This window comes from Bidens hawaiensis, unplaced genomic scaffold, assembly GCF_021521415.1.
Source record: "Bidens hawaiensis isolate Kalapana, Puna unplaced genomic scaffold, B.hawaiensis_p1.1 tig00034159_1, whole genome shotgun sequence".
Lineage (NCBI taxonomy): Eukaryota > Viridiplantae > Streptophyta > Magnoliopsida > Asterales > Asteraceae > Bidens > Bidens hawaiensis.
In genome coordinates, this window is record NW_027495880.1 from 34962 (window position 1) to 107050 (window position 72089).

Genomic DNA, 72089 nt, shown 5'->3' on the forward strand with positions numbered 1-72089 from the left:
AACTCATGAAATTTTTAGGTGGCTCGTGCTATGAGACAGGTGAACCTTTAGCTATTCATGACACTCGAGGATTTAAAAAAAATTGTAATAGTCCACCGACCCGTTCGAACCACTTTGAGTACATTAATGATCTATTACGGTTAATCCAGGTACGTGTATATTTTGTTGTAATTAAAACGTTGTGGGTGTAGTTTCCTAGAAACGCTCGCGAGCCTTACTCGTCCACCTGGGCTGGGGGGGGGGGTGTTTGTTAAAGGGCTTGTTTCATATGCTAAATGCAACCGTGATTCCTAATAAAGTAAGTTAGGTCTTTAAAGATTTTTACTCGGTTAACAAATTTGATTATGAAATTTATTTAACTCGGCTTGGTAATTGAAATTAACAGTTTTGAAAACATTTTTAAAGACCTATTCTAACGGTTGTGAAAAGTATGCTTCTACACGTGCAAGAGTTTGCAAATATTGTTAAATGAGTTGAGGAGACATGTGCATCTAGGCCAGCACGAGTGCACACGAGTTACCTATATCAGGTGATTTTATTTTAATAATTTTTTTTTGTGTTTCTAGTTAATTTGATAAAAGTGTAATTGTATAATTTGATTTGACCATCACATTAAGCCCGATTTTAAAATTAATAACCACTAAATTTTAACCACGTTCTCTTTAATGTTCGTTTAAAAGATAAATCTTAAACATTAAGGACAATGTTAACCTCATGTGTGTGGATTGGGGAAAATTGAAAATTTTGCCTTAGAGTACATTGATTGTGCGCAAAAGCCGGAATTGCAAATAGTTAATTATTATTATTATTAATGCAAGTAGAGGTCTTTGGTCATCATTAGTTTTTAAGCTTCTCAAAAGTCTTCCTATCAAATGTTTTTCAAAAGGGAAATTAAAATGAACCGTTTAGATGGGGATAACGCGTCATGGGGACAGGTACACATGTTTCATATCGGCAGCCTAATTCATCCAGTTTGTGTGTGAGATTTGCATTATATATAATGCACAAACAATATATAGATATATTCACATGTCATATGAGTGCCATTAAAGAGAGTAACCAAGTGTGTTCATGATATCTAGAATTTGGTTGTTACATACATATCGAGACCTTAATACCATCACCTGTATGGAGAAATAGGACTGTAGAAGCCCACATATAATGGCCTTTACATACATAAAAAAAGAAAATTCCATACCCTACATTACCAAATCCCTTACTGTAGAAGCCCATATATAATAGCCATTACAAACCATTTTCCCTTTCATTTGTTAAACCCATGTTACAAGCCGTGTTTGCCCAGACCTTTTATTGTTTTAACCCTGTGGATGACACATGGTCTGTTAGAGTTGTAAATCAGTTGTTTTTCGAGCATATTGCACAATGTATGTATGTCTTGGGCCAGCTGTTTGTATATATTGATGTTAGTATTTGTTAAAAAAATGAATAATAAAAAAGAAGAGAAAAAAAGAAAGAAAGAAAAAAAGTTGCAAAATCAGAAAAAATAAAAAAGAGTCAGTGTTTAAAGTAAGTTTTGGTTGTAAATAATAGGCGGTAGTAGTTGATTGTTTGTTTAGTTTGAATAAATTATGCTTCATCCACTATAAGTAACTAAATAAATCATATTCCACACCTGAACCTAAGCCACGACGAAACCTTAGTCCTATTCTTTATGCAACCGGTGGTTAATGGGTGGAGATATGACTTGTTTGCAAGATTATTACATTGTATTCATACTCGGTATAGAGGACAGAAAGATACTAGCACACTTCTTGCTGGTCCAGATATTAATCCGAAAGGAAAGATATTGTATTAAGGGGGGGGGGGGTGTTTGAACATGTGTGACTTAACCAGAAACAAAGTACACTCGTTTGGACGGTTTCATAGTTTTAAATGCATTACTAAATTATTTGTTCGTCTATAAATCATGTGTATACATGTGTTATTTTATATATTTTAATTGTTTATATATAGCGAATACGATTACTTTGAATTCTTTTATGATTGTAGGTGTTCGGAGTTTAAATGAGCTAATTAAGAGTCACCCAGATGAAGATTAAGCGAGTCTCAAGAAGACGGAAACATAGGGAAACATATATGGATGTTTAAGAAGGATTTGGGAATGGTTTGGATGCGAAACCCAAATCCGAAGCGAAACTGAACAAAACGGGCTACCAGGAAAGTGTCTTTTAGTAAAATGGGCATATATCGGCCTAGAATATCAGTTACGAAACCCATAATATATGAATTTCAGGTTTCTCAACCAGGAAAATCTGAATATGAGGTTATGTTAGTTCTTGCGACGCGAACTGATGGTGAAAAACCTTTCGCGCTACGCGAATGGGCTTAAAAACGGGAAAAAGAACCCTAACTTGATATAATCAGTTTTGAGCCCCAATTCGTCATATCCTTCATTCCAGCAGTCAAGTACAAGCCCTAGGACGATTTTGCATCATCCCGGAGCCCTCGGTTCGTCAGATCATCACATGCTTTCATCCTTTCTTCATCAGATAAGCGAATCTTTCGTGATGCCAATGTCAGGCTAAATCCATTGTATTCACTTTAGGCCAGGGTTTTGTGTAATTGACTATGATCAGATTCTTTATGCTTAATTGATTATTAACTTGATTGAGTTTTGCTATTTGATCTTGCGTACTTTGTTAATTGATTGTTCAAAAAGTTATTGTTTTTTTTTATTATCAAACCTTGCATCACTTATCTGGTTGGGTTCATCTACATAAGGGTTAGCCCTTGTGTCATTGAACTAGTAATCGTTAGTCAAATTGCAACTTAATTGGTGTTCATAATATAAAACTGGTAATTGGGTAGATCGGGTTCACTTGTGTTAACAATTCGTTTAGGGTATCGTTTGCCATAATAATTCAACTATTAGTTCTAATAATTATTGTGCATTCAATTTATCTGAATTTGAGATTAGTTGGTCACCATTTACTTGAACCTAAAGTGAATCATTTCCCCATAATTGTTTACAGTTAATTAAAAGTAATCGTGTGTTTTTAAATCATCTTTATAAACCGCTTGACATCAAGTGTCCGCTTAGAATAATAATTAGTCATGTGTCTTAGTACTTTCTATTGATTCCATGTGAAGACGACCTTACTTACCCGTACTTGTTATAGGTGTTTAAGTTAATAAAATACTTGTTTTTTATTAGAGCACGGTATCTATATCACCCGGGTATTCTGAATCTTATGTCTGATTTTCCATCTTCTTTCTCTATTTGATTGTTTATTTCTACATCATTTATTTGTCATGTAAAGCAGTTCATCACGAGATGGCATGGTGCCAGTGTAACATCCATTAATTTGAAGTCTTGAATAATAAATAAAGAATTATTTATTGAGGAATAAATTATGTAATATAATATGTGCTTAATAAGATGATGGGTGTGCTCATGCGATTATTAGTATAAATAACCATGCTAAAACCATAATAATCCTTTCATCACCCATTCCCTATAATCTTCACCACCAAATACACGCCCTTAAGAACTCTTTCAAGAAAACCAAGCATCAAAGGCTAAAATCCAACATTAGGAAGAAGATCCATCAAGAAGCTAGATCTCTATCTCCTTAACCTGATTTAGATATAGCGTATGAAAAGGTAAGAAACATGGATTAAAGGTTAAGATTCATACTGTGCAGAAAGAGGTGTTACCTGACCATATATAAGTTTGTTAGCTACAAACTTGATGGTAGTAGCATTGACTACATCAATTCAAGAAAGACAATTATATATGGATTTAAAACTTGTATAAGCTACCCTTTCTATTTTATCTAAATTTTGAATAACTTTATCACATAGTGTTAATTAAGGTTCGAATATGCGATGATGGCTGTTGTGTAACGGTGCTCAGTGTTCTGTGTGTGGAGAGGGCTAGGTAATGAAAATCGTTAAAAATAGTACGGCTGAAAGTGGGAATCTAACCCCTAGTGATTACCACTAGACCAGTTGCAATTTGTGTATGGTTCACTCACAATTTTTACGTGGCTTCACTCTCATATTTTATATATGCTATCTATATAAAATTCAAAATTCAGTGGGTTCCCGTGAACCCGCACCCGTGTACGTAATAAATATCTCAAAAGAAAATTAAACAAGCTAATAAAAAGCAAACGAAAAGAAGTATCAATGATTAGTCAGACTCCAAAAGGTAATAACTGTAGCAAATGAAAATATATGAATTTTGTATATGTATTTTATAAATATACAAATCTTGTAACACTGATGTGTAAAACATACTTGACATACCTAAAAATGCATAATATATGTTTACATTAGAACAAGAAACAATGAATAGAAGTGTACGACTTCTATGATTCACACCATAATAACAGAAACCCAATACTAATACTAGAATTGCACAAACTTTAACAACGTTTTACTTATGCATAATAAATCTATAAGCATTACAAACTAGGAGGTGAGTTACATGCGTTCTATCTCATTTGGAAGTTCAAAGTACTAAGGAAGAATGCATAAAGAAAAGAAAAAAACACACAAAAGCCAACAAGAACCGCAGCAACAGGACCCATGAAATCCAATTCGAAACCATAGTAGTCTTTGATAAAACCTGACATGGTTGGGTTAGGGGTTTGTCCAAGCACAATGATTTCATGATTCGCGTCATGATATTGTGAAACAATGCACCCGTACACAGTCCACGCCATTGGGCAGATCCAGTAGTACCAGATCCACCATCCAGGAATTTTCTGAAGTTTAATAAGTCAATGTTAGTCATATAAAGATTCTTTCTAAAGCATTTTTTTTTCTTTTTGTAATAAAGAGCTTAGAAAGATGTAGTTCAGTTCTTACGGGTCGTGGTATATAAAATCCCGAGAAGGTATTGAAAAGTAGATAAAACCCGGAAGCGAATATAGCTGCTCCTTGCTCATTTGGTGTAATGGAAACGGTCATCATTCCAAAGTAAGTGAAGTAGAGAAATGAAAAGAAGTTGATGAAGAAAAACCAGAAGAATTTATCTGCTTTCCATTCGAATGACACCATGGAATACACAATTACACAGTAGTATGTTGCTTGTAGTAATACATATGGTATCTCCACAATTACCTTAACCCCAATTCAATGATAATTAAATTCATTAAAAGTTTCTGCGTATGTAAATAAATATTCATTTTAGAAATAAAACCAACCTGTGCCATGGCGTAAGGTAAAGAAGAGTACATCCCAGCTGCTCTTTCTCGATAAAAGACGGTTCTTTCTGTAGCAACAACTGGCTGCACGGTTTGGCAATTGTCAATACCAACGAAAAATACAGCCACATACATGGCACCAATTACTGTTTTCAAATCATCACCGCTAGACCTGAAATTGTGTAATCAACAATCATGAAAGGAAACCGTGCTACTTTATATTCTTACAAACTATAAATCAAAATTCAAGTGACGCTTTACTTTTGATTGCCAATTTTCCAAAATATGGTCCCAACAACGAGTGCACAAAGCAAGGTGAAGCAGAAACGAACAAGGTTATAATCAGGGTTTTTCCAGTAACTCCGCCACATTTTCCACAAGCACGACTTGAACTGTCCCCATGTAGATTGAGCATATTGGGTTTCAAAGTGAAGATCTACGGCTCCGGGAGAGGGTACACTTAATTCCTTCACCAAAGCCTTGTTCCTCCTTAAGTATCATATACATTAACAATTATTTAATTAAAACAAATGAGACTTTTTAATTTGTTTGATTATATCTAAATGACGTACTGATGCAAAGCCGACGTAGTGAAATATTCAGCAAAATCAATACCAAGTCGCATCTCTGCAGCGCTTGAGCTCACTTCCAACATCCATGTTGCGGGATTGTACTTCTCGGGTATCTTTGGGACCCCATTAATTGCCTGATAATATTAAAAGAATAAAACTATTACGTACTAACATCCTTGTTTCTTTATATATATATTGTGAAAGATAAATTACTACCTCAAAATACTCAATAATTTGTTGAGAATGTCTGCCAAGGGGACCTGAATAGATAACTTGACCTCCTCTTTTCAGTAATAACAACTCATCAAAGGATTCAAAGATATCAATGCTAGGTTGGTGAATTGTACAAACCACAGTTCTTCCTGTGTCAACAGTATTTCTTACAGCTCTCATTACAATGGCTGCTGCTCTTGCATCAAGCCCAGAAGTTGGTTCATCCATGAAAATAATTGAAGGATTGGCAACAAGCTCAACTGCAATTGTAAGCCTTTTTCTTTGTTCTGTTGATAAACCGCTAACTCCCGGAAGTCCCACTATTGCATCCTTGATATTTTCAAGTTCAACCAGCTCCATCACTTCATTCACAAAAATCTGAAAACATAAAAGCAAAAGTATTGTTAATGATTCTTGGCATGACTTTGATTATTTAATAATAACAACTGTATATGTTACCATTTTGTCATCCTTGCTAACTTCTTTAGAGAGACGTAGGAAAGCTGAGTAGATCAAAGACTCTAGAACGGTGACTGTGGGAGAGTGTATATCAGTTTGTTCACAATATCCAGAAATTCTAGCAAATGTTTCTTGCTTCTTTGGGAATCCAGATATTCTAATATCTCCCTCAATATAACCACCTGTTTTTCGTCCTGCTAAGACGTCCATTAAAGTGGTTTTTCCAGCACCACTTACTCCCATCAATGCAGTTAGCACTCCAGGTCTAAAAGCACCAGTTACGTCACGTAGCAACTGCAACCTATTTTCAGCCACACTTTCTCTCATTTCCTGTATCAAATAATAATCAAAAATCTTAACCCATGAAAATATATGAAAAACTCAAAACACTACAGAGAACTTAAGGATCTTACACTAGGCATATCAACATAATAATTCATGTTATCGAACGACATTGCGAGTGGAGTAAATGGAAGAACCATCCCTTTCTTAGATGCACCGTTAGTACTAGAAATGGAAGAACGAATCTTGTGCATTTTCTTATTTCCCTCTACAATATTTAATAACAGTTAGAATAAGGTAATGATTTTTGTGCATGTATACTAAAAGTATAATACTTGTAATTTTCTAGAACTCAGATTACATACTTGAACTATCTTCTTCAATAGCATGCCCATCCATGGCCGCAGCTTCTGCCTTGGAGATTATTGCTTGTGGTTTACCAGGGGCTGGTTAATAAATAAAACAATCACCAAAGTTTAGTTATAGAAAAGACATCTTAAAACATCAACTAACTTACGCTGTAAATACATAAGGGACATCGTGAATAGGATATTGAAAAGAACTGTAAAACCAACAAGAGCACCAACACCAATCCAGTATGAGCTTTCTGAAGTTGGGACATCCATATTCTTTAACACAGCAAACCCTAAATTTGTTGTATTGTCGGTACTCTATGACAAAAAAAAAAGAGTTAAAAACGAATATATTCTTATTTTGCAATTGCTTATAATATTTTAGTCTAAAGTTAAGGACATACTCTTTTACTAGTCCATCTAGAGTCAAGGAACTCATTAATGGTGATGCATTTGAACATATACGACAAGGGTGACAGCCAATAAGCCCATTCCCACCCTTTTGGAATTTTGGTTTTAGGTAGAATGAAACCACCCAACATAAATACAAGCAGAAGCATCACAGCTCCACCCGTGTTGGCCCTATTCATCGTCTTACAAATTCCCGCAATCAACTTAAACAATCCTGCTGCCAAATTTTGGATCACAAAAACCAGTAGCACATGCTTGAGGAACCTGAAGATGCAATATATTCCATTAGCATGCAGTGTTGAAAAATGTACAATAAAAAAACAAAAAAAAAAGAAGCAAAAACTAGTGACCTGCCAGCATCAGGGGCAAGATCAACACCCCAGTAGAGAATAACTGTCCACATAATACTTTCAATCATAGATATGGGAATTCGAAGCAAGAAAGTTGGTAATGTGAAGACCCATGGAGGGTGGAACAAGAGGTCTCGTTGTTTGTAAACAACAGGAAGTCTCATGATAGTGAATGCCACATCCACAAGCCCATTAAACATGTTAACAAGCATACTGTTTAAAAGGGCACCTATGTAAATGGCCCCGTCTATTTCGTTCCTATGGTGCATTGTGGTCCTGAGATACAAAGTTGTGCAAATAAATGATACAAAGATGATCTGTACAGTTCTGAAAACATATATGGGAGCGTTTCTTTTCATCAGCAATATTTCTTTATCCCATGAAGCCTTAAGAAGATCGATTTTGGGTACCAAGTATTTCTTATACACTAAAGCAGCCTTGTGACTTTGACTCCTGTCAAATGGGACTGATAACTCACGTTGCAGCTTATCCCCTACATGAAAGCTCTTAAACCGTTGACTAAATTCACTCACTGGGATGTATCTGTATGCTCTGTTTCTATCTGCCCAATACTGCTCTTGGTCCTTTTTAGATGTCACCTACCATCACCATTAAAAAACTTAAGCATTTTTTGATCAATATTAACATGTACTACGAAAAAATAACCAAATCAAGCAAATTTTAGTTTTTACCTCTTGTAAGAAGTCAGCAGTACCCTTTCTTTCTGGACATTTGAATCCACAACTCTCAAAAAATTCAACGACATGTTCTTGCGGGCCATGGTACACGATCTGGCCCTCAGATAGTAGGATGATATCATCAAAAAGATCATAGGTCTCGGGGGCAGGTTGTAGTAGGGACATGAAGATTGTTGAGTCTGTCAGATGTGCTACTTGTTGCATGCATTTTACGATCTGAAATGTAGTGGAGCTGTCTAGACCGGTTGATATTTCATCCATAAACAGTGTTTTTGCCGGACCAACAAGCATTTCTCCTGTGGTTAGACGCTTCTTTTGTCCTCCAGAGATACCTCGTCTCATTTGGTCTCCAACATAGGTGTCACAACATATATCAAGCCCCAAAATCTGGTTTTAGGTGTAAAAACATGTTAATATTTTGATTTTGTAAAGGTTGCTATTGTAAACTTGAAAGAGTACTCTTACTCTAAGAGTGTAGTAAGTGATCAAACTACTTTGATCTCCTTCGAGGGCAGTTGCCTTCATGAAAAGGTCAACTTCAGCTTCTGGAAAGATCCCTGCTTCTTTTTCTCTTCTTGCAAGCTCAGTTAACAATTCTGTATTTCATTGTTTAATTATAAATAATATGCCTTTGTTTTAACTTTAGCACAGTGGTTCGATCCTGACAATAAAGTTCAGTGAAGTAAAATAAAGTTATACCTAAACGAGATCCAACTCCTTGGCATCTTGCTGAGAAATCTAAAGTTTCCTTGACGGTCATTTCTCCAACGTGTAAATCTTGTTGGCTAATGTAAGCTGAAGTCTTTCGAGGTTCAAATTCATTAAGCTTATGACCGTTATAAGTTATCTCCCCATCAATTTTTAAATTAGGATCCAGCCTACCCGCCAAAGCCAACAGAAGTGTTGTCTTACCAGAGGATGGTGGCCCCAAAAGAAGTGTCATTCTGTAGCATTACAAATCCAAGTAAAAAACTTGTTTAAATCTTGAAAAAAAAAAAATTAAGATCGAGAAGAGTAGTTTGATCTTTAAGACTAAAACAGACCTTCCTGGTTTGATAATCCCCGATGTATCTTTGAGAATGCGAAGTTTTGCTTTTTGACCAAAACTGATGCCAACAGAAGCTAGAACGGATTCAACAATATTTCTTGTAGAATTTATCAACGTCGGAAGTGCTCTTTCTCCTACGTGACAATCAGCTTCTACGGACAAATTTTGAAAACGAACTTCAACTGTAGGAAGGGAGATTCCGACCCTGAAATTATTTAATGCAATAATATTTTTATTAGTAATTAGGTATCGCTTGAACAATTCCAAAATTTAATTAAGAATGGTTAATTGTAGGCTTCTAGTTATTAATTGATGTTGGAGTATTACATGATCTTTACGGTTTGAATTTTAGATTTAATTATTGTTAGGTGGGTTAATTTATGTTCATGTTATCTATTCGTTAGTCATTATTTGGAACTCCATAAGTATTAAAAGTTTATGTTAAATAAAGATAATGAATCTTATGAATTATCTAATAATTTGGTACAGACTCCTGGCTATCAAATGGTTGTTTGTGAAAGAGTTATGTTTGTTAAAAGACCGAGGCAATGATGGAGTCTATCTTGACCCTCGCGATTTCAAGATCAAGTGGCTCCAACAGGAGATCCGACATCTTCAGTTCCAACCGAAGACGCGCAACAAGGAAACCGAGGCGAGTTCCATCGTCTGGGATAAAGGTGATGACGGATAAGTGTTAGGAAAAAAATAAAGAGAAGTCAAGGATCAGTATATAATTAACATCATTCCTTTTATTGAGGGCGGTTGAACTTATGAAACACCTGCCGGACCTGAGGGACCCCCAAAGTGAGCTCCTTTTGTTGCGCTCGTGCATTGGGGTTGCTAAGTTAGTGTTTGGGCTCCGGACCTGTCAACCTGAACATGTCAAAGAGGTTGTGTCCATCTTTGATGCGGGCATGCGGGGGGCAATTGAAGATATTGTTGTGTGTGGAGGACCGCATTTTGGGACTCAGTGGAGGTTGGCTTCCTTCCCTATGCGTTGCGGAGGCTTAGGAATTTTCCCGGCTGAGGATGTCTTCGCATATGCCTTTGTGGCTTCCAGGTCTCAGTCATGGAAATTGCAAGACCACGTCATGCGAAACGCTGGTGTTATGGGGGTAGATCATAACTACTCTTTTGCACTTGGTAATATTGGAACAACTCTCCCGGACCTTGATATAGGCGGTTTTACTGATAAGGAGACCGCCCCCAAGAAACCTCAACAAACCTTGGCGAGTGCTCTTTATGGTAAACACGTACATGATTTGGAGGAGCGATTCGATATGACCCCGAGACAAAAGGCAGTTTTAGCTTGTCTCAAGGGGGCTCATGCCCAGGATTTTTGACTGTTGTGCCCATTGAAGGTCTTGGGCAACGGATGTCGGCAGTTGAATACAGAGTCATCATTAAATACCGGCTTATGATTACTCTTTTCCCTCCAGATGAATCATGCCCCATTTGTAAAAAAGCTTGTTTGGATAGATTTGGTGAGCATGCCCTCCACTGTATGGAATTGCCGGGATTCAAGTATCGTCATGACTGGGTTAGAGATGTCTTATAGGATGTGCTTAGACGTGCCGGGATCTCAGCCAAGAAAGAGACGCTTGTTAACTTTTTGACTGATCCGCGAGAGGGAAGATCTACCCTGCGTACCGCGGATGTTCTTGTGTTTAGCTGGGTAGGGGGTAAGCATACGTGTGTTGACCTCACTGGGGTGTCCCCATTGGTGGGGCTGAGAGACAGTGGCTTCGTACCGAGACAAGCGGTTTTGAGAGCAGAGTCTAGGAAGGTTGCTAAGCATGAGACATCGTGTTTGGAGAATCAGCACGTGTTCATTCCATTTGCCTTCGACACTTTTGGATCCCTAGCTCCCGAGGAGGTTCGCTTCTTGGAGCGGGTGCAGAAGGTGGTCCACAGTGACTCGCAGAGCCCGAGGAACCAAGGATTTATATTTAGTAGAATAGGCTTTGCGATTCAAAAGAGGATAGCGGCGCAGCTTGTTGCTCGCTTACCCATTATCCAGATGTAGCCCGGTTTGTCTTATATATAAAAGGATTGACAGCCAAGATAGAGCCGTTTGAGGGAATCAATCAAGGATTCACATCCTTTATTTATTTATACATAGCCACTGTTAGCTCACAAAAAGTTTTTCTATTTATTTTGTACTTGTCTCTCTTTGTAAGACACAACAACAAACACTAACAATAAAAATCAACTCTGAATCCATTGTTTCTCTCTTGTTTTTGTGATTATCATAGTCATTAAGAAGAACATCCTTCTGGCCATTCCCACCTAGTTCCCCTATCTGATACATGAAGATGAATCGAGTCACCGTTAGAGATTACAAAACCAAAGAGCCAACGATCATGAGAAGTTTGTACAGTTCTCGTATTTGTTATGAAAGTCAGATTGAAGTGTTACGTACTATCGTTTTTAACTTCAGTTTTTTTTTCCTAAACATGGAATCTTCTAATAAATATGCAATTCGAAATAAGGAGATAGTGGACACGGTTTTTTAAAGCCTTTCATTTTTGATCGACTGCAAGTCCTGAAAAAGAGCAAAGGAGCTTATCCTTTTTCTCGGGTTGTCAATGATCTTTTTAACGTTCGCAATACTCGAGGGCGAGTCTTTTTCAAAGACAGGGAGAAGGATGTGGAGAGACCCAACAACCCAATAGACCTGGGCCATGTGAGCATACCCACAGCCGAGTGACGAACTATGGATCGAGCTGAACTATTTAAGACGGTCAAATCTGAAAGATAAAAATAAATGATCTAATGATATCTTTTACTCTCGTGGCTTTGTTGGTCATGACACAAAACTTTTAAGGTCAATTTTTTTTTCAAAGACAAATTTTTATCAGAGAGTATGGTGTGAAAGCATCTCATAATTTTTAAGTTTAATTTTAAATTTAATTCCGGTTTTCTTGTTGAGCTATTTTATGTTCTTGTTTATTTTTGTTTTAATTTATCTCTTTGTTAGTTATTATTCTAGAGCTCTACGAGTATATTACAGTTTTACGTGAAATAAAGATATTGAATTTTATAATTTAACCGGTTTTGTGTTTCATCTTTATGACATGATTTCGATTTTAACTCACCTTCATCATTCGTTTCAAGAAAAAGGTCACCATAAACAGCTTTCTTTCAATATTTTTCACTTAGTAACTTTTTAGTTGAGCAGCAGCCTAATTAGTTAGAGATGATAGAGAACTTTATGAAATTGTATTTGTTTTCATCTTAATTTATCTTAAATACAACTCAATACCTATTTACATGAAAACTTACTTGTCAACCCGATCTCTGAACTTTCTCAAAAAAATTTCGTTATCTTCCTCGGCAACTTTAAAAATCTTATCGATAAAGCCTTGTTGAGCCTTTGGATCGAGGTTTCGCACATCTAACAACATTTGTTCTGTAGTCATATGCGGCTGATCAGCGGCAATATAAGAGTTGAAGATGGTGGTTCGTAACCGGTTATAGGTAGGTAGTTTCTCCAAAGCAGCCCATCGTAAGGCCTCTTCGTCTTCCATTGAGTGACGGCTACGTCGCCCGTCATGGCTAGCACCACCACCGGGAGTAAACACATCTTCAATCCTCCAGCTCCCGGAGGCTTTGCTAAGACCTCTACTTATGCTTCTCCCCAAAGACTCCATTTTAGAATCTTCAATGTGTATCCCCTCAGGGTTATCTCTTGCTTAAATACAAGTTCTTGTTGTTGGAGTTGGACCGCCTTCCGTATGCTGTCAAATGAGTAATCGTTGTGTGTTTTTTTAAATGAGTAATCGTTGTTTAAGTTATGGTTTCATCATTCATGGTGCATTAATTAATAATGTGGAGATGCTAAAAACAAGTTTATTAAATACTAAATACATGCAAACTGATCTTTAGAACACTTTTAAGATGTCTAAATGATATTAAATTGTGATATTTTAATATCCTCGTGGGTGATATTTTAAAATTTTTCATTAAGTGGTAGTACACTCTTCATTATTAAAAACAATCCACATGTTACAAAAAAAATGAAATAAAAAGAAAAAAAATGATTTATTTAAGAATAATTAAGTTTTAAATTAATTAGCAATTTAAAATACATAAACATACATCCCGTAATTAAAAAATATTCATTTCCCGTCACTGGATCCTTCATTGTGTTGGTCGTCATGATCACGTCGTTTGTCGAAGGTTCTAGGCCCATCTCTGCGTGCTATACAATAATATTTTACTAATAATAGTTATTAAACAAACACGGGCCTGACTTAAAGAAATTAAAGGCAAGAACTCTTCAATACCATTCCTAGACATAAAGTAATCACGTACCATTCTTGTCTGATACTATGAAAATGTTACCAACCCCTTACTCAGAAGGGCGAAACACATAAAAATGAAATACATATATGGTATATATGAGTGCACATGGGAAAATTTTCACGTTAGCGGCCTGCGTTTTTTTATATACACTTAGCACAAGACACACCACTACACCATTAGAGGGATAACAAAAAACTGTACTTGATAAAAACTCCTCTCACAAGTCACAAGCCACACCCTATTAAATGATGTTTCTTTTTAATGAAAAATGCCATAACATATTTAATTTGTTGAAGGAACAACTGGTATAAGCCCGATCTTGCAATTACCTGATTGGACAGAACCTTTTGAAAAAAAATGTGTGTGTTTGGAGTGATTATGCAATCGGGGTTGTATTGGGTCAAAGAGTAAATAAGAAACTAGTAGTTATCAACGGCGCAAGCAAGACCCTCTTTGATGAAAAGTTGAACTATTCAACTACAGAGAAGAAGTTTCTTGTTGTCTATGTTTTAGACAAATTTCGGTCATACATTTGGGAAGTAAAGTAGTTGTGTATATTGGTCACAGTGCAGTGCGCTATTTGATGGATAAAAAGGATGCCAAACCGAGGCGATGGATCCTACTACTACGGGAGTTTAATTTAGAGACCAGGAACAAGAAACATAAATAGATGGGCTCGACGGCAACATTGCCGATGTTAAAAGTATCGCAGGTTTGAATGAACATCTCAACGTGATTAAATGGGTCCTTGTGTGCTAGCACATGAAATTGGATGGAATACGTGGGAAGGAATCGACCGGTTCCCATTTGCGGCTCCCTAAGAGGAAGGTACGATGATGCTAGATCTGATGGTGATGGATGGCTTTCCATAGTCAACGACTATTCTCCTATCTGGCTAGTCTCCCATATCCCTAACGGAACTAAAGTGGAAGACAAAGTAGGAAAATAAGGAGAACTTACTAATGATTTGAGCGGGACCTCTCACGAAACTCTTTCTCTCGGGTTCGTCAAATCCTAGAAACTCAGGTGGTCCTAGAGTGCGAGTGCGTCACATAAACTAACTACAAATAAAAATTTAAAATAAAATTAACTTAAACTAAGTGAATAAATAGTAAATAAGGTACCAAAATTAACTAAACTATTTTAAACTAAAAATACCAATGATAATAATAATAACAACAACAAAACAAATAAAACAAGAAGCAAACAGGCAAATCCCTATCTCTAATCGTTCTCTAATCGCCTCAAACCGGTTCCCCGGTAACAGCGTCAAAAACTTAATTTGCGAAAATATATATATGAATCAATGCAGTTCGCAACTAAGCTTAAAAAATCAAACAACTCAAACTAGCTTCATGTCTTCATACAAACAGCAAGTGTATCGGTCACGTGTAACACAGACAAGGTAATCCGGATATGGAATTCAAGGACCTGTGAGGTGGCTCGGATACTAAACCCTAACTAAGTACTACCTAATAAAATACTTTTAATTTTAAATTTATTTTTAAACTAATTTAATCTAACTTAACTAACTGGACAAATAGAAAACTTAAGAGAACTTAACAAAGACTTAACGGAGTTTAACTAATATTGAGAAAATGAACCACTTAAGTAAGTTGAATGACAAGACTCAGGTGCTAACGAGTGTATGAAACCGGATTTTAAAGATGAAATAACATCGACAGAGCTAAGGCAACTAGGTCGCATGGTTAGTTTTAACAAAAAAAAAAAACTAAAGACGTCTAGATAGATTTTAAATTACGATTGTTTATATAAGTGCCCTAGTTACTTACCACTTGGTCCATGTCTAAGCCACAAACCCCTCTAAGGCTAGTAGGCATAACAATCCTAGGGAATAAGGGTAATTCAAAATGAAAGATAAAATAACTCACTTACAACTCAACGTATTTGACAGCTAGAAAACAGCATGTGGCCTCACAATGACTAACCAAATCAATTAAGCTAAGAGGATAAGTTAACCCCTAATGTCTTGGTTCAACTAAAAAGGGGATGAACATACTGATTTTAATAAATTTAAACACACAAACCCTATGATACGTCTACCAAACTCAGCCAACACACTCAGTATCGATTAAACATGCAATTAATGATAACATTAAACATATTCATGCAATAACCAATCACAAGGGGCTCACGCAAGTTTAAACTCATCTAGGGTAGCAGGTAAGGATGTGTTGCAAACCACATATGTTTTAACACCTGTTTTGTTAAAGAAATCGTGCTAAATAATATTCTTTATATGTCAAAAACATGTATTTACGGATTTTCGTATTTTCAGGTACCAATGCAAGGAAAGAATGGATTCTCGTGTTTTCAAAAATAGCGAGCTAAAATGAAGCGAAAATCGAGTTTACGGGTTTCGGCACAGATTTCGAGAGATTTATAATTAAAATAGTAACTAAAAAATAAAGATATATACCTCCCCCCCACGCCACATTGGGTGAATAATGGTTCCACGCGCGACGCGACACATTGTTGTCTCAGCAAAAACAAGGCCCCCGACTATTTTGTCGAGGGCGTGGCACGTAGGAGGAAGAAATGTCCCCAGCGTGGCGCTGGGGACCTTACTATCGGCTAAGAGTTGTTTCCACCCTATATAAACTGTTATGTGAACCCTAGACGCCATAACTTGTCACCAGATGAAAAACCTACTACCTTAGGACAATTTCAGAGGAGGAGAAGCAAGTTTTGACCGAAATTGAAGACCGAAGAAGAAACACCTACTACCTTTAGGGTTTTGTGTTTAATAATAACTTTCCACCATAAATTTTCGCTTTATGGTTATCTTCCCTAAATTATCAAACCAAATTCACGGTAATTCGGAAATTTCAAATTATTTATTTTTTTATTATTTTTAAATGTTTAGTTGGGGATCCACAGATACTATAACTATCCATTTTCTCAACCCGTTTTGGTTATGATGTTTTGTTGGAACTTTACCATCCGTGATGGTTCACGATATGCTCTAACTACCAATATTTAATTTCGTTAATTCATTATTTAGTTGAATCAATTAAAATGCTATGGAGAGCACATGGGTTGTCCAACTAAATTGTTTTGATAATTCGTTAATTTGTTCGGCATTTAAAATGTCATGGAACGCTCATGGGAGGCCCAACTCACAAATTGATGTTATGTTATTTTAATTTGGTCATTTAAAATGTCATGAAATGCTCATAGGAGGCCTAATTCATAAATTTTATGTAGCTTATTTAGTTGGGACAATAAATTGACATGCAAGGCTCATGGAAAGCCCAACCCACCGAGGTAAAATTCATGTATCCACTTATTTACTTGATTTCATTTAATCAAAATTTCAGTACTTGATTTATTCACTTTACTTTAATCAAAGTATTTTAATTCACACGATTCGACACAATCCTCCACACATTTATCACAATTTATTTAAAACAGTTACAATTTTGTTGTATTATTTATTTAAGTGTCTTCTCTCATTTATTTTATTGTTAAACTATCAAACATATTTTAATTTTCACCCTCAACTTTTAAGTTAAAACATTTAGTACTTCATGTTTTGGTTAATCTCGTGTTACTTCTCATGTTTCACAATTTACCTTCCATTTTATAAGTCTTTATTGTTGAAATTCAATTATTGAAATTTTATTATTAAATTGAATTTTTCATCATTTAAATTTTAATATCCACTATTAAATTAAGTAAATTAAATCTTCATTACTTAATTTAATTTTCATTGTTAAATTGAATTTTTCCTTCTCAATTGAATTTCCATGGCGATTCATGGATAAATCAATCACCCATTTCATTATTACCATTTTCACGATTATTGTTGAAAACCTGCGGTGGTTCGTGGGTACCTTAATGATCTATTTTCATTTTTATTAAATTCCATTGTTTAGTTAAAATTATACGGTGGTTTGTAGATATTTAAACGTCCTACTTTGATTTTTGTATATCTTGAGAATTTTGAATGTTTCGGTGATAACTTGGTTAGTTGTTGGAATAGTCATGGTGATTTGTGCATTTCTAACTCCGTGCTTTCTTATATTTTATTATATTATTTCACAATCCATTTTTATCTTCATTTTTAATTTAATATTCGTTATTTATTTAAACCTCCATGAAAAACCATGGATAATTCAATTTATTATTTCATATTATTTATAACAATTTTCTTGAAATAGAAAGATTCCTCGTAATTCGTGGATACTCTAATAACCCACTTTATATTATATTTAAATATTAAAGATTTATTTGGATACGAGGACATTCGCTTCTCCAATTTAATCTCTTAACAATTTATTCGAATACATAAATTTTCGTGTTTCCATTAATGTTTCAATTATTATTTACCATTTATTATAATACTTTAATCTTGTAATTTGAATTTATCTCATTTCAAATTCACAACTTGTAATTCTATAATTTCATAAAAAATTTTCTCTTTAAATTTCATAAGTTTCTCATCTAACCAAACTCGATTCATCAAAATCTTTGTTAACCTTGTTCAAATTTATACTCTTGATCTTAAGAATTTCATTTATAATGTTTGCAATAATTTAATATTTCATATGTTATTATTCATTTTAACATTTGTTATTTATTAAACTATTAATTTAATCATTCACTTAATTTTTTTTGTTGATATTCTTTTTATACATTTATAAAAAATCTTGTTGCTATTTTCTGTTATACTTATATAAAAAATCTTGTTGCTATCCTCGTTAATCACAATCAATTTTCTCATAAACTCATTTAAAAATGTTACTCTCAACGTCTAAGATTTCATTTACTTACAATTTTAAGATTTTATACATTCATATCAAAAGTTGGGTCAACTTATTCTACAAATGTGAACAAAATGAGAACGATGAGAAGTATTTATAGTCACACAAAAAAACCCCTCAAAAAAAATTAAAAAAATAAATAAAAAATCATAACTCAATAATTAATAAAAAAAACGAAAAAAGTAAACACACAAGAATGTTTTCACCGTATTTATCGTTCTCATAAAAAAAACACAATGGTAAGTAAAATAAGTTGTGTCGTTTTGTTTGTCATTGTGTTTTGTGTTTATTTCGTCATTGATTGTGTCTTTTTTCTTTGACATTGTGTCTTTTTTTTTCTATATATTGTGTTATATTACTCAACATTGTGCTATATTTTGTTCGGCATTGTGTTAAATTTGGCGATCTATTGTGTCTTTTTTTAGTTATAATCGTGTCTTTCGTTCATTTTCGTCATTATGTATTTGATATTGGCATTGTGTCTTTTCGTCAAATTTTTTTTATTTTTTGTATTTTTTTTAATTTGAACGGAAATGATGGCGGAAATATTTTAGTTTTTAATTTTTTTTAAATTTTTATTTATATTTTGAATTATGATTTTTTTTATTATTTTTTTGAATTTATTTTTAAGGGGTTTTTTTGTGTGATCATAAATCCTTCTCATACCTCTCATTTTTGTCTCCCTTTGTATTTTAACTTTACCCATATAAAAATAATAAACAATACAAAAAAGTTAAAAAAATTCAATGTTTTTATTAAACAAACTCAAAAGTTTATTTCATTATTTTAATTCAAATATTTCATACATTTATAATCTTCTAATGTTACCTTTAAGACTAATTTAAACTTTTACTTTCTCACAAAGTTAGGTCTTTAAAGCATTTTTGTAACACACACGATGGGACGAATTATGTGGACCATCTGACGATATAAGTAATTATGGGTCAACACATAATTATCAAAGTCCTCGCTTAGAAATCATAATACATACAGCCGTGTGTCATTATCTAGAACCGATAGTAGTTTTGAGTAACAGTACATATGTAAAGATGATAGGGATATGGTGGATACGTCGCTGGTACATGCTATATATAGAGTCCTTATAGAATTTTCATTTGGAGCGTTGCTCTAAATATTCGAAATTCCATGATATGTTAAATTTAAAATTTTATTTTAAAAAGTTTTTCCTTAAAACTTAATTATTTTTTACACTATTTTTGTTTTTAGTTTTCCTTAATTCGGGACGAAATTCCCAAAAGTATGGAAGACTGTAACATCTCAGATTTTTTGTATTTGAATTCGTTTATGTTTAACCTGACTCGGAATGTAATTCAGATCTTTCAAATTATTTTCATCTTGTATTTATTAATGTTTAACTTGGTTTAACTTATTTTATATTCTCATAACTTTCAAACATGTCAAACAATGCTTTGAAACCATTTAATCACTTAAAATGGCTAAAAAATGCATTTTTCAAACTACATGGACTAAATATGACATTTGAAAAAAGTCTGATAGAACCCAACTCCCCGCGCAACGTGAGGGATTTCCATAAGTTGGCCGCGTAGCGCAACCGATGATCAGATGAGTTTTGGATATTTTTGGTCCGTTTATCCTTCTTTAAATGACCCCAAATCTCAAAATTTGATTTCCAAGATAACTAATTGTAAAGTGTCTATGTTCATTTCTTGTTGATCAAACCGAAATATTGGACTTAATAGACTTGATTTAGTCATCAGTATGTTATTCATTTTCCTAATCGAGTTAATTTCTTATTTAACAAGTCCTACCTCTGCATATTTACTCAAAATACATCCTAAAACCCTAAATCATCACTGCAAAATTAGCCTCCATTGTTCTCCTAGTCTCCTCCTTCGGTGTTTCGTGTTTCTTCAAGTTTTGCCTTCTGGTTTGACTTTCAAGTTCCAAGATCGTTGACTTTGAATTTCTCCTAGTTCTAATCCTCATTTGGGTAATTTGTCTTCTGCATTTTCGTCGGTTATTATCTCGTAGCCCTCAATTAATTTCTTAGATTGAGGGAGTCTTAGTGGTCAATTTGATCCCGGCACGTTAAGGACATTATAGTCAAATATAATTGACTTACTGATTTCTCTACTTTTTGGTCAGAACTAGCATTCAGGCCATAAGACTTTTTTGTTCACCATAAAATTTTGAGTGTACTGGTCAGAACCCAACTCCCAACTTGAAGTTCGGATTCTAAAAAGTACCAGCTCGTTTAAATCTTTAAAATCTCATAACTTGAGTTCCGGATACCCGTTTAATCTGATTTCAATTGAAATGTTCTTTTTTTATTTATTTATAGTTTACTGTCAGATCAGTTAGCTCGATTAAGGCTCATGACTTGTTTAATATCTTTATTTTATGGTTTATCTCGCCTAATTAATAAGGTGAGCAATCGCTCCCCTATTTTACATATTTTAAACCTTTTGGGGACCTTATGCGTACCTTACAATACATTATGTATCTTAATGCATCACTAGCAGATCTCAAATATTGTGTTGTTAATCAACTGAATGCTTATATGTTAGTTGCTTACTTGTTCAATTGTTTATTTATCGTATTCAGAGAGGTACACCATAATCACATTAAAGTATGATCATATTCGTATTTGTTTTGTCATAGTAGCCAAAGCCTGATTAACTAGGCAATAGTCAACTGACAATAATTATTTGCTTATAATTTAATTATTGATACTCATGATATTGATTTGCATATTTCATATATAAAACATTTATTATCAAAATCAGGTGATTATTACTCAACAAGTGTAGTTGACAAGCCTATTTTTACGCATATTGCAGGATGTTTATCTTGAGTGGTTGAAGTTATTGAAGCACTTAGTTTATTTGGCTTTTAGGTTATTATAATAAACCAGAGTGTTTGACTTATTCGATTATTTGTAATTTAATTGAATACTTTGTACTTGATTTGAATTTAAATAAATAAATTAGATATTGTCACTAATATCGTATGTTAGTGCCTTGTGAGCTTTGAATCAACAGTCCGTGCTCCGGCATTTCACCGTAGGTTGGAGTGTGACATGTTTCTAGACCACCTTGTGTACTTAGGTCCATCGAGATAGTGAAACCGATTGGTTATCTATTTTTTAGTGTAATTAGTCGATGATGGTATACCAACAGATGAACTAATAAGCCGGTGAGTTTACACGACCATGGTTTCCTCTTAGGTGACACCCGGAGAGTGATCATGGATCCATTTGTTTTCCTAGAGTATCGTATCATTCGATCTCGGTTCCCGTAGCAATTTACCATATCCGATAAAAGCCTGAGCCACACAATTCAGATTCTTTGCCTAGGTAACCACTTCCCATATCTGTAGTCGTCTAACTCTTTAAGTTTAATTTTGTTTGCCCTAGTTTAAATTAGTTTAACTAATTAAGTAGTTTAAACAAAACTTAGTTTTTAATTAAATATATTAAAATCCAAAAGGTTACATCCATGATTTTTACTTCATTTAGCTCCTTGATTGAACGTTGTGTTCCTAAGTTTCACTTAAGGAAAGGAAAGGGAGGGAAAGAATGGGAAGGTTGTGTTCCCGAGTTTCATTTAAGGGAAGGAATGAGGTGTGTTCGCGAGTTTCATTAAAGAAAAAAATGGAGGGAAAGAGAAGAGAAAATTGGTGACAAGGATAACAAGGGCACAAGCTCATTATTGTTTTTTGTTAACTAAGCCTTTAGACTTATAAATGCCCCTGCTATGTAATTGTAATTTTTGCACCTAATCAATTAAATAATCTAGTTGCACCCCATGGATGTAAGTCCTCCATTGGGACCGAACAACGTAAAATTCTTGTGTCATGTTTATCATTTATATATTTGGTTTTCCGCCTGTATAATTGTGTGCACGTGCTCGTTTGTGTATTGTTTCCGTTGCGCCGCGTTGTTCCTAACAAGGGGGGATTGATTTTCTTCCAAGATGGAAGAAACTGGAAGGAAGGAAAGAGAGGGGAAAGGAAGAGAAGATAAAGAAAATGAAAGACCTCCCTTTCCTTTCTCTCGTTAAGTGAAATCAAGAACACATTAGTCTTCAATAGAAACTACAAAATCGATTTAACACTTTAGAATTGTCATGGACTCATGATAGTTGGGGCATTTCGTCTTTTCCATCCTCGAAATTTATGGTGCAATAGGGAAGGAACAATTTGTACATTTCACGCAGGTTTAGATGTTCCAACTAATTTATTTCATTTTTTATGCGAACCTATTTTGGTAATTTATTTTTCACCTTTACTTTTAATTAATTTCGAATGGTGTGAGTATACTTCGAGTGTTTAATCGTGATGAATGTTGGCATCGATTGATTACATCTTAAGTATCGGTCCACTGGCATTGAATTTTCTTTTATTTGATAAAGTCTCTTCATCGTCTTGAAACGGCGGATGTCAGGTAACATGTAGACCATGTCATATTTTGTCTGATGACTTGGACAATTACCAGGTGTTCTATCATTTCAAATGACGGATCTGATATTTTTTATTCATGTCAAGAAGACACCTGCCATTTCAATGAGAAAATGTATTTTTAAAATAAAAAACAACTTTCTTAAATTAAAACTTTTAATTTTTAAATAATGTTATTTTGAAAATAATAAAAATAAAAAGTAGTGTTGTTAATCAGTCAGTCAAGTACATAGTACATTCATTATTCACATATGTCATTGGAAATGGAGGATGTCAAGAAGACATGTCATTTCAATTGGCAAATGTCTATCAAAATGCATTTTGACATATAGGGGTAGCCTACGTTGGGACCTGTGACCTGCCAGTCAAATTGGCGGATCACAGGAAAGGACATTAATGGCGGAACACGAATAAAAAGTATCAGATCCGCCATTTGAAATGGCGGAACACCCGGTAATTGTCTAACTCACTAGACAAAATCCGTCAATCTGACATGGTCTACATTTTACTTGACATCCGCCATTTCAATTGACGGATCTCCTATAAACCATTAGCAACTTTTCTCTCTCCTAGAAATCATTTCACACCAACATAATTCCCTATTTTGTTCCAAGAGCATTCTCTGCAGCTCCTCTAAAAGTCTTGTGAGAGAAATCTCTAAAAATTTTTAGAGAATGGTAAGTTGTGAGTAGAGAAAAGAGAAAATTTAAAGAGATGAGTAAATTTGAAGGAACATTGTTTATCCTCTATTTATTTTTTTAATATATTTGATAATGGTTGTGAGTGGATGAGAGATAAAAAATAATAATAAAGATGTAAAAAAGTATTATTTAATTGCATATAAGAAAGAAATTGTAGTGTTTTTTAGTGTAATTATATAGATAGAGATAAACAAGCTAATCTTTGGGCGATGATCTCTCTCTCAAGATCAACAAGGTAACCCCAATTCTGTTTTGGTTCACCCTGTCTCTACTTTACAAGCCTTGATTTACTCTTTCCAATATGATGTTGTTTATACAGTAATAGTGTAAGTAAGGTTGTCATCTTCAGGTTTGCTTCATTCTTTTTTCAGTTTTTATAATTTCCTTGCTGGATTCGGATTTAGGTGTAGAACCGTCGTTCGCAAAATTAAAGTATAATGATAATTTTATTAATATTGATTACAATACAAGTGCGGAAGAAAACAAAACAAATTTGCATAATTAAGAAAAGAAAAACAGTAATACAGAACTAACGAAAGTAACGTAAAATGGGAGTTGGCTGAGGATTTCTATTTAACATAGGTCCCTAAAACAGATTTCGGGCCACCCAGGTGAACCCGTCTGTCTCCCAGGATACAACAGTGCGTACTGTCGGGATTAACCTAGAACCCGAACTATACATGTACTAGAGTATACGAGACTTTAAACGAAACAAAACAATATCGAAATTGTGGTTAAACTAACTAAACTAGCTATTTATAGCAGGTATTGCATTTTTGTTGTGTCTCTCAAGTGTTGCCCAAACCTAGCTAGTGCCACCAAATAGTGGCGGATAAATAAATTTTCGTTATGGTGGGCACAAAATGAATTGGGTAAACAAAATGGGCCGGGTTAAAGAGATTAGTGCCGAGTCGACTAACTAATATGGAGAACTTTTGAAGCACATGAAAGAGTAAATTGGTCTTTTTATACACCACTCCTTCATAGTTATGTTACGTATTAATAAAATTGTTTTGCATGTACATATACATCAATTACATGACGCAATTAAATGGATCCGTTTGTTAATTATTGTCTCCTTACATGCTTTGCGAGTATTCATCAAATAAGAATTTATTGATTAAGCTCAGATTATCAAAATTTTTATTTTTAAGAATTCAACTGTTTTTCCATACTTTCTATTAGTATTTTGTTACACAATAATAATAATAATAATAATAATAATAATAATAGTAAATACATGAAAAATTAAAGTCTTGAGAATTTGGTCTAGTTGTAAGAGGTATGTCTTCCTTAGAAAAGACATATGTTTGATTTTTACTCGGGCTAGTTTAACGGATATCTGAGTTAAAGGATGAATCAGGGCAATAATCCTGGGTTCGAACCTGACAATAGGCAAGGGTCTCGGGATTTCACCTGGTTCCCACGTATCAGAGGTTACGATCTTACGACAGTTAAGAGGTGGACCTTGAACCTATCTAATTTTAACTAATAGAGACCATAGAGTAAACAAAATAAAACCAACCAAAATAATTCTAATGAAAAATAACGAATAAACTTGGCCTCAATTGTAGCCTTGTTGGTTGAGCTTTTGTGGCCGCCTGTTTCTCTTAAAAATAATTTAAAAAAAATAAATACTATAAAATGTAAAACATTAACACATATCCCTATAAGTTATTTCCTCTTCATCTTCCTTTAACCCATCCTTTGAAGTTCACGGCCGGCCGGAAAACCCATAAATTCATAATATTGACGGTAGGCACTAACCGATTTTTGACTCATCGTATACTAATGTGTACCTATAAACACCATATTCGGGTAGACGGACGGTGCCCACCGTCGTTAACCTCTAAATCCGCCCCTGCCACCAAATGTGTCTTGTTATACAAGAATATAATCTTGTGAGCCCTCCTCGTTATAAACCACTTCTTAGTTTTTCCTTTTATCAATGTGGGACAAACCCATTTTCATTTCACCAAAGTTCAAGTCTTAAACACATATTTTAGAGCATCGATATCACATTCATTTCTACTCTTGGACTCGTTATTAATTAGTGTACTAATTAATATTAGTAGTCCAAAAACTTTCCAACATTAGGATGTATGTATTGTTGTGGTTATTGATAGATTGATCATGACTCTGCATGTTGATTCATCCGCTTGCACGTCACTGAATCAGCTATATATATCAAGTCTAAAGTGCAGAACTCTCAGGTGATTAGTTCTTTTTTCTTTCTTTGTTAAATGCATTTGGTGATTTTCAATATTCCGAGACGAAGTTGAAATTATCAGTATTGAAGCGATTGACAACGAGGAGGGGTTTTAGGCTGCCGGATTTGTTTATGTGAGTTTGGTATGGGTTATGGGGTCACAATTCGGGCTGGAGTTGTTTGCGGGTCCATTGAAGTTGCAGTGCACTACTACGTTTCGGGTTGCTTGGCACAAACAGGAAGGTATTAATTGTTTTGAGATAATATAAATGAGAATTATATTCTTTATTGTTAAGATCCACTGTTTTTAAAAACCAAGTGGAAGTCATCACAATATTACCTTCCACTAAATTGTGTGGGGTTCAATACTTTGTCACCTAAAAAACAAATTGAGGTACTTTGGTGGAGTTAGATTAGACACGTAGAGGATTATATCACCCTGCAACTATTTCCAGAATTGATTACATCACCAACTCTTTACCGGTTCACATTGGCTTAAGTTTGCTTATACTTTGGATAGTAATGCTAAATGGTTATTTGATTTGTTGTTAACAGTTGCAGCAATATCTACCTGTTATACAAAGGCTTGATATACCTTCATTTGAAAGGTAATTTCATGGCGTTTCTGTAACAGTACTTTGATTTGTTGTTAACGCGACGTTTTCTTAACGCTCTGTTTTCAAAACGCAAAGTACGACGGTGTTAGTAACTCAGAAAATGAAGATGTTGCTCATAACCTTGCAAGAGGCCATTACAAAGTTTGAAATGAGATTGTTGGCATATGTTGTGATAGAGTAAGAGGAGTATTAGATAACGGCACCAGATTGCAAGAGTTTTTGACATATGTCGTTGACGGCACCAGATTGTTTGTATATTTCATGGCTAGGGTGTACCTACATAAATTACTCGCATTTTTTATCTTCAAGGAAAAAACGAAAGTTCAAAATTTTATTCACTCTAACAAGAAACAATGAAACAAAAATGTAGGATTGGTATGATTCAAACGTCTACAGTATAATTAATACAAAAAGGATAATAAAATTACATTACAAAATTAAACAAAGTTTTACTTCAGCATTAAAAAATGTATAAACATTACAAACATTGGAGTGGAGTTACAAGCTTTTATCTCATCTGGAAGTTCAAAGTCCTGAGGAAGAAGGCATAAAGCAAGGCGAAGAACGCGCAAAAACCGATAAGAACTCCAGCAATGGGACCCATGAAATCCAATTCAAAACCATAGCAGTCATTGATAAACTGTGATAAGGTTGGCCTAGGAACCTGTCCAGGCACAATGAGTAGGTTATTATCGTCATGATATTGTGAAACAATGCATCCGTACACAGTCCACGCCATTGGGCAGATCCAGTAGTACCAAATCCACCATCCGGGAATTTTCTGAAAAAACAAAGAATTAGCACAAGATGCTTTCTAACAAACACAAGCTTGTATATATATATATAAGAAAACACTTACGGGTCGTGGGATATAAAATCCGGAGAAGATGTTGAAAAGTAGATAAAACCCAGCAGCAAATATAGCAGCTACTTGCTCATTCGGTGTGATGGAAACAGTCATCATTCCAAAGTATGTGAAGTAGAGAAACGAAAAGAAGTTGAGGAAGAATGACCAGAAGAATTTATCTACTTTCCATTCGAATGACACAATGGAATACACGATTACGGAATAATATACCGTTTGAAGAAACACATATGGTATCTCCACAAACACCTGAATCCCAAATTCAATAGTAAGTTTCATTAGCATTTGTTAAAGTGTAAGTAACTATTTGTTTCGAAATAAAAACCGACCTGTGCCATGGCGTATGGTAATGAAGAGTACATCCCTGCTGCTCTTTCCCGATAAAAGACAGTTCTTTCTGTTGCAACAACTGGTTGCACGGTCTGGGAGTTGTTAATACCAACGAAAAATATAGCAGCATACATGGCGCCAATAACCGTGTTCAGATCAAGATTGGTATCCCTGGAAATATGTAAACAACAATCAGGAAATGAAATCTTATAAATTATAAATCAAGATTCAAACAAGATTTATTACTTTTTGTTTCCGATTTTCCAAAATACGGTCCCAACCATGATTGCACAAAGCAAGGTAAAGAAGAACCGAACAAGGTTATAATCGGGATTTCTCCAGTAACTCCACCACATTTCCATAAACAAGATGTGAATTGTCCCCATGTAGATTGAGCATATTGTGTTTCAAAGTGAAGATCTGTGGCTCCCGGGGGAGGTACACTTAATTCCTTCACCAAAGCCTTGTTCCTCCTGTAATTATCATGTTGATTAATAAATATTTTTGTAAGAGCATATTTGACACTTTTAGTTTTCATTGAGTTTATGTTATTGACTTACTGATGCAAAGATGACGCGGTGAAATGTTCAGCAAAATCAATACCAAGTCTCATCTCTGCGGCGCCTGAACTAACTTCCAACATCCATGTTGCAGGGTTGTATTTTTCAGTTATCTTCGGAACCCCATCAACCGCCTGATAATATGACAAACACAAAACAATTATTAACTTTATTGTGTTAGTTCTTTTTTAGTTATTGCAGAAGCTATATTATTACCTCAAAATAGTCAATAATCTGTTGAGAATGTCTGCCAAGTGGGCCTGAATAGATAACTTGACCTCCTCTTTTCAATAGTAACAACTCATCAAAGGATTCGAAGATATCAATGCTAGGTTGATGAATGGTACAAACCACTGTTCTTCCGGTTTCAACGGTGTTTCTGACTGCCCTCATAACAATGGCTGCTGCTCTTGCATCAAGCCCAGAAGTTGGTTCGTCCATGAAAATAATTGAAGGATTAGCAACAAGCACAACTGCAATTGTTAGCCTATTTCTTTGTTCTGTTGATAGACCGCTAACTGCTGGAAGTCCAACTATTGCATCCTTGATATTTTCTAGTTCAACTAGCTCCATCACTTCATTCACAAACAACTGAAAACATAAAAAGCTAAGTATTAGCATCATTGACATTAATACTTGGTTTGCTTTTGGTTAAATAATATCATTGACATTTTACCATTTTGTCTTCCTTGCTAACGTCTTTTGAAAGACGGAGGAAAGCTGAGTAGATCAAAGATTCATGAACGGTGATTGTGGGAGAGTGGATATCAGTTTGTTCACAGTATCCAGAAACTCTAGCGAATGTTTCTTGTTTCTTCGTGAATCCAGATATTCTTATGTCACCTTCGATGTAACCACCTGTTTTTCGTCCTGCTAACACGTCCATTAGAGTAGTTTTTCCCGCACCACTAACTCCCATCAATGCAGTTAAGACCCCAGGTCTAAAAGCACCGGTAACATTACGAAGCAATTGCAACCTAGTTTCAGTCACACCTTGTTCTCTCATTTCCTGTAATAAGCATAAAAATTTAATCTATGGTGACATATACATAAACTTACAACATTTTATAAAAATTAAGGAGCTTACACTATGCATATCAACATAGTAATTCATTTCGTCAAATGACATGGCAAGTGGAGTAAATGGAAGAACCATCCCTTTCTTAGAAGCACCATTAGCATCACTGATCTGTCGCATTTCCTTATTTTTCTCTACAAAAATTCATTTAGTTAGAACATATGTTATCATTTTGTGAGTATAAAGTGTAGGTATAAAAGTAGCAAGTTTATGGAAGGTTTTCATACTTGAACTGTCCCCTTCAATAGCATGACCATCCATGGCTGCAGCTTCTTCCTTGGAGATTATTGCTTGTGGTTTTCCAGGGGCTGGTTAGTAAATAAAATAATAATTACCAAAGTTAGTTATTGAAAATACAAATCTAAGTCTTTAAGAATCATCTTTAATCATCAACTACATTACCTTGTAAATACATAAGAGACATGGTGAGGCCTTAAGAAAATGTAAATAGGACTGTTTCTTTTCATCAGTAACAACTCCTTATCCATTGAGGCCTTAAGTAGCTCCATTATGGGGACCATATATTTCTTGAAGACTAAAGCTGCTTTGTGGCTTTGGTTCTTGTCATAAGCGACTGAAAGCTCATTCGTTAGCGTTCTGCCTACATGGAAACTCTTGAACCTCTCAACAAATTCACTGACTGGGATATATCTGTACGGTTTGCTTCTATCTGCCCAATATTTCTCTTGATCCTTTCGAGATGTAACCTGGTGTCATAAAGAAATACAAAATGTTGATAATCTTAAATATAAGTCTGAAATTCATCACTCAACGATGATTAGTACCTCTTGCAAGAAGTCAGAAGTGCCCTTTCTCTCAGGCAACCTGAATCCACAACTCTCAAAGAACTCTAGCACGTTTTCACGCGGTCCATGATACACAATGAGTCCCTCTGATAGTAATATTATGTCATCGAAAAGATCAAAAGTCTCTGGAGCAGGCTGTAGTAAGGACATCAAAACTGTTGACTCAGTGAGGTGTACAATTTGTTGCATGCACTTCACTATCTGAAATGTTGTGGAGCTGTCGAGACCCGTGGATATCTCATCCATAAACAAAGTTTTTGCTGGTCCAACAAGCATCTCTCCTGTTTAAAATTTGGCATTACAGTTACGGAACACAAACAACCAACGTTTACATGACTAATATAATAGTAACTAAATATGAAAATGTGTACTAAACACAATTAGACAATAACAATTGTAATATGTTTCCTTGATATTTGTTATTTTAATTAGGTTTATTACTGATACATGGCTAATCAAAAAGTTAGTAGACCCTATTTGGACCCAACAAAAAAATGGTATAAGTTGTGCCATGAGTGAAGTTACAAGGCCCATAAGTAGGGGATGGATACCACTTTTCATTAAGAATTTCTCCCCAAATCAGTGGCTTAGCCCGAAATTTTTTCCTACGGGTTAGGAAAATTTCAAGAGACGGACGACTGATTGTTTATCACTTAGATTTGGGGTTTCTACATGTTCGATGCCAATATACACTAATTTATAACAATAAAACAAAATTTTGTACGGGTTCGGTCGAACCCATTCCCCTAAAGACGCCTATTCCCCTGCCCCAAATATTTTCTTGTCTTTTTGTACTTCCACTACGCGTCAATTTCTTCCCAAATATAATAATCTGTTATATGTATATATATATATATATATATATATGAAAAAGGGAGTGTGTGTGTGTTAGGATCAAATACAGAATTAACATAATACTTATTATTACACTAATCATAACTATAGCACAATAGTTACTCTAATGTTTCTCGCATTTTTTATGCTAAAAACTGTTTGTAGATCTCACTCATACGTGTGTTCGTATGCTTGTTCTTTAATTGTGCGTGCGTGCATATATTATGTTAACTTGTCCATTCTTATATGAAACATAATTAAGAGTGATTGAGTAACTGAGTAAGAGTATTTAACCTGTAGTGACTCGCTTCTTTTGTCCACCAGATATTCCTTTTCTCATTACATCACCAACATAGGTGTCACGACAGATATCCAAGCCTAATATCTGTTTTTGTAAAACATATATGATTATTTTAATTTATGTTAGCATTCCAAGTGTAGATAACATGCACATAATTAAGACTATATAAATAATAGAACTTGAATGGTTCTTTCTTACTCTAAGAACGTAGTATGTTACCAAACTGCTGCCAAATCCTTCCATTGCAGTTGCTTTCATAAAAAGGTCGACATCAGCTTCTGGGAAAATCCCTGCTTGCTTCTCTCTTCTTGCCAGCTCCGCCAATAGTTCTATATTTCATTTTTTACATATCATTTTATTTGTTTGAATCTTCACTTGATTAAAAAAAATACATAATCTTCTGGAAAAAAACAAGCTTGCCTATTTTTGATCTGACTCCTTGGCATCTTGCAGCGAAATCAAATGTTTCCTTAACCGTCATTTCTCCAACATGAACATCGTATTGGCTGATGTAGGCTGAGGTCTTTCTTGGTTCAAATTCATGTAGCTTATGTCCGTTGTAAGAAATCTCTCCTTCAACCTATTTAATTTATAAGTTACTATGTGTGTTTAGCTTAAAGCTTATGATCACTATAACTAACATGTAGGAACTTCAATGCTATAATATTCGTATTAAAATTATAAAATATTTATCAACAACAAAAATTAGATGCACTCAGGCCGTCTCATATAGTAAGCTAAATAAGGCCAAAGCTTCAGGTTTTCAATTTTATAGCGCATTCATCTAAAATAAAGGATTGAATTATGGGCTTCTGAAAGTATGTTTTTTTAGAATTAATAACTTAGTGATGCGCCACAAGCTAAGAAAAAATGTCACATATTAATTATCATTGCATATCATTCATAGTCCATAATTATTGGTTAGACTCTATAGCTATACCTATACGCATAAAAAAAGAAAGAAAAAATGCCTCAACATTTTAGTTAGTTTTAGGCCTCCGAACATGTTGAGCCGGCCCTGGATTCACTGTCAACATATTATCAGTAACGTGGTGTTTGCGTAGGCATTCATGAAAATCTCTCATCATTTAAGGGTGTTAATCTTGGATTTGTAAGTTAACTTGTTCTACCCGAACATGACACATGTTTTATTCTTGTCCTGTACACATGTTTTTAAAACCTATAGTGCATAAGTTCTTTAACAAATTTTTGCAGTTTATTTAAATTTTTTATATGATTTACATTAACAACATGATTATTATATACCATTTTTGACTTATTCTATGCCATGAACATAGTTTTGTGACTGAATTACCGAAAATTCATTTAATTAAAATCATAATCTTCATAATAATCACTATATTGACTTTTAGGAGCGGTCCAATAGTATGGGAAAGTACAATAAAAGTACTAAAGTAGGGCTTGGGGCAAGTACTAAAGTAGGGCTTGGGCCCCACGTAAAAACAGGGCCCATTTAATAAGATCTTATAATACTGGGCCAAGTCTGAATTCTTCATTCTGGTTCTTCTAATTAGAGGTGCACAAAAAACTCGTACCCAGAACCGGACCTGAAAAAAAATCTTGAACCGGTTTTTATATACCCGGGTATTCTATACCTGAAACCGGAACCGACCCTACCCGTACGGTATGGATAGGTTATGCTTTTTGAGGTCAATATCCGTACCCGGAACCGTACCCGATTTATACCCGTAAATACCCGGAACCGGTCATACCTATACCCATACCCGGTTATACCCGATACCTGATACCAATTTTATAATACCCGAAATAATACATGAGTTTTTATAGTATATTTTTATGTTTACTTCACAACTTTTATGTTTAAGTTTTTTTAAAATGCATATTATTAAGTAAATAATTTGTGCTTAAGTGGATTTATGGTTTTTGTAATATAGTTTAATTATTTTTATAAATTACAAAGCAAATTTAATTTTTAAACAAATTTAAAATAAATAAAAAAATTCAAAATTCAAAATCGGGTATTAATACCCGGTCGTACCCAGACACACACCCGGTGCCAATACCCGAACCTGATCATACCCTACCCGGGTACAGGTTGAGTTTTCCTCCTCAATACCCTACCCGAACTCTACCGAATATTCCAATACCCGATCATCCCGAAACCGGTTCTAAACCTGAACCCGAGTATTAGAAAAAACTCGATTTATGCATCTCTATTTAGAGGGGGCGGGGCACTGCGTGATGAGCTCCCCATCACGCGTGATGGGTCACCGCACACCGCCGCCGGTCATCGCTCACGCGTGACGGGGGTTGGTTGCGTGATAGCCATCACGCAAGTGATGGGGTGTTTATCGAGGAAAATGGAACGTTGGAGGGGAGGGTGTTTGGCCGGAAAAAATGGTTGGTTGGTTGGTTGGTGTTTGGCCAGAAAAAGGTCCATTTTGGTGATTTTTTCTTGCCAGAGCTCCAATGATGAACGGATCTGGTGCGTGATGAACGGATCTGGTGGTTGGTGGTGTCGTCGAGTACGGATCTGGTGGTTGGTTGGTGTTTGACAAAAAAAGGTCCGGCGATATGGGGTGAAGGTGGATTTGGGGTTTTGAGGGTGTTTTGGAAGTGGGTTTTGGTTGGATTTGAGTGAAACCGGTGAAGGTGGGATGAAGGTGGCCGGAAAAAGGTCCGGTGAAGGTGGCCGGAAAAAGGTCCATCACACCACACCACCACCCCTACCAAATTTCATTAAAAAGTGATGGATTTGAGGTTGGTAATGTGACACATTTTGATTGGATGGGGTGTGTGATGAGTTTTGCACCACCCCTCACCCCTTATAATTACTAATCAACGGGATATGGAATACACGAATAACCGTTTTCATAACCCTAACACATATTCAGAAAACATTAAATGCCTATACTTTAAAATTATTATGTTGTAAAAAAATATTCAAAAGCAACTCAAGTGGTTTGAAATTAATAGAGTATACACTAATTGTAATATTAATAATAATACTAGTTAAATCTTACTATCTTATTTTACTATACTAATAAATAAAAATAATGATGCTTAGTTGTTATAATCACATTCAATCTTAGCATAAAATTCTCTCTTAATCTTCTAATATATTTTCTTTTTAATCCATGCTATCCATAAGTCATGGGTGAAAATGGTTTAACCCATGAGTTACAACATTTTCAATATATTTCAAGATATTATGCACACATTAGTGATCATTTATAATAATTTAATGCCTAAAATATAATTATATTCAATATATACCTTACTTTTTATTACAAAAAATTAACATTTTTTAGAAATAAGTGCTTGTGAATTCAACATTTTTAGAATTATGCAATTCATGTGTTTTTCTCAAAATTTAACGAAGTTGTTTGTTTTTTGGAAACATCAATTCTGTATTTTTTTTATTTCATAAATTTTTATCACTTGACTCAATTTCAACAAAAGAAATAGGATCATATACAAAGGTAAGTATTTATAGCAGTTACTTTCATATAACATGTACCTAATTATTTTATATATTTATAATTCTTTTGTTTTATTATTGTTGTGAATCTGTTTGTATTCGTTTTTACTACTTATATGAACTCTCGCAATATTTAACCATTTTCTATGTTTTCTATATGAATGTAAATTTAAGATTATGTATTTATTATTTGTATTATATATTTAATTTATCTTTTACCTTTTATTTTGTGTCTTTATTTCAAATACTTGACTTTATTAGTTTTTTTATTTAACAAATTATGTGTATTACACGGATCCAAAAGCTAGTAAACTTATAAAGCGTGGTGCTTATTAAAATTTAATCTAGACCATTATATTATTACTATTACTTTAAAGCACGAAACGTAAAAGTTACTAATACTTAAAAATAGAAAAGTAAACTTACTAATACTCTAAATGAGAAAAATTAAAATAATGAAATGGTGTACAAATGATATAAGAACAAAACCAATGGAATAGTAACTTTGTGAGACAATATTTTTCATATTTAATAAATGGTAAATCTATTGTATTTCATGCTTATTATCATCAATATTCTTTTCAAACTTATTTCAATATTATTATTAGTTACTATTAATTTTGTTGTTACTGTTGCTGTACTTTTACTTTTATTTTAGCTATTATTACAATTATTATTATTATTATTATTTGTGTTTGTTTAAAATTCTTTTTATCAGTGCACACTTTTGTTGTTATCGCTACTGCTATTATTAATTTTATTTAGTATCGATTTTAGGTTTTCATAGGTAGTAAGAAAAATAAAAGGTCATGAATTCAAACCTTATAAAATGTAAAAAAAAAGTTATTAAAAAAGGTTTTTCATACGTTATAGCTTCAATATCAAACTTGGTATTAGTTTATTATTATACTAGTTTTTATCCCCCGTATTACGGGGGCTGTTTTATATTGTTTGTTATAATATTTATTTATTTGTCGAATTTATATTTTTTTATTGTATGAAAGTTAATAATATACTTATGGTTTGATGATAAATTGTTTCACAAATAAATGAGATGTTATAACCCGGTTTAAAAGTTATATGGTTTTGACGAGACCCAAGACCCGTTTATTTTTTTTACTATAAAATTGGTTTTTTAATTATAAATAATATTTATGAAAATTAATAATATACTTATGGTTTGATGAGACACAATACCGTTATATTTTTTTTACTATCAAATTGGTTTTTTAATTTAAATAATATCTATATCTTTTTTAAAATAAATAAGATATTAATTGTTATTATATCCTATTTTATAGGATTTTTACATCAATAATTTGGTGAGAATAATTTTTAATTTAATAAGATGTTATAACCCGTTTAAGGAATATTTGGGTTTGGTAAGACTCATACTCATGAATTCGGGTCAAATGCATGAGAAGCCACCATTTAAAAATCAAGCAAATCTGTTGACTTCAAAAAAATGGGGAGCGACCACATCACGACACCTAGGATTTTTAATATTTTCGTTTATATATATTATAGATTTTTGTTTTTATTATTTTTATTATATATCATTATTGTTAATATACCGTCACACCACCTAGATAAACCCTAATGTTAGGATCACAAGTTGCGTTCAAATTTTAGGGGTAGAGGGACACCCTCTAGTACCCGGTTGTGAATAGGGTTTCCTCGGTGAACACCACCATCGTTAGTTTAAGTTGCTATGTATACATTTTTGGCTAGTAGTACCCGACAACTTAAACCGGCCATGAGCCAATTCCCTCAATCTTAATATCCAATCATCACTCACATCTATAATTTATTAGGAAAAAGAAAAGAAAAGAGAAGAAAAATAATTTAAGGTAACTTGAGCATAGGGATGGCAATGGGTCTGGTCTGGGACGTGTAAGGCCCCGAATCCGGTAGCCTTACTTTAGCGTCGGATTTACTCATAAACACAGTTCGTACAAATCAGAGTTCATTAAAACTTTCGCGGAATATAAAAACTTTCATAAAACATTTCGTAACAAATCACGCCTTGTCTTAAAACATCATTTTGTCTTTCAAAATTAACGAACATTAACTTAAACGTCTTGAGTCTTCCGATGCCAGCCTCTTATTCAGTGCCACGTGTCTCCTCAAGCTAGTTGTCTCATCCTACTCACCTGCGTGCATACTAAAAGTCAGCTACGCTGAGTGAGTTCTAGTTAATCATACACTATACAATACATACACATACATACATATCCGAAGATACATATCCATACTTAACTAGTTACCCTTCTGTTCTACATACATACTTACTACCATACATACATACATATCTACAATCACTAACCTCAGTCTACCGAGAGTACGTTCATAGTCCGCCGTCTATACCTGTACTCAAGGTCGTGAACACGTAAAAGGTCCGCCGTCCTTACCTATGTTCACCATTCATGGTACGTACAAGGTCCGCGATCCTTCCCTATACCATCATACATCCACAACACGTACAAGGTCCACGATCCTTCCCTATGTTGCAACCTAATTCATAGCACGTACGAGGTCCGCAGTCCTCCCCCATGCTAAAGCACGTATAAGGTCCACAGTCATTTCCTGTGCTGACGCCTACCTATGTTACGTATAAGGTCCGCAGTCCTTATCTACGTTACGTATAAGGTCCGCCGTCCTTATCTACGTTGGCGTCTATCTCCTATAACACGTATAAGGCCTACCGTCTCTATCTACGTTTATATCTATCATCTACATCACTTATAAGGCTCGCAGTCCTTAACTACGCCATCACCAGCCGAGTCTATGTCCGACAGAAGCTAGAGGGATTTGCCATCCTAACTTACTATGTCGAACGTAGAACTCACATACCATTCGTGTACCTGTATATATACAATAATTACATTATAGCATAAAAACATTCTAGGCGTTCTTTACATCATTCATTTAACAACCATACCCCTTGTCGATACGTGCAATATCCGAAGATCGTTCACGCCCCGACAAGTATTCATTTGTAATATTCATACATCTTCTATATATAATATTCGTACCTTTATTTTTAACCTGACAGTACGCGCAATATCCGAAGATCGTTCGCGTACCGACAAGCAATCATTCATATCCATCACATATATCACATATGGCATACACTTATCACTTAGGATAAATGTATTAACAACACATCGAGTATGCACACAGCCCCGAAAACATAACAAGGAATGGGGCTAGAAACTCACCTGAACTCTGCTTCTTCCTCTGATAGTTGTAAATCCCTTCTTTAACTGTGCTCGGCTGACTGTATAAGTTACACGTATCAATACTCGCCTGATCTAATCTGGTGGCCTAGTATTAGCTTACTTTTACTTATCGTTTTAATCTATTCTCTAATCGAACTTGACTTTAGGCGAAGTTAAACCTTAGGCGAACTTAGCTTTAGGCGAAGTTAAACCTTAGGCGAACTTAGCTTTAGGCGAAGTTGTCATCAGGCGAACTTGGCTTTAGGCGAAGTTGTCATCAGGCGAACTTGGCTTTAGGCGAAGTTGTCATCAGGCGAACTTGGCTTTAGGCGAAGTTGTCATCAGGCGAACTTAGCTTGCAGGCGAAGTTCATCAGGCGAACTTAGCCTGCAGGCGAAGTTGTCGTCTGCAGCTACTGTTCGTTCTTAAATCCCTTAATCACCTTCGTTTCTTAACCAAATAACTCGATTTAGGTACCCACGGGATCGTCTGACCAGCGCCTACAAACCCCAACCATCAAATCGACCTAACATCGATGTTTAAAGGGTGCGATTTAGGCATATAGGTTACGGGTTCTTTTATCAATCGATTAACCCATCAAATCTTAACCATTTTCAGTAAGATTAGCTTTGTTGGATTCGTTTTTACCATACAAACTCAGATCTATCATTTCTCAAATCAAACCGAACCTATACGAACGATTTCTAACTATAAACGTACCTTGAACGAGTCGAACTACGAACCCGGTTAAGCCTTGATGTTGTTTTGGTCCGTCACGACGTTCCAGCACCAACAAGCTCGGGTTTTCGCCTTCGGATCTTGGTTCGGGTTGTGTGTGTTTTGGGTGTGTGTGTATGGGAATGAGGATTAAATGGTGGTTAATGGTATTTATATTTAGGGATCATGGGCTTAAGCCCATGGACTCTCCTTCCTTCTTTCATAACCCAAGTCCATAACCCATATCCATTACCCAACACTAGCCCGACCCATACCAACTCCTACTCTATTTATTTATTTCCCGATAACCCGAGTAAACTTTCCCTCTATTATTAAGTAATATAATTAATATCATTTTGGAAATTTCGGGATGTTAAAAGTCTTCCCTCCTTAAAGAGGTTTCGTCCCCGAAACCTAACGTATTCCCTATAAAAGGAAAACTTCTTATATTTACACACTTTATTGAATCGTCTTTGCTTTCTGAGTTATCTTTCTTACTCCTGACTTGTAGTCATCGAATGGTGGTCATGTGTTTCAGCTATTTAAGGTAGCTCGTCCATGAGACCCTCGATGTACCAAGACTCATCTCATCCTTCCAAGGCTTCGATTAGTACTTTTAACACTATTGTTTAAAACAACCTTTCCTCATAGCATAATAATCATTCATAACCAAACTCAACATATTACACGTCACTGATAAACATAAGTTTTAAACCTTAATACAAAACAAGTCCTTAAGCAAAAGTAACTTAATAAAACCATTGCATGAGCAATTATTCCTTCATCAAGTGTTCCTCTCTGCAGTTTCCCCAAGTCTTTACCCTTTCACACCTCCCGCCCCTGATTCCTTGCAATCCCTAGCCATGTGGTCAGCTTTTCCGCATTTGAAGCACTTTGGACGATCAGGGCATTCTCGAGAATAATGCCCACTCTTTCCACACCGATAGCACCTGTCTGTCCCAGTCTTGCATTCTCCCCGGTGCACTCGCCCACACGTCTTACATGCATCCTTGTTCCCAACCTTGGCCTTCCTCTCATCAGTTGTTGTCACCATCTCGCCAGACCGCTTAGCAGAGGTAGCCCATTTCTTCTCCTTCTTTTCTTCCACCACCACATCGTCCTCAGCCAGGTCAGCATAAACCACTTCTGCAAGTTCAACAGCAGAGTCAAAAGTAGCAGGTTTATTTGCCCTGACTAACATGCGGACTTTTTGTGGCAATCCCCTCACATAACATTTGATTCTCTGGACCTCAGTGTCAACCATATCAGGCACCAACCTAGATAGTCGGTTGAATTCAGTAGTATACTCACGATGCGTCATCGTACCGGCCTTTAAATTCAGGAACTTCATCTCCGTCCTTTTAACCTCGGCATCTGCACAAAACTTCTTCATCACCAACTCTTTCAGATCGTCCCATCTCAACGCCTTGATCTCATCCCTAGTCTTTCTCTGCTCCACACTTTCCCACCAATACATAGCTTCTTCCTTAAATGACTGAGTAGCATAACCCACAGCTTGGTCGGGACGGCATTCGCTAATGCGGATAATCTTGTCCATAGTGGTTATCCATTGGAGAGTAGCGATTGCGTCTCCCAACCCAGTCAGCTTTGGCGGGTCGCATCCTTTGAAGGAGTTATAGTTGCACCCATCTTGGTCTCTTTTCCTGTCATCGACCTTCACAGACTTATCCTCACTCGAGGCCTCTCTTTCTCCTTCCCCATCCTTCCTACCATCACCACCTGCCCCTTCAGCAGTTCGTTCACGGCTTCCAGCAGATCTTTCGGGATTCAGGTTCTTCACAGCAGCAACTACAGCTTGAACAATGGCTGCTTGAACTGCAGGGCTAAGTTGAACCTCTTCGTTGTTGTTCTGGTCTCCTCCAGCCGCGCTTCCCTCATCTTCGGTGTGGGAAGCTTCTTCTACCGAGGGTTGCCGGACAAGACGAGGCCTGCCACGACGTCCAGTGCGACCCCCAGTTCCAACAAATTCTCCAGCTCCAACCATTAGTATTCTAAAAGGGAAAACACAAACATCATCACTCAAGGAACTATTTAGTACAAGGATAGCAAGGCTAACAGGTAATAACAGTGGCCAGCTGTGACTAGCTGATCACGTTGCTTTCCATGTCCTATACACTTCCCTTTATGAGTCTCTTTGTGCTGGTTCTACTTAAGCAGTTAGTCAAATCAAACAATCAATTATTCCTATCCCTGCCGTTCACGTATCTTTTCTTTCTCATTAACATATATCATTTAATCATACACTTTACCTTTACTGATCTTGCTTGAGCGACACATGGCATTCTTGAACTGGCATCTTCTTTCTTTCTCATTACAAATCTCATTCTCTGTTCGAGTCTAAGCATGTAGGATGCTTAAATCTCTCGAACTTATGCTCTGATACCAACTTGTAAGGCCCCGAACCCGGTAGCCTTACTTTAGCGTCGGATTTACTCATAAACACAGTTCGTACAAATCAGAGTTCATTAAAACTTTCGCGGAATATAAAAACTTTCATAAAACATTTCGTAACAAATCACGCCTTGTCTTAAAACATCATTTTGTCTTTCAAAATTAACGAACATTAACTTAAACGTCTTGAGTCTTCCGATGCCAGCCTCTTATTCAGTGCCACGTGTCTCCTCAAGCTAGTTGTCTCATCCTACTCACCTGCGTGCATACTAAAAGTCAGCTACGCTGAGTGAGTTCTAGTTAATCATACACTATACAATACATACACATACATACATATCCGAAGATACATATCCATACTTAACTAGTTACCCTTCTGTTCTACATACATACTTACTACCATACATACATACATATCTACAATCACTAACCTCAGTCTACCGAGAGTACGTTCATAGTCAGCCGTCTATACCTGTACTCAAGGTCGTGAACACGTAAAAGGTCCGCCGTCCTTACCTATGTTCACCATTCATGGTACGTACAAGGTCCGCGATCCTTCCCTATACCATCATACATCCACAACACGTACAAGGTCCACGATCCTTCCCTATGTTGCAACCTAATTCATAGCACGTACGAGGTCCGCAGTCCTCCCCCATGCTAAAGCACGTATAAGGTCCACAGTCATTTCCTGTGCTGACGCCTACCTATGTTACGTATAAGGTCCGCAGTCCTTATCTACGTTACGTATAAGGTCCGCCGTCCTTATCTACGTTGGCGTCTATCTCCTATAACACGTATAAGGCCTACCGTCTCTATCTACGTTTATATCTATCATCTACATCACGTATAAGGCTCGCAGTCCTTAACTACGCCATCACCAGCCGAGTCTATGTCCGACAGAAGCTAGAGGGATTTGCCATCCTAACTTACTATGTCGAACGTAGAACTCACATACCATTCGTGTACCTGTATACACATACTTCACATATACAATAATTACATTATAGCATAAAAACATTCTGTAAGGCCCCGATACCGGTAACCCTACTTTCGTGTTGGATTTACTCATAAACACAGTTCTAAATATCAGAGTTAATTAAAACATTTATGCGGAATATAAAACTTTCATTAAACATTACATAATTCATAACTTGTCTCAAAACATTCATTGTCTTTCACATTAAAGCATTAAAGTTAACACATCACAATCTTCAGATGCCAGATTCTTGTTCAGTGCCATGTGTCTCCTCAAGCGAGCTGCCTCATCCTACTCACCTGCGTGCATACTAAAAGTCAGCTACGCTGAGTGAGTTCTAGATAATCACGTAATCATACCATTTACATAACGTTATATTCATACTTTCATATTTTCATACTTCCTTACTTTCTTACTTTCATTCATACTTTCATACTTTCTTACTTTCTTACTTTCATATCTTACGTTATAAAGAGCACTACGCCCTACATTCCTCGAGTATTGTTAGGGCTCGGTACCCTCCTTCCTCGAGTATTATTAGGGCTCGGTACCCTCCTTCCTCGAGTATTATTAGGGCTCGGTACCCTCCTTCCTCGAGTATTATTAGGGCTCGGTACCCTCCTTCCTCGAGTATTATTAGGGCTCGGTACCCTTTTCATAACCATACAACCATACATTATCATTTCTTTCTTTTATTATCCTTATCACATTCATACACATAAGCATACATATCATACTTACCTTAACTTAGCATTACAACCTGACAGTACGTGCAATATCCGAAGATCGTTCACGTACCATCAAGCAATCATTCACACATATCACATCATTCACATAAGGCATACACTTATCTCTTAGGATAAGCGTATTAACAAACATATTGAGTATGCACACAGCCCCGAAAACATGACACATAAATGGGGCTAGAAACTCACCTGGATCCTGTTACGCTCGCCGCTGATCGTAATTCCTTTCTTTAACTGGGCTCGGCTAACTGTATAATATTTACACATATCAATTAACTACTGCTACTCGTTTGTATTTCTATCTATATATGACCCACAACGAACGGGGGTCCGGGGGCAGCGCCCCTGGCAGCGGGGTTCTAGGGGCGGCAGCCCCTAGCGGGGTCCAAGGGGCAGAGCCCCTGGCTGGGGTTAAGCTGCCAGGTCAGCTTGGAAAAATTTTATTTTCGATAACTGCCTTAACACATTTTCCATTAGGTTTTTAATTTATTTTATAAACGAACTTCGCTTCAGGCGAAGTTAAACCTTAGGCGAACTTGGAAACAGCTTGGTTCTGGCTTGATTCGATCGAATAGGAACACGTTCGATCGAATAGGCACACGTTCGATCGAATAGACACACGTTCGATCGAATAGACACACGTTCGATCGAATAGACACACGTTCGATCGAATAGACACGCGTTCGATCGAATAGGCACACGTTCGATCGAATACAAAACTCATTCGATCGAATGAGTTGGAGACCATTCGGTTGCTTCCCTATTCGATCGACTGGACTTGTTCGATCTACACATTCGATCGAATGGACTGATTCGATCGACTGGTTCGATCGAATGAGTCTGATTCGACTCCTTCAAGCTGGCGACGGAGAAACTCACGGGTTTTCCAGATTTTCCAGATTTTTGACCCAAAAACGAAGTTTTTGACATGGAAATGTTCGGGATTGAAAGGGCTATCGATTCCTAGTACTTTTAAACACAAAAGCTTGCATTTTGACACCAAAACAAGGCGGTTTTTGACCCGAAAACTCAAGTTACGTTTTTGCTCGATTTGAGGCCGAAATGGTTATGAAAACGGATGATTTTCGAGAGGGACTTACCAAAAACGACTAGGAACAAGATTGTGAACTCGGATCGGCGATTTGAGAACTTTCTCTCTCTAGTTTCTCTCTCTAGAATTGAGAGTGTTTGGGTGGGTGTAAGTGAAGGAAGATGGTGAAAATGGTGGATGTGTCAAGAAATTTCGTTTATATACTACGGGTTTGGTTAGGCTCGGGTTGGCTTCCTACGGGTCGAGACAGGCCGAGTTCATAAAATAACTAAGCCCAAGACCCGTTCCTTACTCGACATTAAATAACTAAAACGTGAAATTACTAAACATAACTTTCTTTTATTTATCAATATAAAAATTTTAGGATGTTACAAGTCTTCCTCCCTTAAAGAGGTTTCGTCCCCGAAACCTAACTATTACATAAACAAACTAGGGTAAAACTTGCGCATCTCATCCTCGACTTCCCAAGTAGCATCCGATCCCTTGCGGTGTTTCCATATCACTTTGACCAAGGGTATAATCTTGTGACGAAGCTGCTTCTCCTTGCGATCAACGATCTTTATCGGTTGCTCGATGTAGTTCAATTGCTCATCAACCTCGATGTCCATTAAGGGCACGTGAGACGTGTCATCAGCTAGACACTTCCTCAGATGAGAAACATGGAAGGTTGAATGAATTCCTTCTAACTCATCGGGTAAATCCAGTTTGTAAGCTACTTCACCCACACGCTTTACAATCTTGAACGGTCCGATGTACCTCGGACTCAACTTTCCTCTTTTCCTAAAACGGATAATCCCCTTCCAAGGCGAGACCTTAAGCATCACATAGTCGCCAACGTTAAACTCAATTGGTCGTCGCCGCTTATCTGCATAAGACTTTTGTCTGTCTTGAGCGGCTTTCATTCTTGCTTTGATCTGATCGAACTTTGAAGACGTTTCCTGAACCACTTCTATACTTCCCATTTCCTTCTGACCAATCTCACCCCAACACACCGGGGTTCTACATCGTCTACCGTACAGCATCTCAAACGGTGGCATACCAATACTCGAATGGTAACTGTTGTTATAGGAGAACTCTGCCAGATGCAGATGATCATCCCAACTTCCACCAAAGTCTAAAACGCAAGCACGTAGCATATCCTCAAGGGTTTGGATCGTCCTTTCAGACTGTCCATCGGTTTGAGGATGATACGCCGTACTGATGTTCAACCTCGTCCCCATAGCTTCATGAAATTTCTTCCAGAACCTCGAAGTAAACCGTGTATCCCTATCAGACACGATCGATAACGGTACTCCATGCTTGGTTACAATTTCTTTAATGAACAAGCTTGCTAACGTTTCTGACGAGATGGCCTCTCGTATGGGCAGAAAGTGAGCACTCTTGGTCAAACGGTCCACAATCACCCAGATGGTATCATGTTGCTTAGCTGTACGAGGTAGCTTAGTTACGAAATCCATGGTGATGTGTTCCCATTTCCACTCAGGTATCTCTAGCGGTTGCATCTTTCCATAAGGCTTTTGGTGTTCGGCTTTGACTTGTAAGCAAGTTAAGCACTTACCAACATAATCCACTACATCGTTCTTCATTCCTGGCCACCAGTAATCTCTTTTCAGGTCTTGGTACATCTTTGTAGTTCCTGGATGGATTGAGTACCTTGACTTATGAGCTTCATCTAAGATTCGACTTCTAAGATCACCATGGCGTGGGATCCACATACGGTCGAACCTTGTCTTAACTCCATGAGTGTTTTCCATCAACTCATCTTGCTGACCATAAATCCTTTCTTTCTTTACTAACCCTTCGTCTACTAACACTTCTGACTGCACTTTGATGATTTCTTCAAAAAGACTTGAGTTCATGATCAACTTGTATGACTTCACTGTTGCAAGGACTTCCTCATTCTTACGGCTTAACGCATCAGCGACCACGTTAGCTTTACCGGGGTAATACTTAATCTCACAGTCGTAATCCTTTATCAATTCTAACCATCTTCTCTGCCTCATGTTCAATTCTCTCTGCTCGAAGAAGTACTTTAAACTCTTATGATCGGTATAGATAGTACACTTAGTACCGTACAGATAATGCCTCCATATCTTAAGAGCATGCACTACAGCTGCTAACTCCAGATCATGCGTCGGATAAGTACTTTCATGGACCTTCAACTGTCTAGACGCGTAAGCTATCACCTTCCCTCGTTGCATCAACACGCAACCTAACCCTTGATGCGAGGCATCAGCGCAAACAACAAAATCCTCATCACCATCGGGTAAAGTAAGGATTGGAGCTTGCGTGAGTCTCTTCTTCAATTCTTCAAAGGCTTCTTCTTGAAATTTCCCCCAGCTGAATACTATTGACTTTCGGGTCATACCGGTCAGCGGTGCGGCTATCTTGGAGAAACCTTCGATGAATCTCCTATAGTAGCCAGCTAACCCCAGGAAGCTTCGTATATCGGTCGGATTTTGCGGAGTCTTCCAATTCGTTATTGCTTCAATCTTAGCTGGGTCCACGGTAATCCCCTCCGGATTAACCACATGACCTAAAAATTGCACTTCTCTTAACCAGAACGCGCACTTCGAAAACTTGGCGTACAACCTCTCTTTCTTCAGTGTCTCCAATACCTCTCTCAGATGCTCAGCATGGTCAGACTCATTCTTTGAATAAATCAGTATATCGTCAATGAATACGATAACCGACTTATCCAACATCGGCCGACACACCCTATTCATCATGTCCATAAATGCTGCAGGAGCATTGGTTAGACCGAATGACATTACGAGGAACTCGTAGTGTCCATACCGCGTTCGGAACGCTGTCTTAGGGATGTCTGCCTCCTTCACCTTTAGCTGATGGTAGCCTGATCTGAGATCTACTCGTGAGAACCAACTTGAACCTTGCAGTTGGTCAAACAGATCATCAATCCTTGGCAAAGGATATCTATTCTTTACCGTAAGCTTATTCAACTCACGATAGTCTATGCACATTCTCATACTTCCATCCTTCTTTTTCACGAACAATACTGGCGCGCCCCACGGGGAAACACTCGGTCTGATAAAACCCTTGTCGAGGAGTTCTTGCAGTTGGGACATCAATTCCTTCATCTCGGACGGTGCTAGACGGTAAGGCGCTTTCGCGACGGGCTGGGCTCCTGGTACTAGATCTATCTGAAATTCTATCTCTCGCTCAGGTGGCAACCCCGGAAGATCCTCAGGGAATACTTCTGGGTAGTCGCGCACAATAGGAACATTCTTCATTTCTTTCGTCTCGGCCGTAGCGTTGACAACATACGCCAGGTAAGCACCACACCCTCGCCTTAGCAAACCCTCAGCTTTTATCATCGAAATGACATTAAGCCCAGAACTTTCCTTATCACCATAAACCGTTACCGCGCTACCATCCGATGACTTTAACCTTATAGTCCTACTCCTACATACTATCTGAGCCTCAAACTCAGACAACCAATCCATACCCAAAACCACATCGAACCCTCCCAAGGTCATAACGTACAAGGTGATCGGGAACTCATGTCCTTCCAATTCTATCTTACAGTTCTTAATCATCTTCGTTATTTTAACCGAAGTGTCACTAGCGGTCTCTACTACAAAAGTTTCGGACACTCGGCAGTCTTTCATTTTAGCGAGTTTACTAAATGTCGTAGCTACAAAACTTCTATTCGCACCAGAATCAAATAATACTAAAGCAGAAATGCCGTTTACTAGGAACGTACCCGTCACAACATCAGGAATCTGCTTGGCTTGTTCTTGGGTCAGCATGTAGGCTCTAGTTCTTGGCTTAGCTTGATCGGCATCCTTCTTTCTACTACCTCCCGCTTCGCTTTCGGTACACTCCCTAGCAAAATGACCCGTCTTACCACACTTGTAGCATGCAGGCTTAGAACTGCACTCATGAGCATAATGACCTGCCTTCCCACACTTGTAGCAAACATTCGACCCAAACTTACATTCTCCGGCATGTATCTTTCCACACTTATGACATGTATCCGAACCCTTTCCCCACCTACACTCACCACTGTGCGCCTTGCCACAAGTCTTGCACGACCTGTTCTCCCAAACTCTCGGCTGTTTGTTCTTAGGGTTCCACATCTGGGTACCGGGTCGTTTAGCAGGAGCGACCCATTTCTTCTCTTTCTTCTCATCTCCCACCACCACATCATCCGCAACCAAGTCTGCATAAACCATTTCTGCGAGTTCGACCGCAGAATCGAAAGTAGTAGGTTTACTTGTTCTGACTAACATGCGAACTCTCTGCGGTAATCCCCTCACATAACACTTGATCCTTTTTGCCTCAGTGTTGACCATATCGGGCACCAACCTAGACATTCGATTGAACTCGGTGGTGTACTCACGATGTGTCATTGCCCCAGCTTTCAAGTTTAAGAATTTCATTTCCGCCCTTTCAACCTCGGCGTCTGCACAGAACTTCATCATCACTAACTCCTTCAGATCATCCCACCTCATCTCTTTGATCTCTTCGCGGGTCTTCCTCTGCTCCACACTCTCCCACCAATACATAGCCTCGTCTACGAATGACTGAGTAGCATACCCCACAGCTTGGTCGGGGCGGCATTCGCTAATGCGGATAACCTTGTCCATAGCGGTTATCCATTGGAGAGTAGCGATTGCGTCACCCAACCCGGTCAGCTTTGGCGGGTCGCATCCTTTGAAGGACTTATAGCTGCACCCACCTTGTCCTCTTCTCCTATCATCGACTTTCACAGACTTATCCCCACTCGAGGCCCCTCTTTCACCTTCCCCATCCTTCCTACCATCACCACCCGCCCCTTCAGCGGTTCGTTCACGGCTTCCAGCAGATCCTTCGGGATTCAGGTTCTTCACAGCAGCAACCACAGCCTGAACAATGGCTGCTTGAACTGCAGGGCTAAGTTGAACTTCTTCGTTGTTGTTTTGGTCTCCTCCAGCTGCGCTTCCTTCATCTTCGGTGTGGGAAGCTTCTTCTACCGAGGGTTGCCGGACAAGACGAGGCCTGCCACGACGTCCAGCGCGACCCCCAGTTCCAACAAATTCTCCAGCTCCCGCCATTAGTATTCTACAAGGGAAAACACAAACATCATCACTCAAAGAACTATTTAGTACAAGGATAGTAAGGCTAACAGGTAATAACAGTGGCCAGTTGTGATTAGCTGATCACGTTACTTTCCGTGTCCTATACACTTCCCTTTATGAGTCCATTTGTGCTGGTTCTACTTAAGCAGTTTGTCAAATTAAACCATCAATTATTCCTGTCCCTACCGTTCACATATCTTTCCTTTCTCATTAACAAATATCTTTTAATCCTACACCATACCTTTACTGATCTTGCTTGGGCAACACATGGCATTCTTGAACTGGCATCTTCTTTCTTTTCTTACTTAAATCCCATTCTCTGTTCGAGTCTAAGCATGTAGGATGCTTAAATCTCTCGAACTTTGCTCTGATACCAACTTGTAAGGCCCCGATACCGGTAACCCTACTTTCGTGTTGGATTTACTCATAAACACAGTTCTAAATATCAGAGTTAATTAAAACATTTATGCGGAATATAAAACTTTCATTAAACATTACATAATTCATAACTTGTCTCAAAACATTCATTGTCTTTCACATTAAAGCATTAAAGTTAACACATCACAATCTTCAGATGCCAGATTCTTGTTCAGTGCCATGTGTCTCCTCAAGCGAGCTGCCTCATCCTACTCACCTGCGTGCATACTAAAAGTCAGCTACGCTGAGTGAGTTCTAGATAATCACGTAATCATACCATTTACATAACGTTATATTCATACTTTCATATTTTCATACTTCCTTACTTTCTTACTTTCATTCATACTTTCATACTTTCTTACTTTCTTACTTTCATATCTTACGTTATAAAGAGCACTACGCCCTACATTCCTCGAGTATTGTTAGGGCTCGGTACCCTCCTTCCTCGAGTATTATTAGGGCTCGGTACCCTCCTTCCTCGAGTATTATTAGGGCTCGGTACCCTCCTTCCTCGAGTATTATTAGGGCTCGGTACCCTCCTTCCTCGAGTATTATTAGGGCTCGGTACCCTTTTCATAACCATACAACCATACATTATCATTTCTTTCTTTTATTATCCTTATCACATTCATACACATAAGCATACATATCATACTTACCTTAACTTAGCATTACAACCTGACAGTACGTGCAATATCCGAAGATCGTTCACGTACCATCAAGCAATCATTCACACATATCACATCATTCACATAAGGCATACACTTATCTCTTAGGATAAGCGTATTAACAAACATATTGAGTATGCACACAGCCCCGAAAACATGACACATAAATGGGGCTAGAAACTCACCTGGATCCTGTTACGCTCGCCGCTGATCGTAATTCCTTTCTTTAACTGGGCTCGGCTAACTGTATAATATTTACACATATCAATTAACTACTGCTACTCGTTTGTATTTCTATCTATATATGACCCACAACGAACGGGGGTCCGGGGGCAGCGCCCCTGGCAGCGGGGTTCTAGGGGCGGCAGCCCCTAGCGGGGTCCAAGGGGCAGAGCCCCTGGCTGGGGTTAAGCTGCCAGGTCAGCTTGGAAAAATTTTATTTTCGATAACTGCCTTAACACATTTTCCATTAGGTTTTTAATTTATTTTATAAACGAACTTCGCTTCAGGCGAAGTTAAACCTTAGGCGAACTTGGAAACAGCTTGGTTCTGGCTTGATTCGATCGAATAGGAACACGTTCGATCGAATAGGCACACGTTCGATCGAATAGACACACGTTCGATCGAATAGACACACGTTCGATCGAATAGACACACGTTCGATCGAATAGACACGCGTTCGATCGAATAGGCACACGTTCGATCGAATACAAAACTCATTCGATCGAATGAGTTGGAGACCATTCGGTTGCTTCCCTATTCGATCGACTGGACTTGTTCGATCTACACATTCGATCGAATGGACTGATTCGATCGACTGGTTCGATCGAATGAGTCTGATTCGACTCCTTCAAGCTGGCGACGGAGAAACTCACGGGTTTTCCAGATTTTCCAGATTTTTGACCCAAAAACGAAGTTTTTGACATGGAAATGTTCGGGATTGAAAGGGCTATCGATTCCTAGTACTTTTAAACACAAAAGCTTGCATTTTGACACCAAAACAAGGCGGTTTTTGACCCGAAAACTCAAGTTACGTTTTTGCTCGATTTGAGGCCGAAATGGTTATGAAAACGGATGATTTTCGAGAGGGACTTACCAAAAACGACTAGGAACAAGATTGTGAACTCGGATCGGCGATTTGAGAACTTTCTCTCTCTAGTTTCTCTCTCTAGAATTGAGAGTGTTTGGGTGGGTGTAAGTGAAGGAAGATGGTGAAAATGGTGGATGTGTCAAGAAATTTCGTTTATATACTACGGGTTTGGTTAGGCTCGGGTTGGCTTCCTACGGGTCGAGACAGGCCGAGTTCATAAAATAACTAAGCCCAAGACCCGTTCCTTACTCGACATTAAATAACTAAAACGTGAAATTACTAAACATAACTTTCTTTTATTTATCAATATAAAAATTTTAGGATGTTACACATTCTAGGCGTTCTTTACATCATTCATTTAACAACCATACCCCTTGTCGATACGTGCAATATCCGAAGATCGTTCACGCCCCGACAAGTATTCATTTGTAATATTCATACATCTTCTATATATAATATTCGTACCTTTATTTTTAACCTGACAGTACGCGCAATATCCGAAGATCGTTCGCGTACCGACAAGCAATCATTCATATCCATCACATATATCACATATGGCATACACTTATCACTTAGGATAAATGTATTAACAACACATCGAGTATGCACACAGCCCCGAAAACATAACAAGGAATGGGGCTAGAAACTCACCTGAACTCTGCTTCTTCCTCTGATAGTTGTAAATCCCTTCTTTAACTGTGCTCGGCTGACTGTATAAGTTACACGTATCAATACTCGCCTGATCTAATCTGGTGGCCTAGTATTAGCTTACTTTTACTTATCGTTTTAATCTATTCTCTAATCGAACTTGACTTTAGGCGAAGTTAAACCTTAGGCGAACTTAGCTTTAGGCGAAGTTAAACCTTAGGCGAACTTAGCTTTAGGCGAAGTTGTCATCAGGCGAACTTGGCTTTAGGCGAAGTTGTCATCAGGCGAACTTGGCTTTAGGCGAAGTTGTCATCAGGCGAACTTGGCTTTAGGCGAAGTTGTCATCAGGCGAACTTAGCTTGCAGGCGAAGTTCATCAGGCGAACTTAGCCTGCAGGCGAAGTTGTCGTCTGCAGCTACTGTTCGTTCTTAAATCCCTTAATCACCTTCGTTTCTTAACCAAATAACTCGATTTAGGTACCCACGGGATCGTCTGACCAGCGCCTACAAACCCCAACCATCAAATCGACCTAACATCGATGTTTAAAGGGTGCGATTTAGGCATATAGGTTACGGGTTCTTTTATCAATCGATTAACCCATCAAATCTTAACCATTTTCAGTAAGATTAGCTTTGTTGGATTCGTTTTTACCATACAAACTCAGATCTATCATTTCTCAAATCAAACCGAACCTATACGAACGATTTCTAACTATAAACGTACCTTGAACGAGTCGAACTACGAACCCGGTTAAGCCTTGATGTTGTTTTGGTCCGTCACGACGTTCCAGCACCAACAAGCTCGGGTTTTCGCCTTCGGATCTTGGTTCGGGTTGTGTGTGTTTTGGGTGTGTGTGTATGGGAATGAGGATTAAATGGTGGTTAATGGTATTTATATTTAGGGATCATGGGCTTAAGCCCATGGACTCTCCTTCCTTCTTTCATAACCCAAGTCCATAACCCATATCCATTACCCAACACTAGCCCGACCCATACCAACTCCTACTCTATTTATTTATTTCCCGATAACCCGAGTAAACTTTCCCTCTATTATTAAGTAATATAATTAATATCATTTTGGAAATTTCGGGATGTTACAGGACGGGTTTAGGTATTCCCAGACCCGGACCCGATTATAAAAACCCGTCCCAGACCCGTCCCAAACCTGTCGGGTTTTTATCGGGTAATTACCCATCGGGTATCGGGCATACCCGCGGGTTTCAGACGTACCCGTTAATTTATTAAAAATACCTGTCGGGCACACCGGACATAAAACCAATCGGGTTTTGACAATATATATAACTAATCAATTACAAAAAATGATCACCGTAAAATAATTTAATAAACCAAAACGATATAGTAATTCTTATAGTTTCATGATACATTTATTTAAAAAATATATACAATTCTACCCAAAATAAAGTGGCAAAAAAATGGACATGTTAGCTACTCTAACAAATAAATCCATTGGTCAATAAGAATTTGATCGAAAAGTGAATTGCCAAATTATTTTTTATGATTAATATATAAAAATATATTAGAATATAGATTTTTTTAATGTTACTATATCTTTTAGTCAATTAGTTGAACGGCACCACCGCACCGGTTAACAAAAAATCAAAAATACTACTTTTAATATTACTATATTAAACATATGTATTTATATATGTATAATAAATATATACAAAAAATTATGTCGGGTAAATAATCGGGTAAATGGGTCAATATTATCGGGTAATCGGGCGGGTAACTGGGTATTTTATAAATCCCAAACCCGTCCCAGACCCGCGAAAAATTTCAAAACTAATCCCAAACCCGTCCCAAACTCTAATGGGACGGGTAATACTCGTCCCAATTATGTCGGGTTTCGGGTATTCCCGTCGGGTCCGGGTTTGATTGTCATCCCTACTTGAGCATTTTCCGTCCATCATTTATTTCCATTTCTATAATTACACTAAAAAAACATTATATTTCTATCACATGTTAATTAAATAATATTTCTTATGCATTTAACATTACAATTTATTTCCCATTTATTCACAACTAATTTCAACAAATATTAAAAAATAAATGAAGACAAATTTTCTCCAAATTTACAAAAAAAAAACAACTAATTTTTCTCTCTTATTCACTCACAACCACTTTTAATCTTATCTTATAATTTCAAAAAGATCTCACAAAAATTAGGGGATGGGTTGGGAATAGTACTCGAATACTCTCATTCATTCACTATCTTTAAATTCAAAAGTACATTAAAAATCATTGTTTTTTTTTTCGTTTTTGTTCAAATAAATAATACTTTTCTATTTATTTCAAAAAATATTAAAAAACTTTTATGATATTATAAGAACTTTTCAAATATACTGTAAAATCACAACATGCTCTATATTTTTTAGTCACAACACCTTAAACAACTTCCTATATTATAAAATTTTCACTTACATAATTTGATGGCTAAATTGAGAATGCTCTCAAAAGAAGTGTTATTTATTGTTCAAGTGGTTTTAGAGTAAAATATAATAAGGTTTGGCTTAAATACAAATTAAATTAACGTGCTAATTGTGAGAATCTAATATAGTAATTATATATACAAGTAAAACAGTTACGTAATTATATCATATGGTAATTACATAATTACTCTATGATGTAGTTACATAATTAATATATACTTGTATAATTAATTTACTTTATTCTTACAATTAACACGTTAATTTTATTTGTACGCTAACTTTCCCCGATATAATAAGCACTCCTCTTGTTAAAAGGAAAATTTAATATATTTTTTGAAAAAATGGAGATATTTTAATATACCCATGATGATCCATGTGGTATTTTAAATTATATTTTATCATATTTTCCCTTTATGTCTTTTCAGTTGTTACTTTAACATAATTTTTTAATTGATTTAGTTATTTAAGAGATTTGTCTTTTCTTTTAACGAACAATCAAGCAATCAGGCAACTAGGGTCAATGGCCCGTCGGATCATCTCATTTCACTAGAAAATTCATGATCTAACTTAAGCCTTCTAATATATTTTAAATGAGGTTTGAACTCAAGATTTACTTTTTCCTTTTTTTTTTTTTTTTTTTTTTTGAAACAACAAATTTTTTTTCACCTAAAATCCCCCTAACCTTGCACTTGCAAGGATTTGAACCCACCACCTCCACTTTAAAAGGTGGACACCATACCACTAGACCATTAGGTCATGGGTTACTTTTTCCTTTTAAATTGTAGTCTTTGAATGTCTCAATTAACCACTAGAACTAATTGAACTAGAGATCATTGGCTAGTTATTTAAGAGATCTTGGTTCAAATCTCGAAGGATACTCAAAGGACAAAACTAATTATAAGTAATTAACTTTGCTATTAAAAGGCTATTGAGGCATATTAATAAGCTTATTTCATGTTGTCTTTTATGTTAACGCTATCCTTTAATAAATAAATATAATTTAATATCCAATAAAGATTGTAATTTCCATTAAGTATAAAATTAATTGGGTGTCAAACAAGTTTAATTTAGCATAAAACATATCTAACTATCCAAAGAAGTTTTCATGTACAATTCAATTCAATTTTTATTTTGAATGCATATCATATACTTCTAATAAAATAAAATAATGAAGTTTAGATGTCTAATTTCTCATCTCATTCATTCTATTTCATTCATGGATCATCAAAACCATTTTGGCAATGGGTTATAAATCAGTCAATTTTCTATCATAATCTTCTATTTTTTATCTCATTCATTATAGTTATTAATGGATCATCGGTCAAAATTATTTTGTCATATGATTTATAAAATAGTCAGAACATTAAAAGAATGTTAACTGAATATCAAACAAGTAAACGTAAATATATAAAAGTTAAATAGTTAGAAAATAGTAAAAAACAATCGTTTTCTAGGGGTATGTTCATTCGATTTAATTCTTTTCCTACTGAGACTATATGCTGTATTATTCAGGGTAACTAGCAAACATGGCCTAAAACTGTTAATATTGGATGACGATGATAATACTTGAGATATTTAAAGAGATTTTTTCAAATTTATAAATTTGAAATTTTAAACTTCTTTTTGTTTGTACTATATATTCCGTTTGTTTTTTACCTTTAGGTTTGTTCATTTATTTCAAATAACGAACCTTATTTATTTTATCATTTGTTAAATCTCATGCATTATACGGGTTTAAAAGCTCGTTTAATTATGTTACTTTAAACTTGTATATTACTTATGCCAAATACCATTATAGAAATACATCTTACACATGAATTGATGCTAATATAGATTTTTATTTTATGATTGTTTATAGTTTGTAAAAAGAAACAAAATTCTTTATTTCTAATATAATTAATAATTACACAATAAAAAAGTATAATATAATTAAAATTGTATAAGAAAAAAAAAGTGACGTTAGCACCTTTAAAAAGATAAACGTTAAATATTGTTGATAATTATTGTTGTTCTTCATATTGTATCATAAAATAAACTAACTTCGTCAATAAAAAAATTTGAGACAGCCAGGTTTCGGTCATAAATTTCAAAAAGGAACGACTAATTAATTTAAACTGACAAATGCATAATTTCAAAAACTCATGTTCATTCTTACCTTTAAGCTAGAATCAAGTTTTCCTGCCAAAGCCAACAAAAGAGTTGTTTTCCCAGAAGATGGCGGACCCAACAAAAGTGTCATTCTATAACATTACAAATCAAGTAATTATTATTTTTTCTTAAAAAAAAGGTTGGTAGAACTTGCAAATTAACTACTACGTACCTTGAAGGTTTGATTATCCCTGATATATTTTTAAGAATTGTGAGTTTGGTTTTCTTAGACAAATTGATTCCAACTGAACTAAGAATCGATTCGATTAAATTTCTGGCGGCATTTATTAGCGTTGGAAGCGCTCTATCACCGATGTAACAATCCGCTTCAACCGTCAAATTTTGATACCGAACTTCTACAGTTGGTAGAGAAATGCCAACCCTGAAAGGATAAGCTGTTTCATAATTTATACAAATAATAATAACCTATAAAACCATTTAGCTAACAATTATGGAGTTAAAATCTTACTTATCAATACGATCTCTAAACTTCCTCAAGAATCTGCCATTATCTTCTTCAGCATCCTTGAAGATCTTGTCAATGAACTCTTGATGAGCTTTCGAGTCGAGTTCTCCAACATCCAATAACAAGCCATCAGATGGTGTTTGCATGTCTAAATTGTTGAAGATGGTTTTTCGGATTTGGTGGTAGGTGGGTAGTTTCTCCAAAGCAGCCCATCTCAAGGCCTCTTCGTCCGCCACCGAGCCGTGGCTGCTCCGCTCGCGGCTGCTGCCACTGCTACCAATGGATAACACATCTTCTATTCCCCTACTCAGTCTTCTACGTATGCTTCTAATAATATTTACTCCACTGTTTTCCTCCGTTCTTCACTTTCAAAACAGCCAGTTGATCAGTGTTGGTGTGCGTTCATTATTAACTGACTACCAGCTATTTAACGCTAACAATTTTTGTCGTGCATCATGTATTTTTTTTTATTATTTTTCATGAGTTTATATGTCACAAATATTATAATTATAAATGAAAAGTAGGGTTGTATATATTTGTGTCCAAACAAGTTGTGTTTTGGGGTGTTTTTTTCTTTTTAAATTGTGTTTTGGGGTGTTTTGTTGACCAATATTAATTTCAAATGAGTATCATGCGTGGTTACGTACGGTTGTCTTGTTCTAGAACTCTAGAAGAGTGGTGTGGTGTTTTTTAATTAACAAGTATTAATATGATTCTGTCAAAAAAGAAAATACGTAACAAATTCTTTTACCATTTTATATTTTTACCACGTGTTCTAGATTCGTGTATGTCTTGTATGCTTTGCTATCGACGATATATATGTCTAAAGTAATTTGCATAACATTTATTTATTTATTTTTGTTAATTTAACAACTATAACTAAATGGGAGAGTCATCAAAATGCGAATATGGGACACCAAATTATTCAATCAAAACAATACTAAACTTAAAAGTCTATTACAAAATTTACAATAGGCAAATTAACAAATCAATAAGAAAATGACTAATAAACGGCAACAAACGAGCCGAAAGAAATATGAAAAGGCTGAGATGAGAATCTAACTTCCATTGTACACGTGTCACTATCGACTACAGAAGAGCTATCTCGCTTCCCTCATAGTTATAAAAGAGCCGGCTTTGCCATGTCAAAAGTTCACCTCGACAACCTGGCTTCTTCATAGCCCACACTTTAAAGATCTGGCAGCTTCCTAGCCCAAACTCAGACAATCCGGCTTTATCACTGACAAAACTCCAAAAATCCAGATCCTTCAAAACCTACTTGAAACAAATGTAAATGTAAAAGTCGATGACTATTTTACAAATTCAGTGGCCCATTTAGTCAATGACTATTTTAACAAATTCAGTGGTCCATTTGGTGAACTTCACATCTTTTATATATATATATATATATATATATATATATATATAGGAGATGGTTCAAAAGAAAAATGATATTATTGCAAGAAATGCAAGAAATGAATATGGACCACTAGTTTTGTTTTAAGTTTTAAATACTTAAAGCTAAATAAAGAAACTATTAATTATTCTCTTTCTTCAATTAATATAACTAATAAACCATAATACTTATTTATTTAATTAATATAACTAAATAAATTATTATAATTAGAAAATATTAAGAACCCATTTATTTTTATAACATACGTTTTGTTTCTTGAATTTTTATCCTACACACGTATAATTTATTCATACATTAAAATTTCTTTCTATCCACAACTAATTTCTTCCAACTCAATATATTAATATCCATCAACACATACTTACATTATGATGAATAATACCAAAAAATAATTTTACATGTGTTTGCATTAGATATCAACAAAAACATACAACCTACACAAAAACGTATAATCTACACTTGTTCTAAGAATAAGACAGCATATAACCTACACACGGAAAACATTTAACCTACACACAAAATTCATCATCAATAAAATACACACGCACACGAAAACATATAACCTACACACAAAAAACACCTGCACACGAAAATTTTAACTTTGTGTAGATTATCTACACTTGTTCAAAACAGGTGTAGGTTATATAACTTTCTGTAGGTTGTATATTTATTTAACTTTGTGTAGATTATAAATTTTTTATTGCTCAAAACTAGTGTAGGTTATATAACTTTATGTAGGTTGTATATTTATTGAAATTAAATACGTTGATATATGCTAATATATTGAATGGAAATTATTTTTTTAATATAAAGAAATAATATTATATGAATAAATTGTATTTATGTTGAATAAAATGAAGAATGTGTAAATAAAAATTAAAACTAAATTAGTGTTTTTATCTTTTTAATTATTATAGTTAAATTAGTTAGATATATTAATTAGAGATATTTATTATGGTTATATTAGTTGTATTAATTGGAGAGAGAGATTGCATTTATTGTTACATTAACATCTTTTTTATTTATTTTTAAATATTTAAAACCTAAAATAAAACTAGTGGCTCATATTCATTTCTTGCAATAATTTGATTTCTTTCTTGAACTTAAACCTATATATATATATACATATATATATATATATATATATATATATATATTAAAAACAAGTAGTAGTTATCTCACAAAAGCTACTATTCATGGGATAACTAATAAGGTTTGAACATGTATCCAAGTAGTTATGTGAGTATTTGCAAGTCAATAAAATAGTCCATGCATTTAGAAGCTTATTTTCATGACATTATTATTTTTATTATTTTATTATTCAATGTTTATAATTAACTTTTACTTAGATGTCTCGACTTAGTAATATTTGATTCATTTTTCAAATTTACTCCTACCTACATTTCGATGTAAATTTTATTCAAAACCAAGTTGCGGTAACACACGGACAAACTTTATTAACTTAATGTTTTATTAATGTCCTCATCGTGACGCACAAGTCTACATATATAAATGCTCGCTCCCAGCGCAATGCGCGCAGACATTTACTAGAGCAAACTTTATACACTTTATATTTTATTAGCGTCCCAATTGTGGCGTGCGAGTTTACATGTATCAAGCCCCCCCCCCCCCCCCCTTCCCACCATTGACTAGTTACTAAATTAAATGGTTTCTTTATAAGGGATAATGTCAAAATATTGTTTCTTCATGAATAAGAAACATAAGCTTTTACATACAAAGGGTTAGTCAAATTTATGTTTCTTCTTGGAAAAGAAACATAACATAAATGTTTCTTAATAAAAAAAGAAACATGAAAAACATAGCACATGATTTGTAAATAAATAGAAAGACTACAAGTCTAAATATTTTATCCAAACAAATGATCTATCAAGGTTTAAAGTTATCAAAACCAGACTAAAGGCCTGTAGCTGGATCAAGAGACGATCCAGGTATTTATGTAATCATATTTTATTATAGCATTATTTATTCACAAAAGTTTTTAAACGAGATCACCACATCATTCTATACATACAATCACAAGTGAATACGTTAAACTTTACAAGCAGTCAAAAGATGTATACTCAATACACGGGTTGTTTATCTTAAAGAGTCAGTCAAATGTTTATAAGAGATTATGTGATCCCTAATATACAAGATAGAAAATAAAAGCAACTCAGACTGATTATACATGTGTCTGGATCAAAACATAACTGAACATGCAATCATAACCAGTTCTCCAAAGGGCTACGTGGCTCGGAGAACCATTGAATTGTGTTTGTATGGCAAATGGTACAAATCCCAAGATGGAAATATGTTTCCGCAGGGTTTGTTCAAGAGAATTTTCTTGTCGTTTAAAGATTTGTTAAATGTTTTCAGAGTCAATAATTTACCAACATATCGCTGACGTATTTTTTCCAACATTTCAAGAAATCAAGTTTAGCATATGTAGCAAGGAACTAGAGTCACTTATGGAGTTAGACGTTCGCTGTATGAAGATGACTTAGTTTTTAATTATTAAAATATTGTATACAGATTAAACAAGAATTGTAAATCAAACACTCCGGTATTTAATATTCAAAGAAGTTTTCGAAACAAATAAATATTTTGTTTTAAACGAAGTCTTTCTGCTAAAACAACCCGCAACTCTGATATATTTACAAAACATGTACCAACTGTTGGTCATACTTCTAAGCCCTAAGTCGGGGTGTGACAGTAGTACTTGTTGATGTAGATGTCATGCTATAATAAAAAACAAGTATTTTATTAACTTAAATATCTATAAACAGTACGGGTAAGTAAGGTCGTCTCCACAGGGAATCAATGGAAAGTGCACGTAAAACTCGTATAAATTAATTAATTAAATTAGGTGGCAAACGACGTCAAGCGGTTTAGAAATATAATTTGCAAACACACAATTATAAATTAAGAGTTATAAACAATTATAATAAAAAATGATTCACTTCAGGTTCAGGTAATGCGATGACCGACTAAGCATAGATATAGATAAATTAATTGCGCAGTAATTACTAAACCTAATAGTTGGGTTGTGATGACAAACGATACTCTAACCGAATTGTTGACACAACCGAATCCGGTTTACCCAATTACCAGTTTAATGTATGAAAATTGAGTATAAGCAATGACTAACAATTATTGGTTAATGACATAAGAGCTAACCCTAAATGTTGATGAACACAACCAAAAAAGTGATGCAAAGTTTGATAGTCAAAAGCATAAACTATGTAAATAATCCATTGATAATGTAAAACAAGATTAAAGAACACTCAATCAAGTTTATAATCATTTAACACGTAGAATCTGATCAAAGTTAGTTTACAAAAAACCCTAGCCTAAAGTGAATACAATGGTTTTAGTCTGAAATCGGCATCACCAAAGACTCGCTCATTTGATGAAAGGATGAAAGCATGCGATGAACTAGGGCTGCACAGAGAACCCGACCCGACCCGAGAGAAGCCCGGCCCGACCCGAGGACCGATGCATCTGGATTATGAAGACCGACTACTGAACCAGTTGGGGATAATCGGGTTCGGTCCTACCTCTGGTCGGTTCTTCGGTTATATAGCAGAGAACCGAGACCGAAATTCTGTTTTCCACGAGTCTAAATTGCAGTAGACGATATGGGCTAAACCATGCAGGAAACAATTTGGATACAATTCAAATTCACCAGCTGAGCGATTAACAGATTAATCCACAAACAACACAGTAAGTTTTCATGTTTTTATTGCGATTAACAGATTAAACGACAATTTTTTTCATGCTCGATTAGCAATTTTAGTGTAATTTCGAAGTGGGTGTTCAATTAGGTCCATGAATCATCCTATTTAATTGTTTAGTATAATTTGATTGCTTAATTTTGAGGGTTAATAGATCAGTAAAAGTTTAGGCTTATCGTTTGATTAAATTTGCCCACCAACTGTTTGACAAAATGTCTGAATGAACTCTTCGGTAATTATCCGATTGATCGATTAATGTTGTTACATGTGATTTGATTAACAATTTGTACCATATATATGTAGTTTTCAAACAACATTAGCCATTATAATCACCTACTTAAGCAAGCAGATAATTTAGCTTGCATGAAGATTTTTAATTGGTGTTATTAATTAACGCTGCAATTTTTAAAGAATAGTAAAACCGGTCCTCGGGTTTTTTTCGGTCTTCACGGGCAAAAGACCGACCCGACCCAAAAACGATTTGGCTAGATTTTAAAGACCGATTTTAATACCCTAAAATTAGGGTCGGTTCGGGATTGGGTTTTTTCGGGCCAGTTCTTCGGGTTTTTTCGGTCCGGACCTAATTCTGCACACCCCTACAATGAACTGACGAACCGGAAACTTCTGGATGGTGGAGAATCGTCCTAGCGCTTCTCTCTGGTTGCTGGAATGAAGGATCTCTCCAATGGGGGCTAAAGCCTGATTGTATTAAAGTTAGGTTTAATTTTTCCGTATGTGGCTAATTCGCGTCACGCGAGAGGGTTTAGAGTTGGTCCTTCGCGTCGCGCGTAGCAACTTTTCCTGGTCCTGACACTTGGCATGGATTTTTTTTTCTTCTTGTATTCTACATAGGAAAGCGTGCCGATCAATTCCGCTCTCCCAAGTCCTCATTCCAAGCCTGTAAATTACCTCGATAAGCATCCTTAACGTCTGATAATGTAAGGCCCCGTTACCGGTGCCTCACCTTTGGACGTTGGATTTACTCATAAACGCAGTTCTAAACATCAGAGTTAATTAAAACATTCGCGGAATATTAAAACTTTCATAGACATTTCATAACGAACCACATCTTGTCTTAAAACAACACCCCGTCTTTCAAAATACACAAAACATTTAAACTTAAACGTCTCGAGCCTTCCGATGCCAGCCTCTTATTCAATGCCACGTGTCCCCCTCAAGCGAGCTGCCTCATCCTACTCACCTGCGTGCATACTAAAAGTCAACTACGCTGAGTGAGTTCTAGTTAATCATACATCGTACAATGCATACATACTTATATACTTTTGTTCATGCTTTCATACTTTCATTTTACTTTCATACTTCCATATCTTACGTTATAAAGAGCATTACACCCTACTTCCTCGAGTATTATTAGGGCCCGGTTCCCTCCTTCCTCGAGTATTATTAGGGCTCGGTTCCCTCCTTCCTCGAATATTTGTAGGGTTCGGTTCCCTAGTTCTCGAATATTAGTAGGGTTCGATTCCCTCCCACCTAGAGTATTATTAGGGCCCGGTTCCCTCTTCGTTACCATACCACCATACCTTTCCTTCTTTTATTAACTTTATCACATTCATACATATAAGCATACATAACATATCTACATTATACATAGCATTAAAACCTGATAGTACGTGCAATATTCGAAGATCGTTTACGTACCAACAAGCAATCATTCCTACATTTCACATTATCACATAAGGCATACACTTATCACTTTGGATAAGTGTATTAACATACACATCGAGTATGCACACAACCCCGAAAACATAACAAGGAAATGGGGCTAGAAACTCACCTGAATGCGGTTACGTTCTCCGTTAATAGTTATTCCCTTCTTGAGCTGTACACGACTAACTGTATATCAATTACACGTATCAATTCACTATTACTACTCGCATCGTGTTTCTAGTTTAATCATTGCCCTCAATGAACTGGGGTTCGGGGGCAGTGCCCCTGACAGCGAGGTTCTAGGGACGGCAGCCCCTAGCGGGGTCCAAAGGGCAGAGCCCCTGGCTGGGGTTAAGCTGCCAGGTCAGATTGGAAAATTTTTATTTTCATTAACTGTCTTAACACATTTTCCACTAACATTTTAAGTTATTTTCTAAGTTGGGCTTATTTAAATCAGGCCCAATCATCCCTTATCTGGCCCATTGGATTCAGCCCAAACCCAGCAGAGGACTTGCCCGAGAACCCTGTTTGACCGAGAACTCTCATTCTTGGCCGAAAACTCTCCTGTTTGACCGAGAACTTGGTTGACCGAAAACCATTGGGACCGAGAACCTTCAGGTTTGGCCGAGAACTCGCAGTCTTGGCCGAGAACCCTTGTCTGATGGTGTTTTCTCGTATTAGCTCATATTCATCTATCCTTTAGTCTATTCTAGGCTTAGGTAAAGGTTAACGACCCATTACCCCAACTTTAACCACCTATTACCCATTTTTCATTCACCGTTTTACACCTATTATTATCACGGCTTCAAGATCTAACCCGTTTTAGACATAAAGCTTAAACCTTTATAGTGTTAAGACGTTATAGGCTAGATCTAGGGTTTATCTATAATCTGTATGTTGTCGCAAGTCTATTAAGTTCATTTTGATCTTCAAGTTTGCATTTTTATGGAACATCTACACCCGATCTATTCTAGGGTTGAGTTTCATGGCTAACCGTTTATAAAAACGTAATCTTTAAGGTCAAGAACGTACCTTTATACGGTTATTAGGTCGTGGCTAGCTTGATACTTGATCGAGGACTTGTTATCTTGCTTGTATGATCAAAGATCTAACGTTACTAAGATCGGTTTAGGGTTTGGGTGTTGGCCGGCGGCTAGGGGAGTGTATTTGGCTTAAGTGTATGTTTTAAGGTGTAGAGAGGATAAGATGGATAAGTTGGATGGAAATGGAAAGATTTAGGGTTTAAGGGGTATTTATACTCCCTTAAGCCCATGGACCTAAGGCCCATCTTTCCATTTTAGTCCATAATTAATTCCATTTAACTAGCATACTTATCTCTCCCTTTTTACCATTTTATTATTTCTTTACTGTCTCAAGTAAACTTTTCCGCCATAACAAATCAACGTAAAATATTATTATTATTCGAAATTTGGGATGTTACAGATAACCTGAAACACATAAACACGCTTGAAGTACTAATGTTCACACAATATTTAAACTAAAACTAAACAATTAATATACTAAAACACACGACTTTTAACCGAGCTATCATCCGTTACCCCTCAACTCCTTCTGCGAAGTTGAAATTTTAATTATTTTTTTACATTGTATGTATTACTTTACCCTAAAATTATATTACGTTTCCCGTCAAAATTTTTAAAAACCCAAAACTTCACCTTTTAAAGTTTTATTAGATTATAAGCCAACGAGTTGTCTAAAAGGGTTAAATATTATTTTCATACCTTTTGTTTGTTCAATTACGCAACTTTAGTATCGGTTTTGACTTCATTGCAACCGGATGCCTGACATATGTCATTTTATTACTTATTTTCCTAACCCCGTTTATTTTGTCTGGTAAGTTAGGGGTAAATTGATAATTTCGTTTATTTTATTTGAATTTTCTTTTGAGTTAAGTGACATTTTTATACTTGTGGTTTGTTCAGTTACACAACTTTAGTACCTTTTTTTGAATTTATTGCAACTAGATACTTGGATTTGTTTTGGATAGATAGGCAAACCAAAAGAGATATTACATCTTAACACCACCAAAGACGGTAGTTCTAGGGAGTGGTCTCGCGAGTAATTGCAATTGTTTAATTAAGGATTCAACTAAACCGTTTTCTGTGTGAACATGAGGCATTGGATTTTCAACAGTTATCCTGATCGGCAAACAATATCGTTAATTAAATGATTGGGATGTGAATTCTCCTACATTATCTATCCGGGTGTTTTTAATTTGATTTTCCAGGAAATGAGCTCTAATTGTATGATTTGAGCTAAGAATCAGGAAAATGCTATATTTCGGGCAGCTAAAAGATTCACATTTGACCTTTTTGAGGATGCATCAATTAAGACCAAGAAATATAGGTATGATCCACTTGCAGGATCAACTAGCCTGCAAATGGTCCACTTGTATCAATTTAGTTTGTGAGCGCCGAGTAATAAGTTTACACAAAGAGTATATTGCACATGATAATATTAGATCATGCGTACTAGAGGCTTTATGGTGGATAAAGCGGGGGGCGTTTTGGTTTTTTTTTTTTTGTGGTTTTTTGTAAATAATGCAGGTGGAAGGCACGGAAATAAAAAAAAAACAAATAACAAAGTTATGAAGACTTTATGACTACACATGTTTTTGTAAAAAACCATAACTCTAACTGGACGCCACGTGACGCATAACGCCCAGGGGTGGGACTTTATGATTACACATGGTCTTATGAAAGCAAGACTTTTAAGTTTTTAAGAGGTTTCCCACTTGCACTTTTAATTGTTCGTCTCATCATAATGCTACGATCGAGTGTGACCTAATCGTCATACCATATATTAAATGTATCTTTATCAAATAACTTCTAGTTATTCACTATATATGATTCTATAGGATTAATATTAGTACAATATAATTCAGAGGATAAAGCATGTAAACTTTTGAAAATGGTTTCAAACCATATTTGTTTGAGATAATTTGAAGATACTCAATATTATTAATATTATTTTCAGATATAGTTTTTACATATTAACCGTTTTTTCGAATATCTTTGAAACTGAGTAAATTTCTTTTGAATTTACTAGAGTATAATACATTATTTATGACTAGTTGGGTACCCAAAGACAATGTTATGTGGGCTCTACCGTAGCTTTCAATAAAGTTACTAACACTAGCTATAGTACTGAGACCACCCACTATGGGGCGCCCTCAAGAGGGTTTGTTGGCGACTTGGGAGCCAAACACCATAGTGGGGCGCCATCGGATACAGGGCGACGAGGAAAAGGGCCATGCAACGGCCGACGCGGTGATTGAATTTGGGTGGGCCCTCTCTCAGCAGCTCTCTCCATCTCTCTCTCACACACATACATACATACGCATATATATATGTATAATAGGGGCGCCGTTGGTGCATTAAACCATAGCAGGACATCTTTGGGTGGGACTTCGATGCCCTCGGTGCTTACATGGCGCTGACATGGCAGCCCCCCACCATAGCGGATTGTCTTATAGGTGTATGTGCTAAAGACGACTCAAAGAAAAAAAATTATGTTTGAGAATAGTGTTAGTTTTCCCGCTATCTTTCAGACATTCATTACCAATCATAACTCTCTAGCTAGCATATATATTTCTGGATTGAAAAACATAAGATAATTTTGAGCAATTCGTGCTAATAACATTAATGAGAATTTTGTAATGTTATTGAAGAAGAGAAAGTAATTAATATACCGTATACGTATTTATATAAATAAAAAAGTAACAAATAACTATCGGATACAGATATATGAGATGTTGTAACATGATAACTAATGTAATCATGCAATCAATAATTGATAATTATTTTTTTATTTTTATTTTATTTTATTTTTTTTGAACGGCAAATTAGGATCACTCACGGACCACTGGAGTATCATCGTGTCACCAGCAGAACCATGCGATCATATCCATCTCCACTAGGCAAAGTCTTTCCCATGTGTTAATTTTAAAATATAAGGTTGGGCCCTGCATTTTTGGTTACCTTTTTTAAAAGGTTTTGCGTATTTCCTGTTTTATTACATGTTTGCGTATGACGTTTCAGCGTTGGTAACCTTATTTTTCTTGATTTGTCCCATCATTTATTGTGAGTTGTGAGTCTGTTGTCTTTCTTTCTCACTTTATAGTTTGGGATTATTGTAGCCTAACGGCCAAGATTTAATAAAAATTAAACTAGGAATCCCCTAGTCAGAAGTTAGGAGCCTAAAAAAAGAAAAGAAATGAAAATAAGATGGGGTATTTGAAATTGCTTATTGTAGCTCTACCATTTACATTGTCACACTTATCACCACTATCCTATAATTAGGGGTGTTAGGAATTGCTTATTAAAACTACATATTAACTTATTATCTTTTCTAAAAGGTGTTTAGAAAAAGTAACCTTTGCAACTCATTTTAACGTTTTAAATGTAGGAAAACGAGTTTTGAGAAGAGGGAATTTACCTCTCAAAACTCTTTTTTCAAAAGTCAAAAGAAGCATTAAATAAGCAATTCTAAACGTGCCCTTAATATAACTATTATAAATCATTAGAACACCCGTCGTGGGGCTTCAAAGAGGCGACAAAAGCTGATGTGGCCCAGCCTTAACAACACGCACACCTCGTCGGGGCGTTAAGGCTCAGGCAGTAAAGGGAGGTGCTTCGACACATTAACGAGGTAGCAAAGTAGAAAATTGTGGGATTCAAATGCTTTGACAATGAAATAGTGTGCTTTACTGTGGCAACGAGGCTTAAACCACAACAAGGTGTTAAATGAGCGTGTTAGTTAAAACCTCACTGTCTACTTGGCTGTCGCGTGACATCATAAATTGAGATTTGAAGTCCAACCACAACAATCAACCTCAGAACTGAATATAATTATTTATACCTGATATATATATATATATATATATATATCACGTTACAAACAATAATAACCCAATATAACTATAGACCTTTAAAAATAGGGAAAACTTCTTAGAATAGTAACAAAATTTAACCATTGTATCAATTAAGTTGCTCTAACTTTATTTGTTTCAATTATGTTACTCACAAACTTTTTTTTGCATCAATTAGGTTACTCACAAACATTTATTTATTTATTTACTTTGTCTCAGTTAGATTATATGATGAATTACTTGTTATCCTTTTGAATTACTATATCATTTTTATTGAACGGCTAATTATATTATCATTTGACTAAATTAATGTTAGATGAATTAATTTATTTATTTTTTTAGAATTTTAACCATAAATTTAAGCTTAAATGATAAAAAGTTAATTAGTGTATGAAATTTAAAAACTAAAAATAGTTTAATGGAAAAAGTATTTCTAATAATAAAAAAAATTGAAATATGGTGCCTTCGAGAAAACAAACAAACATTGTTTTTTTATTATTTATTAATTAAAAGAAAACATTTTTTTTTTTAATTTGTCAATTTCCATAATTAATAAATTCCATCTCACTAATTTTAAATTCTATATCATCGGTCCACATCACCGTTTACAAAAATTTTTAAATGAAAAGTATGTTAGGTCAGCATAATTATCTACCTAAAACGTAAAATTAGTACATAGGTGAAACATAAGTGATCTAAATGAGACAAAAAAATTTGTGGGTAACCTAACTGTTACAAAAAAAGTTTGCGAGTAATATAATTGAAACAGAAAAAGTTTCAGTAACCTAATTGGTGTAATGGTGAAAGTTTGTTACTATTTTATAAAGTTGTCATTTAAAAATATGAACCATTATAAAAAAATAAAATCAGAAAATACCATTATATAATCTTATGACCAGTTAAAACAAAACGTATTGGTTTTTATTAATCCTAACTATTATCTTTTGGTAACTACTGGTCCCAACTAACGAATTGGGTGATAACGATCCCACATTTATCATATTTGTTCACAACGGTCCGCAACTAACAAAATTCGAACGTCGTTAGTTGCAGGTCGCCGAAAAAACGTTTTTAACTGGAAACTCACATTTTGTTCCCGAAAAACCCAACATTTTCGTTCCAAACATTTTTGTAACCTTAGAAACTTTTCTTCTAGTAAAAACCTCAATTATTGAAATTGCCGGAACCCTAAAATCATCGTCGAATCGGTTGGTGGTGAGTCTATTGGTGGTGGTGGTGGTGTTTCAGATGAGTTTTTCAGAAGAAAAAAATGTGAGTTTTCCGGCAAAATAATGTTTTTTCCGGTGACCTGCAACTGACGGTGTTAGGATTCTGTTAGTCACGGACCGTTGTAAACAAATATGATAAGAGGTGGGATCGTCATCAACAAATTCGTTAGTTGGGAACAACAGCTAAAGAAAGAAAATAGTTGGAACTAATAAATTAAACCAATACACCCAAAAAACTATTCTATATTTATACCTAGTATGACCCGACACCTAAAAAATATTCTATATTTATACCTAGTACGACCCGACCCAACTATCCAAGCATTTGAGAGGCCAAGAAGAGCTTTTGAGAAAAAATAAACTAATATAAGAACGAGCTTCAAGATTTTCTAATCGACATTATTTAGATTTATATTTACTTAGCTTTTTAATATTAACAGATATTTCTGTTCGCGTGTTGCTCTAGAAATGCGACGTAAACTCTGTCAGTATTGATTTAGTTCATTACAATAAAGTTTTATGACGAAAGTTGAAAATATAGAAATGTTGTGCCCAAATCTAGAAATCTAATATTTTATGTTAGCAAAGTTCATGAGCCAACAAGTAAATGCAAGAAACTTTGGTGTAAAAAATTAAAAGGTGACCAAAGTTTATTACCAAAGTTGTGATGGCAACCGACAACATGTAAATGATAAAGGTTAAAAAGAAAAAAAGCAAAGTTTATTTACCAAAGTTAAAGAACCAACATGTAAATGTCAACCACTATTTATTTTTAATTATCATGTAACTTGCGACTGTTTTTTTTAACTAGTCATTTTCAAAAGCTGAGTTAATGATCATGTTATTTGAACTTATTTCAGTCGCTAAGTTTATCGTTTTCTGAGCAAAGATATTGTAGAGAAAGAAAATTGAATGTGATTGAATGCTACAAATTAGACTTTGTAGATTTTATTCTAAAATGACCACTATCAATTTGTGGCCGCGATGAGATTGAAACTTCTGAAGATTTTTTTTAATCGATTTTAAATAATTTTATCTATTATCTTTTGATCATTATCGGTCTCAACTAACAAAATGCTGGTAACAGTTCCATCTTTTAACATATTTGCTTCTAACAGTCCACGACTAAAGGAAACGTAACTCTTTTAGTCTTCGGTCGTCCGAAAAATGTTTTCGTTGGAAAACTCCTTTTTCATCGGAAAACTCAACATTTTTCGTCTCAACCCTCTTTGAAACCTTAGAGCGAACCTTTATAAACTTTTTTACGTAAAAACCTCAATTATTGAGGTCGATGGAACCCTAGGTGGTGATATTCGAAAAAACGTTTTTTTACCGGAAAACTAAAATTTTTCGTTCCAACCCTCTTTATAACCTTAGTTCGGATCTTTAAAAGCATTTTTTTAATAAAAACCTCAATCATTGAGGTCGTCGAAACCCTAGAACTATCGTCGGTGGTGGTGTTCAGACAGTGATGGTCAACGGTGGTGTGTTCAAGTAGTGGTGGTCAACAGTGGTCGTGGTGTTCAGGTTGAGTTTTCTAGCGGAAAATATTTTTTTGGCTTCCGGAGACTAACGAAGTTACGCTACTGTTAGTCGTGGATAGTTGGAAGCAGTGTTGTTGAGATCGGACTGGACCGACCGGTCGAACCGGTCCGACCGGGAATCGGTCCACCAACCAGTCTGAATCTACATTGTTCCCTCAGCTCCCAGCGAACCAGCTGGTTGGACAAGAAAATCGGACCGGTTGAACCGATCGTCAATGAAAACATATATTTTTTTTCTGAAAAATCATTTTTCCAGCTCGACCCGCCATTTTTGACCAAAGTTGTTCGGGCGGTCTGACCGGTTGAACCGGTGACCCGGTAGGCCGTTCGGTTGGTGTAACATTTCGGTATTTTCTGTTATATTCGTTTAACCGTTACCCGACCCGTTTAAGAGTTCGGGTCACACGTTTAATAAAGTCATTACTTTTATTTGACTATTTTATTATTATAACACTTTTATTTAATAATTCAAAACTTACAAAACTTGGCATTTTTCTCCCAAACCAAAGCTTTAACCCAAATATGTTTCCAAACCTAAACTACAGGGACCTGCTGTGCAAATCTAGTATTGTATCATTATTATTTAATATATTTTAATCAAATTAAACATTATTCTTCTAACCTGGTCCGACCGGCCTGCCCTTGGATCCAAAC

At 35.8% G+C, this 72089-nt stretch overlaps 1 protein-coding gene and 1 pseudogene across 2 annotated transcripts; both read right to left on the reverse strand.

Moving 5' to 3' along the window:
* Positions 1–3228: 3228 nt before the first annotated feature.
* LOC143585739 (ABC transporter G family member 35-like) lies at positions 3229–13531 on the reverse strand. The gene is made up of 17 exons (XM_077067452.1): positions 12846–13531; positions 9556–9765; positions 9212–9456; positions 8978–9108; positions 8507–8899; positions 7815–8413; positions 7458–7728; positions 7218–7371; positions 7066–7146; positions 6832–6968; positions 6419–6748; positions 5963–6337; positions 5747–5880; positions 5436–5663; positions 5175–5346; positions 4837–5091; positions 3229–4733 (listed from the first exon to the last, which is right to left on the reverse strand). The coding sequence occupies exons 1-17, from the start codon at positions 13211–13213 to the stop codon at positions 4461–4463; spliced, it is 4356 nt and encodes a 1451-aa protein (XP_076923567.1). The 5' UTR covers positions 13214–13531; the 3' UTR covers positions 3229–4460.
* Positions 13532–26971: 13440 nt separating this feature from the next.
* LOC143585740 (ABC transporter G family member 35-like) lies at positions 26972–57314 on the reverse strand (annotated as a pseudogene). The gene is made up of 18 exons (XR_013144591.1): positions 56956–57314; positions 56659–56868; positions 56494–56578; positions 31817–31976; positions 31595–31725; positions 31390–31480; positions 30241–30542; positions 29919–30162; positions 29858–29887; positions 29683–29763; positions 29465–29589; positions 29054–29386; positions 28594–28968; positions 28378–28511; positions 28064–28290; positions 27817–27988; positions 27482–27736; positions 26972–27403 (listed from the first exon to the last, which is right to left on the reverse strand). The product of XR_013144591.1 is annotated as an ABC transporter G family member 35-like (transcript).
* Between the last annotated feature and the right edge of the window lie 14775 nt (positions 57315–72089).

Coding starts and splice junctions, on each gene's coding strand:
- LOC143585739 (XM_077067452.1), bottom strand. CDS start 13,213: ATGGAGTCTTTGGGGAGAAGCATAAGTAGAGGTCTTAGCAAAGCCTCC. Junction 7,729..7,814: donor CTTGCCCCTGATGCTGGCAG/GTCACTAGTTTT, acceptor TTGCATCTTCAG/GTTCCTCAAGCATGTGCTAC. Junction 6,969..7,065: donor TATTGAAGAAGATAGTTCAA/GTATGTAATCTG, acceptor TAAATATTGTAG/AGGGAAATAAGAAAATGCAC.